The sequence below is a fragment of the Schistocerca piceifrons genome, chromosome 1 (assembly GCF_021461385.2).
Source record: "Schistocerca piceifrons isolate TAMUIC-IGC-003096 chromosome 1, iqSchPice1.1, whole genome shotgun sequence".
NCBI classification, from domain to species: domain Eukaryota; kingdom Metazoa; phylum Arthropoda; class Insecta; order Orthoptera; family Acrididae; genus Schistocerca; species Schistocerca piceifrons.
The window spans coordinates 188497945-188570033 of NC_060138.1; the positions used below are offsets into that span (position 1 = coordinate 188497945).

At 39.7% G+C, this 72089-nt stretch overlaps 1 protein-coding gene across 11 annotated transcripts; it reads left to right on the forward strand.

Annotated features, from left to right (window-relative positions):
* Window positions 1-5993: 5993 nt before the first annotated feature.
* Window positions 5994-49830, forward strand: LOC124803764 (peptidyl-prolyl cis-trans isomerase FKBP65-like). 11 transcript variants are annotated; one of them, XM_047264699.1, is made up of 6 exons: window positions 5994-6270; window positions 7287-7510; window positions 7617-7629; window positions 44446-44609; window positions 47309-47411; window positions 47518-49830. In XM_047264699.1, the coding sequence occupies exon 6, from the start codon at window positions 47640-47642 to the stop codon at window positions 48681-48683; it is 1044 nt and encodes a 347-aa protein (XP_047120655.1). In that variant the 5' UTR covers window positions 5994-6270; window positions 7287-7510; window positions 7617-7629; window positions 44446-44609; window positions 47309-47411; window positions 47518-47639; the 3' UTR covers window positions 48684-49830. The 11 variants fall into 11 exon arrangements, with proteins under 11 accessions (XP_047120655.1, XP_047120654.1, XP_047120658.1 ...); XM_047264698.1 differs by lacking the exons at window positions 7287-7510; window positions 7617-7629 and adding an exon at window positions 39820-39951; XM_047264702.1 differs by lacking the exons at window positions 7287-7510; window positions 7617-7629; window positions 44446-44609 and adding an exon at window positions 39820-39951.
* The last annotated feature ends 22259 nt before the right edge of the window (window positions 49831-72089 follow it).

Sequence of the window (72089 nt, forward strand, 5' to 3'; positions counted from 1 at the left end):
GGCAACATGTCACAGAAATGAAAATGACAGGAATCTGGGCCACATGAAAGAAATCCAGCTCATGCTTTGTTGGCCATATCACCTTCAAGACAGAAACTACGTAATTTTTTTTGAATATCGAATACTGGAATCATTGAACATAAAAAGCTTACAACAGTTATAATCATAATTAAGGAAAAATTATGTGAGAAAACAATCTCTACTGGAGAAAAAGTACTATGATTTAAAACGTCAAGCTAAACTAGAAGAAAAATTATTGCAGTAAAAAACCTTACAGCAGAAAGTCATGTCACTATTGCCTATGCAAACCAAGATTACACTCGGGGTGGTAGCTGATGGAAGCGGCCATAAATTGAAAATGCATTTACTATTACTCCCATCAGCCACCAAACCTATTGTCAACTTAGTTTCCACTGATAGTAAATGTAATTATCGAGGTCACAAATTAATAGAATGCCATAATGTTGCTCCCACTACGTGAATACATGGTAAATATGTAGGCAGTAAAATTGCGTTAATGAAGCCCACTTTCATCAGTAACATAGGAGACTGTAAGTTTACAGAAAGTGATGTTAGTCAACTGACGTGACCAAAATTTCAGTGTTTCTACAAGTAGCTACGTTAATGTCACCTGAATTGCCTCAGTTTCACTCTTCAACGCAGGGCTGAGCGAAATATCGTTGTATTGACGACAATAACCAACTTTGTAATTCGAATAGGAGATGCATTAGATAAACGAAAAAATCTGTAGATTATTCCTTGGATTTTCTAGGACATTAGACTTTTGACCCAATAGAAATCGTAATAGATTTGGTACAGCTGAGTGACTCTGTATTAAAACTGTTGGCTTTCACATCCAAAGGTCTGGCGATAGATCTCCTATGAACTCCAGGATTTTTTCTGTCGCTTGTCAATTCTTTCTTCTCTACCAGTTTTCGTCAGTATGAAAAATGCTGAACTGTGTTGTGGCTCAGAGTTACCTAAAACTGTTGGTGCACAAATCAGTTCAAAGGTCACATTAAGAGAACAACACATTACTTCCAATAGAACCGTACCTAGAAAAGCATGGTGTTTAACCAACTTTTGGGTTACTGACAGCATACTGCTTTAATGGGATAAAGCTGCTTATTGTATCGTACTTTTGATATACCTACAGATGGAGACTTTACTTGTCACCACCCTCAACTATTTATGGTGCGCTCAGGGAAACACTATGACAGGAGATCAAGGAGAACACCGAAACCACAGATAAAGATTATTGACAAGAATGTTCATATTTATTCACGAATACTCAACTATGTACAAATCGATTCAGGCAGCTGATCCTGAAGGCCAATTACTATCCCAGAAGCTATGACTGGATAGCAATCTTCACTGAAGATGGGCTGGTATGGACTGGTTAGAAGCAGACGATGGCATGCGAAGTACACAAATAGGAGGTAGTCTTCTTAACAGTCAAGCTTACTTGGAACTACTGTAACACGGGCGCACATCACTTCTCGGGGAGCGCCACCATTGCGACTTCTTGGTGCTGAAATCGCTGGCGTATACCCGGTCTCTGGAGTGGGTTGTCGACCTATCGGCGTCTGTGGTGATGTCTGGTGATACGTGCAGTGCTTACAACACAACAATGCTGATGTTATGAGATAGTGCTTGAAAACCGCACTACAATGTGTGAAAATAATATTAACAGTATATCCTGTTTATAAAAGTTGTTGTTGTTGTTGTGGTCTTCAGTCCTGAGACTGGTTTGAAGCAGCTCTCCATGCTACTCTATCCTGTGCAAGTTTCTTCATCTCCCAGTACCTACTGCAGCCTACATCCTTCTGAATCTGCTTAGTGTATTCATCTCTTGGTCTCCCTCTACGATTTTTAGCCTCCACGCTGCCCTCCAGTACCAAATTGGTGATCCCTTGATGCCTCAGAACATGTCCTACCAACCGATCCCTTCTTCTAGTCAAGTTGTGCCACAAACTCCTCTTCTCCCCAATTCTATTCAATACCTCCTCATTAGTTATGTGATCTACCCATCTAATCTTCAGCATTCTTTCGTAGCACCATATTTCGAAGGCTTCTCATTTTCTTCTTGTCTAAACTATTTACCATCCATGCTTCACTTCCATACATGGCTACACTCCATACAAATACTATCAGAAACGACTTCCTGACACTTAAATCTATACTCGATTATTACAAATTTCTCTTCCTGTGAAACGCTTTCCTTGCCATTACCAGTCTACATTTTATATCCTCTCTACTTCGACCATCATCAGTTATTTTGCTCCCCAAATAGCGAAACTCCTTTACTCTTCAAGTGTCTCATTTCCTAATCTAATTCCCTCAGCATCACCCGATTTAATTCGACAACATTCCATTATCCTCTTTTTGCTTTTGTTGATGTTCATCTTATACCCTCCTTTCAAGATACTGTCCATTCCGTTCAACTGCTCTTCCAAGTCCTTTGTTGTCTCTGACAGAATTACAATGTCATCGGCGAACCTCAAAGTTTTTATTTCTTCTCCATGGATTTTAATACCCACTCCGAACTTTTCTTTTGTTTCCTCTACTGCTTCCTCAATATACAGATTGAATAGCATCGGGGAGAAGCTACAAACCTGTCTCACTCCCTTCCCAACCACTGCTTCCCTTTCATACCCCTTGACTCTTATAACTGCCATCTGGTTTCTGTACAAATTGTAAATAGCCTTTCGCTTCCTGTATTTTACCCCTGCCACCTTAAGAATTTGAAAGAGAGTATTCCAGTCAACATTGTCAAAAGCTTTCTCTAAGTCTACAAATGCTAGAAACGTAGGTTTGCCTTTCCTTAATCTTTCTTCTAAGATAAGTCATAGGGTCAGTATTGTCTCATGTGTTCCAACATTTCTACAGAATCCAAACTGATCTTCCCCGAGGCCAGCTTCTACCAGTTTTTCCATTCGTCTGTAAAGAATTCGTGTTAGTATTTTGCACCTGTGACTCATTAAACTGATAGTTCGGTAATATTCACATCTGTCAACACCTGCTTTCTTTGGGATTGGAATTACTACATTCTTCTTGAAGTCTGAGGGAATTTCGCCTGTCTCATACATCTTACTCACCAAATGATAGAGTTTTGTCAGGACTGGCTCTCCCAAGGCCGTCAGTAGTTCTAATGGAATGTTGTCTACTCCCAGGGCCTTGTTTCGACTTAGGTCTTTCAGTGCTCTATCAAACTCTTCATGCAGTATCGTATCTCCCATTTCATCTTTATCTACATTCTCTTCCATTTCCATAATATTGTCCTCAAGTACATAGCCCTTGTATAGATCCTCTATATACTCCTTCCACCTTTCTGCTTTCCCTTCTTTGGTTAGAACTGGGTTTCCATCTGAGCTCTTGATATTCATACAAGTGGTTCTCTTTTCTCCAAAGGTCTCTTTAATTTTCCTGTAGGCAGTATCTATCTTACCCCTAGTGAGATAAGCCTCTACATCCTTACATTTGTCCTCTAGCCATCCCTGCTTAGCCATTTTGCACTTCCTGTCGATCTCATTTTTGAGATGTTTGTATTCCTTTTTGCCTGCTTCACTTACTGCATTTTTGTATTTCCTCCTTTCATCAAGTAAATTCAGTATCTCTTCTGTTACCCAAAGATTTCTACTAGCCCTCGTCTTTTTACCTACTTGATCCTCTGCTGCCTTCACTATTTCATTCCTCATAAAAGCATGTAATCCTATTTCAGACTTGTGAAATACCGTTGACCACAGAGCTCAATTCTGGGGCCTACCCTATTCATACTACACGTATATTGTATGCCCTCATGTAGGCAGATGATACATTTCTTGTGGTAAGTATCGATTCAAGATGTAAGCTGGAAGAGAATATTTCTCAAAACATAACCACAGTCTAACATAACAGTCGCGACACTTACTGCTGTAAAAGTTGTTGCCGTTTGACAGATGGAGCGACACTAGCGCTCCAAGCGGCAGGTAAGGTGAACGTCAGACGCGTCGTAAGCATAATGTTTGTTTGCATCCATTTCCTACGTAATTTCCGAATTATTCGAGTTATTTTCTTGCCTCCAAGAGTTTGTTTAGCATCAGAAGGCATATATGTTTCTATTAATGATTCTAAAATAAGCGCAAGTATGGACAAAAACCATGAATAGAGTGGCAAGCTACAACACATTCGTGAAGAAACACTTGTGACACTGGACAGAATTGCAGCTTATCATGTTGATGTCAAAGGAATATAAATACACAGATTCACATGTAAGAAGCACAGACATGTACATCTACATGCAAAAGCGATCGACAGCTCGTTTATCGTTCTGTAGGCCTACTGTGTGTGTCATTGTCGCCTGTTGCCACAAGTACGACCTTAATCTTTATATTATTCTAAGTGGGTCAAGCAACTGCCAAATAGTGGCAGAAATATGCTGAAAACATTATAATGTGCTGATTACATTACATTTCACGAAAAACCAAATATTTGAATAATTTTCAAACAATGTGTCTGTAGGCACTTTCCTTGTCCCGTAATAGTTTCGCTCGATCTGCACAATCTGACACTTCACACGCTTTTGTAAGACACGAACAGCTGCACTTAATCTAACCACTTTATCGTCAAAGCACGTCTGTGGTAACGATTCGCACGAATCTTGCACTGATACATGGAGAGCTGAACTGGCTACTTCTGTGTCATACGATTGTTCTACAGCTTTAGATTGACTGTCGAATTCTTGTGGCAGTTTCCTCTTCATCGTCAGTAGAAGTGGCTTATTTGGGATGTCAAACAGTGTGGGTACTGCATTCCACACGAGTTTGTTATTGTCTGCGTTCACGAACTGGTTTTCTTCGAAATGTAGCGGACAAAACCTAATATTATTATACAGGTAAACTGGGTCTTTCTTCATAAGGTCTTCTCGTCTGCTATTAACTAGCCATTTTCTGCTCCTAAAACGAAACATTTATCATTTATACACATATAGTTTGCAAGTGAATCCTGACGATACAATTTAGTAACATGATGGTATATACCTCTCAGGATCCTTAGGAAACCTAAAAAGACACAGCTGTGGTGTCTTTTTCCTGTTGTTGCTGCAATTTATTGCGCTACAAACGCTCTCGATGGTAAAAATCATTGTATAAATCAAAATAAACAATCACTATTTGCTTTCACGATCGCGCCGAACTCACAGTTCAACCTACCAGCCGCTTGGGGCGCTGCTGGCGCTGTAGGCAACAAAATCGAGGCGAAGTGTCGCGACTGTTATGTTAGACTGTGACATAACTATTTCAAATATGTAATTAAGCGGAAATAACTGATTTCTAAATGCTAAAAAACAAATGATGTCTAGCACCCTTGTAAAACGGTACCCATGGACAAATAAACTAGTACTACTACTATTATCCTCTGCTCGAATCAGGAAGAAATAAAAGTATTGTACTAACTTATGCACTTATTTGCGTGAAGAAATGTCTACATGCATATTGAAAAAACGGCAGATATCTCTTTTTCTTTATCCTTTGCACCTTTCTTTCTTTCTTATGACCAAATTATGACAAAAACTTCTATTTCTTGCAAATGAATAGTTACTGTAAAACTTAATAATGTTTCACTTTCAGATATTGGATCTCTCTTGTGGGAGAATATTCAACAGAAAAAATTAATTCCGGTTGCAACCTTCGTATAATTTAAGGAAAACTACGCAAGCGATGACATAAAGATTAAGATGAAAGATGATCACCAAATCTTGTTTGTAACCCTAGTGATTGCGGCGAGGATTCGACCTCCGATACTAGCAGAAGGCGCCAACTTCAAAAACATGGGTTTTTATGTACTTTTGTTAAAAAGACAGTTAGCAGCAGAGTACGCAGCAGCTCTGTTCCAATCTTCTTCTTAGGAAAAACACGGCGACAACATCTTTCGCATTCCACTACCTTTAGCATGGACGTATAATAATATATCAATGTTATTCTGAAACCAAAGATATTCATATAAACATTCTTGGAGATGACAAATTGGCAACTGAGAAACAATTTATGTTTACATTTGGTTAGGTATTGCTGCTGTCGGTTATTTTAGGTTGACACAAATGTCTCTTGACTAATTACTTGTTACAATCTTAGGAAGCTCTGTCTGAGCAGCAGTGCATGTCAAATGTTTGAAATGCAGATTGAATTAATGAGCCGCTGTATAAAATAGAGGATTTCCATTAAGTGTTTACAACACTCCTTGATTGTCGACATTAGGACACAACTCCACAAAGCGGAAAATTGGTTTCTTTGGGTATGTACCGTCAGTATGTTCTAACTTGAGATGGTTGCCGTTCAGTTTTAATTCTGATCACCATCGTGCAGTGCTGAAGGCACATTCAGCAGGACCGGAGTTCTGTTTGCCGGCCATCAGTCGAGGATTAGGTTTTCTGTGATTGTCGAAATCATTCCCATACGCCAAACGTATGGAAGGTTCTCCTAGAGGGTAATGTCTTGACTTCCTTCCCAAGTCTGCCTTGTGCTCTGTCACTTAATGGCATCGTCGTCGACGAGGAACTTAACCCTCTGCTAAGAAAACTGTTGATCTACTAAGAACAAATTCTGCAGATAGTGTATAATGCCCACAAATTATATACTTGACACCTTGGCTAGTTATGTCTTGCTCTGCCATCATTATAGAAATACATATCAAGACATTATTAATCACATGCTTGAAATGTATATTTATCAGATTTATTGACGTTTCCCTAGTATCCTTGCGTTATTTTGCCTTTAATATGGTAGCATGCAACACATTTGGTTGACATGAATCAGGAGATTTTCTCCTGTCAGAAGCTATGAAGGATTATTTAATTATTATAGCTAGCTGTCATGTCACGAAAGCATGGAACTTCGCTAAGTGGTAATAAACATCTTACCCATATTATGTCATTGATTACTTGTCACCTTGTAATTACTGGTTTTGTGTGTACCATTTTATGTGAGACTGCCAAGGTGTTTGGAAAAATGAGTTTGTTTATTTATTTTTCATTAACCACATCTTCTTCACAGACAATATTTGTAACTGATTGTGTGTATAGAACCAAATTATAAAACTTCAGGATACCAACAGAAGCTGTATGACTTGCAAAACATGGCAACAATTCAGTTGCAGAAAGGACTTTTTTGGATTGAAATTGTCTTGCCATTTATACAAGAACCCTTCTTTCATTTCATGTCTTCTTATTGGTGGTCCCATTAGCTTTTTATTCTCTGAATGCAGAATTCAAGTTTTCTTTTGCTGGTAAAGTTTCATTGCTGTTTGCACAGGTTCTTTAGCTATTCAGCATCCTTGACTACAGGGTCATTCCATGCCAAACTGAGCCTGAGGCTTATTTTTTGAAAAAATGCCAAATTTAACAATGTTATAGTTTTTCGAATCTACAAAAGTTGAATTTTACTGTCCTGAAAAGATTATAAAAATTACATAATTAGCTGAGGAAATATAGTTAAACAAAGTTGGCGATTCTACAGATGAGGATGGAAAACAAAAGGTTTGCTTTTTGTGTTGGCTGCTGTTTAAATTTGGGTTGTAGCGATTGTTGATGTTTTAATTGTTAAATTTCAAGAGCAGAATCTTATCTTTCTGACAAACTTCAGTTTTTAAAGAAAGGTAAGTTATTAAGTATGCAGCTAGTGCACAAAAGTTACTATGTATTTAGTGTCCCACCCGTGACAAAAAACATGAAAAAGTTTACCTTCTAATTCAGTAATTATAGTAATTCTATATATTTTAGGTTAGAAGTAAGAAAAACAAATAAAAACATCCAATGAACCATAAGGCACCTTCTAAGTTGTAAATGATCATCTATAAATGTTAAAAGAAATTGTGTCCCACCCGTTACTCAAATCTAAACCATTTAACACTTCTTGTTATTGTTAAGTTAAATTGGTTGATATAACAAGTGCTTTGATGGTTTACACTAAATAAAAACTTACTGTTTATTCTGAAAATGGGGAAAACAACATCAGCAGAGTGTATGAGAAAACTTCGAGAAAAACTGAAGAAAGATACCAGCAAGTACAATGTCCATAAAGAAAAAGAAAGAGAGCGGGATAAAAGAAGGAGGGAAAATATGAAGATGAAGGTATCCTCCAGTGAAAAATCTTTATTGGAATATCAAAAGAAGGAAGCTGAAAGAAAAAGGAAGTACAGACTTAAACTAAAATCCGTTTTAATTGAAGATCAGTCTGAGACCTGTATTTCCCAGTTAGGATCATATAAATGTCCTCAGTCCATTGGCAAAGCCGTTTCTTGGGTAAAGAAGGTGCTTCCTTCAAGCCCCTCAAAAAAATCAGCAGTAATAAAAAAGCTTGTAAGTGAAAGCTTACCTAAAAAGGTAGTAAAGCAGATTTTCCCAGTAGTGAAGAAAACGTCTCATAAACTTACAGGTGATAATCTGCTCAAAATACAAAATTTTTTCACAAATGATGAAATCAGCAGGCAGACACCTGGTATAAAGGATGTAAAGTCTATTGTAGACCATGAAACTGGGAAAAGAGTTAGCTTGCAGAAACGTCACATGAGTATGACAGTTAAGGAAGTATTTTTTTCTTTTTAAGCAAGACAATCCAGATACTGATATCAAGATTTCAAAATTCTACGAGTTGCGGCCTAAAAATGTCGTTCTAACGCCTCAAATGCCTCACAATGTATGTGTGTGCAGATATCATGCTAACTTCAACTTCATCATTGAAGCCATTCACAAAGAAATAGCTAGTTTCCCTGCTACTCACACTCACCTTATGAATCTTGTTTGCTGTGATGTAGAAAGTGAAATATGCATGACAAGTCAATGAAAGAAATGCATCATGAATTTACACACATTAATAGGTGGAAAGTTTGATTTGTGTGACATAATATCTTGGAGAAAATGGACCGAACATGAGTGTCACCCTAAACAGACTACTACCAGTGGAACACTTTGTGAAGCTCTCTCTGAACTTTAGTCTCAACTAAAAACATTCAAGGAGCACTTCTTTGTCAAAAGGATGCAATCTGGAACTTTCAAGACTGTGAAAGCATCAGTTAGTGATGATGAAGTGATATTGCAAATAGATTTTGCAGAAAACTATGTAGCACTGGCACAAGATGACATACAAAGTGCCCACTGGAGTCATACACAGATTACAGTGGTCACTATTTGTGTTTGGATGAAAACAGGGCTACAGCCATTTGCAATTGTGAGCGATGAACTGTGCCATGACAAGTACTCAGTTTATACATGTTTGAAGAGTACAATAAGTAAGCTGAAACAAGAGCTCCCCAATTTGACCTCGATACGAATTTTTTCTGATGGTTGCACAGGTCAATTTAAGAACAAATTCACCATTTCTAACCCCTGCTACATGATACAAGACTTTGGAGTGTCTGGAGAATGGTTTTTCTTTGCAACATCACAGGGAAAGGTGCAGTGGATGGCATTGGAGCTGTAACAAAAAGGGTTGTTTGGAATAAAGTTAAGCAATGAAAAGTCATCATCAGCAATGCACAGGAATTTTTAGACTGTGCCAAATCATCTGTTTCTGGAATAAACTTTCTTCTTCTGACAAAAGATCATATTGATGAAAACAGAGACCTTCTGGATGGTCGCTGGAAAGCTGTTAAAAAAATAAAAGATATTCGCAGCAAGCATTACTTCAACGGTTACAATACCTGTAACCTAGTATGTGGTAGAACTTTCCTAAAATCAGATTTAGAGAAAGTGGAGGTTTTCCCACTTTCACCCAACATATATTCACTAATCTACACAAATTCTAAGATGAGTGACGAGGAATCATATCCTGATGTCCTGTTGACACCCAATTCCCAAGAAGTTACAGGTTCAGAACCAGCTGTGGAACAAATCATGCCAGGAACATTTATTTTAGTTGAGTTCCAAACTGCAAGAAAGAAATCCACTACATACAGATATGTTGCAATTGCACAGAGAACTGTAGAAGACAATGGGGAAATACAGATTATGTGTATGCGATCTGTTGGGGACTCAGCAAAGGTATTTAAAGCTGACAAGCAGGATGTATCCTACATAGAGTTTAAACAAGTTCTTGCTATTCTCCCGAATCCAGATGGCAAACATGTTAGGGACACCTAATATTATGAGTTTCCCGGCAATTTAGACATTTTCGAAAGTGGGTGATAGGTCAAGTGTATTTTTTCAAAGTGGTACATTCTTCAAGTGAAATAATAAAGTACTCAGAACTGTAGACTAATACTATACCAAAATTTATATTATTTATAAGCAACAAAAATGTTCTACAAAGTTATTAAAACCTAAAGTGCCCTCTAAGTATATGTTACCTACTGATTCATAGCTAACTGACATAATAAAATCAGTTTAAATAAAAAAAAAAAAAAAAAGATTGTACTTCACATGAGTCCCACCCGTGACAATTCCTTGTCCCACCCGTGACAGTCTTTGATTGCAATTATTGTAAGTAAGTATTACTAATATAATATTTATTGATATTATGTCATGTAGAGAATTGTTTTATTAATGTGAATTCAATATTTTCAAAAGAAAATAAGTGCATAAATCACAGAATTCTTCTAAAATGTTGGTGGTTACTCAATGCTACGTCTATTTGCTGTCCCACCCGTGACAAAGTTTTAAAGATGAATAACAGCTCAATTTGTAAACTTTTGACATTCAGATTTAAAGGGAAGGTAAAACAATTATTTGTAAGGCAACCAGTCAATTTTTACTTTATTTCTATTTATACTTTATGTTATACCAGCATGTGACTGTTGAAAAACGTAGTGCAACTGTCCCACCCGTGACAATGGAATCCCCCTACAGTTTTTTTCCCTGAATATACTTTTTTGTATTTCGTTGTATTCTTTGTGGTATGTAGTAATGTAAATTGGTATAATGATTTTTGGTATCATTCCAGTTATCGAAAAGATCATGTTGGTATCTTTCTGTTATATGTAGTTCATTATGTTCTTTGTTATCTTTATGTTAACAAATCAGACTTCCTTCACAATGCTGTTGTTAATATAGTCAGTGGACCCAGCTTCATATCTTTCCATTTGTCAACATCCATTCCAAGGGTAGATCTGTCTGATTTCATCATTTTAAAAATTTTGGGCATTACAGAAGCGTCCAGTTCCACCTTTCTGCTTTGACCGATGAAATCATCAATACGGCGGAAATGGCTACTTCCAGCATATACAGAATGACGACAATGACATCACTGCATACACGTGCTAACAAATGTGAACAAAAATAAAAATGAAACAAAACTAACAGGCGCACCATCCCAAAACAAATAATATTAAAAAAAAAAGAAATTGAATTACAGAATTCTGCCACATGAACAAACCACAGGAATCGGACATTTTCCTTGACCTGTATAGCTTAACCGCAGCTGTCAGTACCCACCCATCTCCAAACATAGTGATACACTTGTGAATTTCACTGTCATATCCATAGGTGACCAAAGAAATTAGACTTTTCTCCATACAGCAAACACCAAATTAATCGGACCTAACAAAAATGTCAGACACATAAAAAAAACTTAATAACTCGCTGAAAACACATCCGTAGCCCAAGTTATCCCACCAACTACCTTAACTCAAAACCATGTTAGCACTATGCCAGCGGATACTAAAATGAACCCAATGCCACACAATATACTCAGCACGTCCACATCCCTCACTAAAGAGCACCATCAAATGTAACAACAGGATGTCTACAAACACAATCAACTCAAAAATTCCGTGCTGTAGTGATGTCGCACGCCACAACACTATTACGTCACGTGTCAAAGCAGATGGATGGAATCAGATACTTCTGTTATACCAGTTCTGTATCTCACCATCAAAAGGCAGTTCGTCATTATATCATTATGAACTATCCCTGTAATCTACACTCCATTCCAGTTCAGTATATTTCAAAGTTCTTTTGTAAATCTTACTTGATATCAAACTGTTGTCATGTGACGACTTGTAATGAGGTTAATCTCTCAGCAGTGAAGAAATACAGATATTTTACTGTTGCAGCAGTTTTCTCTACGCATTCAATTGAATTCCTTTGTTTTTCCCATATAAGAAGACTAGGAAAAACATCACAGTAGTCTGAGTCTGTATCAGACATATGTTGGTGCTTCTAGGGTTGCCACTTTTTGATATAGGAATTGAGCGACATTTACCTGAAAATATGTGAGACTTTCCACAAAAATAGAGCATAGTTCATAAATACTTGGAAATCAAATGTTATTACCAATTTCAATTAAATTATAATTAGTTTGAGAATGAGACAATTGTAAAATTCTTTAAGGAAACTAAACTACACCCTCTTAGCAGTGCACATAGTACACTGTATTAGGTATGAAAAACTTGCAGAAAAAACATTAATAGAACTACCTTATTTTCTCCACCTGTATTTCACATTTGACCTGACTTTAAAATTGTGCTGTCTAACTTTTATCATGCGATGGGAGTCTCTAAAAGACATGCTTATGTCTGTAGTTTTTAGTAGCTCACATGGAATCAGATCTACTAAACAACTGTTTCTACTGTCTGACCACTTGTTAGACATTGAGGAGAAAATGCATCCAACAAATGTATTTGGCCCAGGAATGCTCATTACAAAAGGCAGAAGTTTTGTAATTATTAATTTCTGTTGTTATTTGCAACTGAAACACTGACAACTACTTGTTTGAGGCATTGTCTTTACTCTCCAAAATGCTGGTAGGACTGTACCCAGCAAGGCAAAATTTTCATATAGTTTCTCCATATCAATTATTTCAGTTAATTGGAGGGATTTCATGCCAGCTTCCAGGGAAGAAAAACCTATGTGTCTGTTTGAATAAAAAAATTGGAGCTTCACTACAACTTTCTCCTCTGAGGAACTGTACGATTTCTGAAGTTAGTGTAAGAGTTCGTGATAGAACTGCATAAAACTTCTCTCCAGTTTGGTTCTTTCTGAAGGCATTCTTAACTGCAATTCAGAACAAATTGATCTTTACTCTATTCTGGTTTCTCTTCAGTAAGCACATTTCATCATAAGCTTCAGTCATAGACTTAGTGTCTCTTTCTAAGAACATGGGGCACTGCACTAAAATTGTTACTACATTACTGAAAATAGTAAACGTTAACTTTTCTTTAGCGCTTGTCTCCTTTAAATGAGGATGAGGATAATTATTTGACTAAGAACATAAAGTACGCGTCGTCACTGTTTACTCATGTATTAAACCACATGTTCTATTTTATTCTACACAACACTCAGTCTACATAATGCAAAAAGCCATCACACTTTTGTTCTGCTTAATACCTCAACTTGGCGCGAACTCTCCTCCAAAGAGCACCCGTACAAGAAGACAAAACAGAAGGTACAGGCCCTCTGGAAATGGTGCTGTATTCAAACTGATGTCTCACTGAATTAGATCAACTGAATTAAAACACTTCCCCTCGGTGAGCATCAAAGAGCGCAGTTTAGTAAGTAGTCTCATCCTGTTACACTCCAGTATCAAAAATTCACCTTTCTGATATTGAACATAAGAATACAACTTCCAATATTGCACACAGGGACACAGATGAGACATTGAAATTAAGATCACAATTGAGACAATAAAACCATCACAAATCCCAGTACCAAACATAGGAACACAAATGAGACACTGAAATTAAGATCACAAATGCGACAATAAAACCATCACAAATTCTAGTACCAAACAATGGAACACAAATGAGACACTAATACACCACAAATTCCAATAGTAAACAATACTCATCTTAATTCTAACATGTCTCTGAATTTCTCAGTTTTAATGCTGCGTAGTCCTTAAGTTAAAATGTCAGCTGCATTGTCATTAGTTGACACATGCTTAAACTTAAGAAAACCATCCAAGACAGTGTGTCTCACTTTATGGTAGTGGACCCTGAAATGCTTGGTTCTTTCTGATACACCACTTCTTTCTGGTGATTTCAATTGCACCTGTGTTGTCTGCATTGACCTGCAGGGGCAATCTAACAAAGTCAGAACACTTAAGCTCCTTTAAAAAATCAATAAACCATTCCACCTCCTTACATGTCTGAAACATGGCAATATACTCAGCTTCAACTGTAGAAGTTGCCACAATTGATTGTTTTTTACTTTTCCAGCTGATTGCTGCTCCAGCTAACAAATCTGTGTAGCCTGACACAGATTTACTATCACCTGGGTCATTTGCCCAATCAGCATCACTGAATGCAATAGTTCACGGCAATCAGCATGGAAACACAAACTCAATTCTTTAGTTTGCGAAATACTCTTTTTGCCCTGGCCCAATGAGAAATACAAGGTTTAGAATTGAACTGACTCAATCTCCCTGCAATAAAAGCAATATCATGTCGAGTACACGTAGGTATGTACAGCAAGCAACCTACTGCCTTTTGGTACAATTTCTGGTCAATTGGACTGTCATTATCATCTTCACTAAAACGGTTGTCATTACATGGTGTAGATATGCCCTTGCAGTCATGCATTTTAAATTCTTTTAGCATCTGTTGAATGTAACCCATCTGATTTAATTTCACCTGCCCTTGAGACTGTTCTATTTCAAGACCCAAAATCAACAAGCTGTCACTCATTTCTTTAATGATAATATGAGATTTCAAACACTTAATGAATGTCATAATCATTTCTTCTTCACCAATTGCAACTACCATGTCAACATGAACTCCAATAATCAAATTTCTAGAGAAGAATACACAGGGATCCTTTTCACATTGTTCAAAACCTACTTTTTTCATCACAGAGCAGAAGAAATCATTCGAATCTTTACCTGCCTGGTGAAGCCCATACAAACTCTTATTTAATAAACACACTTTATTTCCCACACGAAACAATCTTGGTTGCTCCATGTAAACAGTGCCACTTATGGGGCTATTCAGAAAAGCAGTTTCCACATCAATATGTCTTATTTTCCATCCCCTTAATACTGCTATTGCTGACAGGATCCTCAGGCTACATCGTCTCATCACTGAGCTATAGCTGTCCCAATAATCAACTCCAAATATCTGACTATAACCCAGAGCTACTAACCTCGCTTTGAATTTGAATTTAATAATATCACCCTCTCTGTTTCTCTTCGTTGAGAATAACCACTTACTTCCTATAACATGGTCAGCTTTTGATTGGTCAACAAGTTGCCATGTGTTGTGAAGTTTTAGGCTACTCACCTCTGACTGCATGGCTTTATACCACTCATCCCTGTGAATTGAAGCTAAAGCTGCTTCTACTGATGTTGGATCAGATGGATTCACCTGACACAAAGCAGCAAAAAAACTTGCAGAGAGACACGAACCACACATTTTTGGTTTCACTAGGCGTGAAGACCTTCATAACCCTACTTCACTATGCGCACTTGAGATTCTACTTTGCAACACTGTATCACATTCATCACACACATCACTATCTTCACTGCCAGGAACTACATCATCTTCTGTGCCGTACCTCTCATCTTCTCTACCACTGGATTGGCCCCCATCTCCTCGAACAGCTATTGATTTGAATGGATCTCCTGTCACTGCACCTGTATTCCTCAGCAGTGTGTTGTCATCATCTGTTGATGGATCTGGGAAACCCAATCGCACAATACTGGTATCGTCTGCTGTCACTGCATTGCTTTGTGGCTCAGCTGTTGTCATCTGCCTCAGGTTTACTGCCCCTGAAAGAGACAGTTCTTTGTTTACTGTAGCCTTCAGTGGGAATATTCTTTTGTCAAAGGTGACATCTCTTCTCAAAAGTATTTTTCTCTGTCCAAGGCTCCACAGACGATATCCTTTAGATCCTGCCTCCACTCCAAGGTAAACTCATTCTTCTGCCCGTTCTCCGAGCTTGTCAGATGTCAATGTGCTTGTCCAAGCTCTGCAGCCAAACACTCTGAGTCTTTCCAAATCATCTTTAGTTAGTTTTTTCTTCTTCCATACTTAATACGGGATTTTTCCATGAAGGGATGTTGTTGGGCATCTATTTCGGATATAGCAGGACAACATTAGAGCTTCCCCCCAAAAGGTATTGGGCAAACCACTCTGAAATAGTAGACACCTCACAATGGATAAAAGTATTTGATTCAGGCGCTCTGCTTTTCCATTGGATGGAGGAGAGTAAACTGTGCTTTTCCGATGTAGTATGCCCTCTTCCTGGAACAACTCTTCAAATTTGCTGTTGATGTACTCAGTCCCATTGTCTGATTGGAAGCTTTGCAGTTTCCTCCCTGACTCGCATATGGCACGTCCCTTAAATTCCACAAAAGACTCAAACACATCACTTTTCTGCTTTAGCATTTTCAGTACCGAATACCTTGAGTGATCAATCAGGTAAGTAACATAATAATGTGCTACACCCAGGGAGGTCTGTCTAATATAACCTATGTCACTATGTACTACTTCTAGAATATTATCAGCAGTAGTTTGGCTCGGTTTGAAAGGCTGTCTTTTCATTTTTCCTTGCACACAAATTTCACATTTTTCCTTGTAGTTTGTGGCTCCACATACTTCGGGTAAGGCTTCTCTGTGTCCAAGTCTTTGGTGCCACAAAACTTCTGGCTGTTGCTTCATTTTCAATTTGTTGATGTGTTTTGTCACTGTGTGGCATCACTGTACTGTTGTTTACTTTGTAATATTCATATTGCACTAAATAGATGTTATTGTTTGATGATCTTCCTCTCAACACTTCCTTCTCATCAACAGACACACTAACATCACCATTTCTGAATGTGATTTTTGTCCATCTGTTTGACAGACAAGAAGTTCCCATCCAGTTCCTTCACCAAAAGCACTTCTGTTCCCTTACCAGTCACTTCAGTAACTTTCCCATCAGCCAGTTTCACTTCTCCAAAGATACCCATCTCTAAGTCCTGTAGTATCTCTTGGTGACTAGTCATATGATGTGATGCTCCTGAATCCAAAACCCACACCTTTTCATCAGCACCTTCTCCACATTTGGTCACTGTCATAGCCACTATCTCTTCATCTTCTTTTTCAGTTGCACTTGATGGACCTTCAATGTTTGGAACGGTTTTAAAACTGTTGAGCTTGCATCCATTTGCCTTGTATGCTGATTTCTTGGTGTAATTCTGTTTGCTTGGTGGAGCCCCCACTTGTTTTCCTTGGAAATGTAGACACTCCCTGGCGATGTGGTCAGCTTCACCACAGGACAAGCAGAGTCTGTTTCTGTTGGATGTCTTCTTCTCACCTCTTTGGTTTTGCTTGTATCTGTCCTGGCTTCGGAAAAACTTGTTTTTCTGACTGCTGTCTACTGCTGCATATGCTTTGGCTTCTTCTTGGCACTTAGTGGACTTGAAATCTGGTTCCAGACGCTTCTCTTCTAATTCTAATCTGTTGATGACAATTTCTGTAGTTAATCTGTCTTTGTCTCTTTCTAGACTTCTGATGAGGGATCTTCAAACTGCGAGGCACTTTGGCGAACTTCCTTATTATGGACTGCCCGTATAATCTCCAACTGTAGTAGCCTCATAAAGAGTACCGAGATTTAGCAGTAATGATATGACACTTGCGTCTTAACACCTGCAGTTCCACAGCCCTAGTGTGATAGGTTTGATGGGGTTGTTTTCTGCACTTGTAAAACTCTGGAAATTATATGAGTGCTTGCGGTAATAGGAATACAGCAAACGACATATTTTGTCAAGCAGCAGAGATGTAGGGGTCCTGAAGCGAGGCCAGCTTCCCTAACAAGTGATACATTTGCAAGGAGATCCCTGACTGGACAGGAGATTTAATGGAGTTGACGTCTGTTACCTTGAAGGCCACAAAGTGTACCTGGAGTCACTTTTCACATGATTCCCAGTCTTCAGCAGCTTAGTCATAGGTGAGGAATGGAGGTGGGTAGGCCAGCAATGTTTGAGGCCTCATTAACAGACTCATCGACACCCTGTTCAGCTGGGTGTGCTACATTTCTATGCACTGTTGGTTTTCCAATTGCAGCTGTAGTAAACTTTGCAGATCGATCTCCATGGATGTGCCTGTTGACATTACCACATTTTTCCATAAAACACATGAAGGAACAAACTTTCGTTGCCATTTGTGTAGTAACACGTACAGTTGAGAACGCCAATAAAAATACAATGACTTTAATCCTGAAACCATAAATGTCATAAATGTGTTATAGATCGTTCTTGTACATAGCTGGGTCGGTACCTGTTTGATGTACTAGGATCCGCAAGTGGAGTGAAGTTAACAAGAGCATAAACCGTTACAGAATGACACAGATGCCACTTTGGGCTAAATAGTATGACATGTGCCCCAGCACAGGCTCATTAAATAAGACAGGATGGGCTGGCACCTCAGACACCTCACATCCTGCCGAACTTTGACGGACGGTGAACTGTTGGTGCAATTGAGGTGATAACCGCAGTTACTACAGTCACTGCACTGAAGCTATGCCAGTGTCAAATATTTTGTAGCATTCATGCTAGGTTATTTAATTTATCAATTAGGCATGCTAAGACTCTTGTTAGTATAGTAGGAGTAATTTGGTCTCCTGTATTTGTTGCTGACAAACTATTGAATAGTGGTAAATGATGGGCTCCTTATTGGATCAAAGTGGGTGACTTTAATTCCTTATGAACATTGCTCTTATTCCTGGCATTGGTACTGCAGATGGAGGTGCTTGTTGGAAAGAGAGATATATTACTTGTGACAAATTTTATAAAGGAATGAATATATTAGAAACAGTAGTATGCCTGTTTCTTTGAACAGCCTTCTACAAGGCATTCTTGAATTTAAACCACAAATAACATATGTTACATGCTTTTAGATCTGGAAAACTTTAGCTTGGTTGGTGATACCATGGAACAAAAGTAAGCAATGTATGCCACTGGTTTTTATTTTTACCTCACCTATATATAACATCATTTGCATTGCCAACAAAGATTTGTTTAGGTATTTCAGAAGTTCTGTGGTATGCTTCTCCCAAATGAATTTGCTGTCAAGTTTCAATCGCAATAACTTAATGCTTTCAACTTTTTTATATCTTCATGTCATGTCACACAAAGAAGATGTGACTTACCAAATGAAAGCACTGGCAGGTTGATAGACACACAAACAAACACAAACATACACACAAAATTCAAGCTTTCGCAACCAACGGTTGCTTCATCAGGAAAGAGGGAAGGAGAGGGAAAGACGAAAGGATGTGGGTTTTAAGGGAGAGGGTAAGGAGTCATTCCAATCCCAGGAGCGGAAAGACTTGCCCAGGGGGAAAAAAGGACAGGTATACACTCGCATACACACCCATATCCATCCGCACACACACACACACACACAAGCAGACATTTGTAAAGGATAGCCTATTTGAAAAGAAGAGAAAGGTGAAAGGAACGTATTGAGGGCTATACATGGGAAATGGACTTGGAAGGTGACATTATAGAAAGAGGAGAAGAAGTAGATTAAGGTGAGATATGATATTGAAAGAAGAATTTGAAGAATGCTGAAGGACCTAAGAAAAAAAAAAGCCCCCCTAGAGTTCACACATTCCCTCAGAACTACTGGTATGTTTGGGAGAGTCAGCCATGACAAAACTATTCAGTCTAGTGTGCTAGATGTGTGACGTAGGGGAAATAACTTCAGATTTCAAAAAGAATGTAATAATTCAAAAGAAAGCAGGCACTGTTTGATGTGAATATTACTGAACTATGAATTCAGTATGCTAACTATTAAAATGAATTATTTACAGGAGAATAGAAAACTGGTGGAAGCTAATCTAGGGGAACATTAGTTTGAGTTATGGAGAAATGTAGGAACACACAGGGCAATTCTGACCCTATGACTTATCTTAGAAGATAGGGTAAAGAAAGACAAACCTACCTTTATAAAATTTGTAGATTTAAAGAAAGGTTCATGGACAAGAAATAAAAAAAGTGCCAGTTTGCTGATGAGTTTGTAATTCTGTCAGACAGCATAGGACTTCAAACAGAAGTTGAACAGAATGGACAGTAAAGGGGATATAGGATGAGAACCAACAAAATCAAAACAAGAAAAATGGAATGTAGTCGAATAAAATCAGGTGATACAGAGGGAATTACATTAGGAAATCAAACACTAAAAGCAGTAGGTGAGTGTTGCTATTTGGACAGTTAAATAATTGAATATGGCTGAAGTAGAGAGGATAAGAAATATAGATTGGCAGTAGCAACAAAGCGTTTGTGAATAAGAGAAATTTGTTAATATCAACCATAAGTTTTAAGTGTCAGGAAGTCTCTTCTGACAGTTTTTGTTTAAAGTATATGCTTGTCCAGAACTTAAACATGGATAACAAAGACTGCAGGTAAGAAGAGAATAGAAGCATGTGAAATGTGTGTTGCTACGAAAGAATAGTGATGATTAGACGGGTAGATCACAAAGCCAATGACGAAATACTGAATTGAATTGGGGAAAAAAGAAATTTGTGGCATAACTTGACTAAGAGAAGGGATTGACTGTTGGGCACTTTCTGTAACATCAAGGAATCATCAATTTAGCATTGGATGGAAGGTTTTGTGTGGGGGGAGGGTTTCTAAAAGCTGTAGAGGGAGACAAGAACCGAATACTGTTGGAAAGTTCATACGGCTGTAGTTTGCGGTTATTTGGAGAAGAACAGACTTTCACAGGATGGAGTATTGTGGAGAGCTACATCAAAACGGATTTGGACTGAGGATCACAACAACAGTGGAAAGAACCTTCAGCTATACACTTCACAGCTGTTTCCATAGTGTGGGTGTAAATGTAGATATTAATGTCCACAAAAGTTTCATTATCAAGTCTTTAAAAAAACCTACATTTGTTTTGCTATTTGTTGCACTGATTGTGTCATCTCCAAACAAAAACAGTCTCAACATATAGTAATGTTACTGTTTTTAAGGTGTAATTTTGTATACACAGGGGAAAGGAAGAACCTAAGATGGAATCCTATCTGTCTCTACATGTAATTAGTTCCTAATCAAAATTCAGCTAATATCTTAATGGAGGACTCTTTCATATTACCAGCTTTATTTCCTGGTAGATAGTTATAACTTCCTGACATCATACTATTCTAATTTACTTACAAGGCAAAAGGCATAGGCTTTTGACTGGTCACACAATAAACCAGTAGACTGTGATTTATCTCCTAAGGAGTTACGGTAAGTAAATTCTACAGCTACATACATACATACTTCGCAATCCACCATACGGTGCGTGGCAAAGGGTACCTCGTACCACAACTAGCATCTGCTCTCCCTGTTCCACTCCCAAACAGAACGAGGGAAAAATGACTGCGTATATGCCTCTGTACGAGCCCTAATCTCTCTTATCTTGTCTTTGTGGTCTTTCCGTGAAATGTAAGTTGGCGGCAGTAAAATTGTACTGCAGTCAGCTTCAAATGCTGGTTCTCTAAATTTCCTCAGTAGTGATTCATGAAAAGAACACCTCCTTTCCTCTAGAGACTCCCACCCGAGTTCCTGAAGCATTTCCGTAACACTCGCGTGATGATCAAACCTACCAGTAGCAAATCTAGCAGCCTGTCTCTGAATTGCTTCTATGTCCTCCCTCAATCCGACCTGATAGGGATCCCAAACGCTCGAGCAGTACTCAAGAATAGGTCGTATTAGTGTTTTATAAGCGGTGTCCTTTACAGATGAACCACATCTTCCCAAAATTTTACCAATGAACCGAAGACGACTATCCTCCTTCCCCACAACTGCCATTACATGCTTGTCCCACTTCATATTGCTCTGCAACGTTACACTCAAATATTTAATCGATGTGACTGTGTCAAGTGCTACACTACTAATGGAGTATTCAAACATTACAGGATTCTTTTTCCTATTCATCTGCATTAATTTACATTTATCTATATTTAGAGTTAGCTGCCATTCTTTACACCAATCACAAATCCTGTCCAAGTCTCTCTCTGTCTGTAGAGAGCCTTGTCAATATCAGTAGACTTTATAAATCCCACCTGTGGTTTGAATGTCATGTTATTTGTAGTCACATGGTTAAACAACAGTTATGTATTAACTTTCCTAAATGTTTCGTAGTGCTGGCAAAAGTGATATTGACCATAAGTTTGTTGGTATTTCATTATCCGCTTTCTTGTCTAGTGACTTGAGCATATTTCAGCCAATCAGGAAACATTGCACTGATAAATGATTGGCTACGAAAATAATGTGTTCTTGAACTTGGAAGAGCACTCTTGAACTTTGTAAATATTTTTTCACAATGAGGCACTATATATGACATAATAGAGATACCTCATTATCCACTGAAATCTAATACACCATGTTTATTTGTCATATCATTGATATTTTTGCTGGTTCTAAGCATTTTTACATGGTGATCAAAGCTACATTTAACATGGCTTTGAATATTAAAATATGTAAGAAATAAAGTGACCGAATGTAAAAAATGTGAGTTTGAAATATCTGCAGACAGTCATGATTTTGCTTGCATTATTGTGTTCAAGTCCCATCAAACTTGTCATCATATATTGAAAAAATATTTTTACAGTCAGTATTGTCACATGCTGTACGAGATGTATGTTTGTATGTATCAATATTACAAACCTTCAGATCTCTTCTGGCTGTTTTTGTGTTTTGTGTGTAGTATCTCATGTATACCACTTACAGTGTTCAGTCTATAGTTTCATATACTGCAGACCAGTATCATGATTTTCTTCCTTTCTCTCAGCATGATACGCATTTCATGGTGTGTAATTGTGAACTAGATCTAGAAGAGAACTAACTGTGGTAACAGTCTGTACAATTCAATCATCTTAGTATTTTCCAAATGATAGTGCGTCAATTATCACCTACACTCTTGGAAGAATAAACTTTGTTTTGTATTAGATATTAGAAAAATCCAAAGCTGTGGTCCACAGGGTATGCTAAAGTAAACATATGCCAAACGATAAAAAATATTGTATGAAAAATAGTCAATGATAATAATTAATTTGTTATTCATTTTTATATTTTGTAGTGTGAAAAACAAAATTATCAATAGGTGTCCTCTCTCTCTCTCTCTCTCTCTCTCTCTCTCTCTCTCTCTCTCTCTCTCTCTCTCCCCCTCCCCCTCCCCCTCCCCCTCCCCCTCCCCCCCCCCCTCTCTCTCTCTCTCTCACTCTCACTCTCACTCTCACTCTCACTCTCACACACACACACACACACACACACACACACACACAGTTTACTTTTAACTTGCTGTATCCCTATAATATGTTTTTTGTTGTAGGAGCTTTTTCAGCTTGACATTAAGCTGTCTCCAGGTAGATTGTGTTTTCTGTAGCTACTGACTGAAACAACAAGCATCCAGTTGTGTGCAGCTTAGCTGAGATCTATTCCTTGATAGTGGAATAATTGAACTTCTGTAACTTGAGCAAGGGTCCTTCAAGCTACTTGGACAACACTATACAGCAAGTATAAAAAAAACTGACAAAGAACATGTGATGGGAATATTGTTGCCTTTTTATAAAAAATCAATTCACAAGTAATCCCTGGGGAACTAGATTAATTTGTGCACAGTGATAAGGCAACATATTCCAAGCACATTATTTTTGCATATAATAATATTATGAAAAGGAAAGTTGCTGCTCACCATATAGTGGAGATGTTGAGTCACGGATAGGCACAACAAAAAGACTGCCACAAATATAGCTTTTGGCCAGTGAGGTCTTTGGCAAAATTAGACGATGAACACACACATACACTCTCACACAAACGCAATTCGCGCTCTCGCTCTCTCTCTCTCTCTCTCTCTCTCTCTCTCTCTCACACACACACACACACACACACACACACACACACACACACACACACACACACACACAACTGCAGTCTCTGGCACCTGAGACCACACTGAGTGTGGCCTCATGTGCCAGAGACTGCAGTCGTGTGTATTGAGTTGCATTTGTGTGAGTGTGTGTATGCGTGTTTGATGTCTAACTTTGACGAAGGCCTTACTGGCCAAAAGCTATATTTATGGCAGCCTTTTTGTTGTGCCTATCTGCTATGCTGAGTAGCAACTTTCCTTTTCACACTATTGTTACATTCCATCCTGGATTTTCCATTGTTTGACTTTTGCATATATAAAGATTTAATTACATCAAAATTATGCAAGTAGTGAAGAAAATAAGTTCATTGTCTGTAACAAACAGTAAAAATTCAACAAAAAATAAATTTATAGCAGTATCTTAAAAACCCTGAGCAGGCAGGCCCGCGCGCGCGTGTGCTCTCTCTCTCTCTCTCTCTCACACACACACACACACACACACACACACACACACACACACACTGGTGTTGAAAATCTGGATCCTGTGTGGCAGTGGCAGTAACTTTGCTGATATGTTCTATCACTGTGTCGACTATGTCTTGTAGGCTTCCTCACTACTTGAAAGACTGCTAAGTTCTCTGCAGTTGGCTTGCTTTTGGACTCTCGTAGAGCAACCCACTTGTGTCAGAATACAGAGTGGCATTCACCACTATATCACAGGGTAGGCGGCATTTGTAGTTGACTAGCAGACTGTGATTTGGATTCTTCAGCTGTATGTTGCATCCTATTGGTAAAATGATCCACCGGTTTCTGGATGCTGTCACTGTGTTCAAGCTGGCATTGCTGTGTCGAGTCTACCTTTCTGAGCACCCATAATGGCAGTCACCTTTTCAGGCACTGCTGTGTCTGGCAGTTGAAACCAGTTTAGTAACTGATCAGTAATGTACAAGTCGTCAACTACTTCCCATTGAGCTGCTTGTGTATGGGCTGCAGAACGTACCGAGAGATGAACAGCCATGAACAATCCCATTGCAGGGCCACCCTGGTGGGACCACAACTCTTTTTGGGAAAATGTGCATGGCAAGCATGAGCCACAAGCTGTTGCAGTACTTTTTCCTTTTGTGTGCTGCAGTTTTGCTGTTTGACTATATATTTTTCTCTGACTTACTCTCTAGGACAGATTCCCTGTTGGCAACCCAGCTCACTTGTAGGATACTGATTATGGTTTTCCCCACTTTGATCACTTTATTTTATACCATATATTTTGGTTAACTTATGGTCAATCCCCACATTTGAGTTTTATCTTCTTAAACTCCTTTTACAGTGTGTTACCAGTGCATTTGGAATTCTTCAGGAACCTACATGGCAGTAGCCCCTTGACCATGCAGGTATTGCACTAGTGATCCCTGATGCCAAGGAGAAAGTGTCTTTCCAGTTGGGTACCCTCGGACTCAAAGCACTGGCCATCACGCAAAGTGGGCTTTGCTCTGGCTGAGTGACACCAATTGGCAAACCCCTCATTTGAAGTAGGCAGCATCGGGGTGAATATTTGACAGCAAGAAATGAGCACAGTTATCAGCTGGTGGCCTCAAGTCTCTGACAGTCTCTTCCAGCAAACCTCAATTCACTTTAGATCATTATGCCCCTAGGAACTTTCCCTCCTTGGCCATACCATGGGAGGAAAACAGAGCCAAGTGAGTTGCAGACACTACCATTAGTTGTTGGTTTGTACCCAAACAGATTGAGTGCACTTCCTCTCTACTAAGCCAATGTTCTTAGTGGAGTTTGGTGAACTTTCTTCCCTTTGTAAATTCTGAAGCAGTTCCATCTTAAGACAGCATATCCTCCCCTGTTTCAGGCGTTACTCTTTTGTAAACAACTTGGTGACATACTGCAACACCTCTTAAGAACCCAAGCATGGTACAAGGATCAATTTTTCCCTTGGACATAATGTTGTATATAGTTGAACATTTGGAAAGGCAAGGGATTTGCTTTATGTGTTGTGTACATTGAGACCAGACAACAAGGTTGACACCAGAGCATTCGTTCTCACTTTTGAGGGGGATTTGCTTTCAGTGGAGGTCAAAATCATGTTTTACCACTGCAGTATCAAGCCATATTTTCCACCCCTGATGTAGTACTTAGATTCCAGCACTTTAAGCATATGTCTTCCCAGTGCACAAATTTGAAATTTCACCATATGTGCTACCAGCTGTCTGTATCAATTGCTGGAATGACTCTCCCCAATTCCTGAAGTATGCAAAGGAACACAAAATCCAGGAACTGGCGGTTACAGATTGTCTCTCATATTTTGAAGCTCGGAAAAAATATGATTGTTTCTATCCATTCTCGTTGATATCAACTTTTGCCACAACTGGGGCCAGGTCATTTGCAGTACGTGTTGTATTTACTCCCTCATTGTTGACCTCTAGTAGTGGAGCTGCAAGCAACTAGTGACACGTTAGATGGATACGCTGTATTCGGCGAATATTTACTATTTGCACAATATACGAGAGAGAATTGTCAAAGGATGTGCTTCGATAAGTGCCGAAGTGATAAAGAATACCACTCAATCCATGATAAGAAGATTGCAGCATTGCATTGATACCAATGGTCATCACTTTGAACACCTTCTGTAAATGGACGTTCATGTCACCTTTCTGACATTTGTTGACCTTCAAAGACCTTGCTGGTACACATTATTCTATTCGTCTCGATAGCCGCTATCAGAAAATAAGTACCAAACTATAGCACCCCATTTAAGAAAACAAAGTTGATTTTCATATCTCTGAAGTGACCTCACATAGCAACAAAAAACCAACGTCATATTATGGCCCTCGTTGTCCTGTGCAACGTTTGTCCCACAAACTTTTCAGCTACTGTCATACATTTGGAGTTATTCTGGGTGGCAATAGTTAGTAACTCACCCTGTATGATGTGCTTTGTCCTATAAATTACTGATGATAAAAAGTAAACATATAGCAACAAATGCTAAATATCTCAAGAAAATGTATTCTAAAAGCTGTAAACAGTACCTGCAGTTGTCCAGAAATAGTTTAGTAACTCACTTCAAAATAGATAAATGAATTAATTGACAGTACGGCACAGCAGTAATTACATAAGGGCTATATAGTGCTGTACACAGTATTAATATTATTGTTTCTTTCCTTTCTCAGACATTATGTCTGGTTAAAAATGGAAAGTGACACGGACCTTGATCAAGCGTGACTTCTTTTTAACTGTACGGTATATGTTACATTACATTTAGGAATTTTCGAGTAATTGAACATTTATCAATAATTACAGATTTCTTAGTTGTATATATACGTTTGGGTGTAGCTGTATTGTGTTGATGTACTGGTGGATATTGTGTGTTATGACTCCTGTAGTTGATAGTATAATTGGTATAATGTCAACTTTATCCTGATGCCACATGTCCTTGACTTCCTCGGCCAGTTGGATGTATTTTTCAATTTTTTTCTCCTGTTTTCTTCTGTATATTTGTTGTATTGGGTATGGATATTTCGATTAGATGTGTTGATTTCTTCTTTTTATTGGTGAGTATGATGTCAAGTTTGTTATGTGGTGTTGTTTTATCTGTTATAATGGTTCTGTTCCAGTATAATTTGTATTCATCATTCTCCAGTACATTTTGTGGCGCATACTTGTATGTGGGAATGTGTTGTTTTATTAGTTTATGTTGTATGGCAAGTTGTTGATGTATTATTTTTACTACATCGTCATGTCTTCTGGTGTATTCTGTATTTGCTAGTGTTGTACATCCGCTTATGATGTGGTCTACTGTTTCTATTTGTTGTTTGCAAAGTCTGCATTTATCTGTTGTGGTATTGGGATCTTTAATAATATGCTTGCTGTAATATCTGGTGTTTATTGTTTGATCCTGTATTGCAATCATGAATCCTTCCGTCTCACTGTATACATTGCCTTTTCTTAGCCATGTGTTGGATGCATCTTGATCGATGTGTGGCTGTGTTAGATGATACGGTTGCTTGCCATGTAGTGTTTTCTTTTTCCAATTTACTTTCTTTGTATCTGTTGATGTTATGTGATCTAAAGGGTTGTAGAAGTGATTATGATATTGCAATAGTGTAGCCAATGTATTTATATGAGTGATTGATTTGTATATTTTGCTAGTTTCTGCTCGTTCTAGAAAGAATTTTCTTAAATTGTCTACCTGTCCATAATGTAGGTTTTTTATGTCAATAAATCCCCTTCCTCCTTCCTTTCTGCTTAATGTGAATCTTCCTGTTGCTGAATGTATGTAGTGTATTCTATATTTGTGGCATTGTGATAGTGTAAGTGTATTGAGTGCTTCTAGTTCTGTGTTACTCTATTTCACTACTCCAAATGAATAGGTCAATATTGGTTTAGCATAGGTATTTATAGCTTTTGTCTTGTTTCTTGCTGTCAATTATGTTTTCAGTATTTTTGTTAGTCTTTGTCTATATTTTTCTTTTAGTTCTTCTTTAATATTTGTATTATCTATCCCTATTTACTGTTTGTAAATCAATTGATTGCTGCATTCCTTACTCCTGAACTGGCAGAAACTGGAAAGACTTCAGGCTTTTAATGCTTTATGTCTGACCACAGTAACTAACAATAATAGTAGCAGTAATAATAATAATAATAATGTCTGAGAAAAGAAAGAATAATAATAATAATAACAACAACAACAACAACAAATAGAAACAGTAGACCACATCACAAGCGGATGTACAGTACTAGCAAATACAGAATACCCCAGAAGACATGACAATGTAGCAAAAATAATACATCAACAACTTGCCATACAACATAAACTAATAAAACAATACATTCCCACATACAAGTATGCACCACAAAATGTACTGGAGTATGATGAACACAAATTATACTGGAACAGAACCAGTATAACAGATAAAACACCACCACATAACAAACCTGAAATCATACTCACCAATAAAAAGAAGAAATTAACACAACTAATCGAAATATCCATACCCAATACAACAAATATACAGAAGAAAACAGGAGAAAAAAATTGAAAAATACATCCAACTGGCTGAGGAAGTCAAAGACATGTGGCATCAGGATAAAGTTGACATCATACCAATTATACTATCAACTACAGGAGTCATACCATGCAATATCCACAGTAGATCAACGCAATACAGCTACATCCAAACATATATATACAACTACAGAAATCTGTAATTATTGATACATTTCAATTACCCGAAAGTTCCTAAATGTAATGTAACATATACCGTACAGTTAAAAGGAAGTCACGCTTGATCAAGGTCCGCGTCACTTTCCATTTTTAACCAGACATAACATCTGAGAAAGGAAAGAAATAATAATAATAATAATAATAATAATAATAATAATTACACTCAGGGGTAATGGTCTAAGAAAGGTTGGGAACCACTGGTCCAAGAGAACAGTGTCCCGCAGAGCTTTCTGCTGAGTTTTACCCCGTCTCATCGTCATCAGTGAGCTAGGATCTCCGTTGGAACCACACCTCCACAATGTATGTTGACAACTTTTGCATTTGGCATAGCTCCCAGTCTGTAGCCTTGGTTGAACACCAGCTCAAAGGCACTATCCAAAGTGTGTCTGTTTGAACCCTTTTTCATAGCTTCCAGTTCTCTCCCATAAAACCTCCTGCGGGTCCAGGGTAAGAATAGGCCCGAGGCCTGTCGTAAGAGGCGACTAAAAGGAGTTTCAACCGTTTCGGCCTTCCATGTGATGGTCCCCCTTGGAGTTTGACCTCCATTTTTCAAAATTCTACAGAAGTACGAGGCTTTTGGGGAAGGACGCCTTACGTGGTGTACCACTGGTCCTCAGTGCACTAAGACCTTGGCACTCAGCATTGTACCGGCGTTGTAACCATACCCACTATTCCTCAAATTGGGCCTAAACGCCTGATGGGTTGTACAAGTTATGCCCATAGTGCGTCCCCATCTGCACCTATGATCATGATGGACTTTCCATGGCACCAGAAATCCAGCACGGTAGCCAGCCCGTTGTGGTGGGGTCGTCATGTACCCTCTAGGTTGTAGCCCCCTGACAACACAGGGATCGTACTGCCGATACCTGAGCTGCACCCTCCCCACGTCGGCCAAGGAGTAGATGCCCGTCTCCTTGGGGCATCAGGACTCCCGGCAACGGTCATCCTGCCAGGTGGCCCTTGCTGAGGCTGGGTGGCGCCGTGGGGAGAGCCCCTGGTCGGAGTGGGTGGTATCGGGGCGGACGTTTCGCAGATGAAACGTTAACACGTATCAGTTCGCTCTGCGGCCGAGTCTTTCAAAAGGAAAGGTACTGTCTCTAGTTCTGGTTCTCCTGCCCTTTCCCCCTTGGCCACTCCCTGGGAGGAGGGACAGGCCCGCCGGCTTGGGGCGAAGTACTTCCCCCGCTATTTGGTCTGTTCTCGAACCGATGGGGGGACGTTCGCCACCTCCAAGCCCATGTTCTTTGTTCAGCACATTGAGGACATCTTCGGGGAGATCGAGGCTCTCAGTAAGATGCGTTTGGGGTCCGTTCTTATAAAGACCACCTCTGCCATACAGTCGGCGGCGCTCCAGGCGTGCGACCGCCTAGGGGACATCCCAGTGTCCATTGTCCCGCATCTGGCAGTAAATAGGACGCAGGGGGTTATTTTTCATCGGGACCTCCTGCTGCAATCTGATGAGGAGCTCAGGGCCAACCTGGAGCGCCGAGGCGTGCATTTCGTCCGGCGAGTCCAGCGCGGCCCCAAAGACCATCGCATCGACACTGGGGCCTTTATCCTCGCCTTCAAGGGGGACGTTCTCCCGGAGAAGGTAAAGGTGATGTGCTACCGGTGCAACGTGCGACCTTACATCCCGCCTCCTATGCGCTGTTTTCGGTGTTTGCGCTTTGGGCACATGTCGTCACGGTGTGAGGCTGAGCCCCTTTGTGGTGATTGTGGATGTCCTCTTCGTGAGGAACATACATGCACCCCACCACCTCGGTGCGTTAATTGTCCTGGCATCCACTCGCCTAGATCATCAGACTGCCCCGCATATCAGAAGGAGAAGAAGATACAAGAACTCAAAACTTTGGATCGTCTCTCTTATTCTGAGGCCAGGAAGAAGTATGACCGCCTCCATCCCATGCCGTTGACCACTTCGTTTGCCTCAGTTGTGTCCACTCCTTCCGCGGTATCCTCACCCCTATCCTGTCCCCCCTCGGCCTCCTCCCCCCATCCGGGATCTCTGCCTCCGCCTCCCAAATCCCTCCCTTCCAAATCCTCCTCCCCCGTGACCCCCGCCCCCTCTGCCCCAGGGGCCACCCTTCCCCCCCCCCGCCTGATGAGAAGCGATCCTCTTCTCAGGCGTCCATCGGGGAAACGTTCGAGACCCCAGCTTCCGAGGTCCAGCGTTCCAAAACAGACCCCGCGTGTGAGGACCTTCTTCGGGTCCAGCCCACCATCCCTGTGCCTCCTCGGACTTCCAAGAAGGCCTCCAAGAAGAAGTCTCTATCCCCCTCTCCACCCCGGCACGTTTTGTCTGACGCTCCATCCGTGAATCGCTGCTCCCAGCTGTCCTCAGTTTCGCCGGGACGCTCTGCTGCCAGGCGCTCAGCTGGCCTCTCGTCAGCAAATGATGCTGCCCCTCCTACACCACCAGGGACAGCGGCCGCAGCTGGCGACGACTCGATGGAACAGGATCCGCCTCCCGCCGGTTGTAGCGTTGTTCCCTCGAAACCTGGCCCTTCGCGGCCGTTGAGGTGGCCAGCTCTTCCCCCGTCTCGTTCCCCCTCTTTTTTGACTAGCGATGGCCTTGTTACATTGGAACATAAGAGGTATTCGATCTAATCGGGAGGAATTACAAGTGCTCCTCCGCCTGCACTGTCCGCTCGTCCTTGGTCTCCAGGAAACCAAGTTGCACCCGACTGACCGTATTGCCTTTACCCACTATACCTCGGAGCGGTATGACCTCACCCCTGTGGACGGTATCCCAGCTTATGGTGGGGTCATGTTGCTCGTTCGGGACGATGTCTATTACCATCCCATCACATTGACCACCCCACTCCAAGCAATAGCTGTCCATATTACTCTTTCTGCTTTTACTTTTTCAGTTTGTACCATCTACACTCCATCGTCATCCGCTGTTAGTCGGGCTGACGTGATGCACCTGATTGTTCAGCTTCCCCCGCCGTTTTTATTGTTTGGGGACTTCAATGCCCATCATCCCCTTTGGGGCTCTCCTGCATCCTGTCAAAGAGGCTCACTCTTGGCGGATGTCTTCAACCATCTCAATCTCGTGTGCCTCAATACTGGCGCCCCGACTTTCCTCTCGGACTCTACTCATACCTACTCCCACTTGGACCTCTCGATCTGTTCTACCACTCTTGCCCGTCGGTTCGAGTGGTATGTCCTTTCTGACAACTATTCGAGCGACCACTTCCCCTGTGTCATTCGTCTCCTGCACCACACCCCATCCCCACGTCCTTCGAGCTGGAACATACCGAAAGCTGACTGGGGACTTTACTCCTCCCTGGCAACCTTTCCGGACCACGATTTTCTCGGTTGTGACAGTCAGGTCGAATACCTCACAGCTGTTATCATCAATGCTGCTGAAAGTTCCATTCCTCGTACTACCTCTTCTTCACATCGCGTTTCCGTCCCCTGGTGGAACGAGGCTTGTAGAGATGCTATCCGTGCTCGACGACATGCTTTACGCACCTTTCGCCACCATCCTACGTTGGCGAATTGTATTGGATACTAACGACTCCGAGCGCAATGCCGTGGAGTCATCAAAGACAGCAAAAAAGCTTGTTGGGCCTCTTTCACCAGCTCCTTTAACAGTTTTACTCCCTCTTCTGTCGTATGGGGTGGCCTGCATCGGCTGTCGGGCATTAAGGCCCACTCCTCGGTACCTGACCTGACCTCAGGTAATGAGGTCCTCGTTGATCCTGTGGCTGTCTCCAACGCCTTCGGCCGGTTTTTTGCGGAGGTTTCAAGCTCCGCCCATTACCACCCTGCCTTCCTTCCATAGGAAAGAGGCAGAAGAGGCTCGGCGACCTTCCTTCCACTCGCTGAATCTGGAAACTTATAATGCCCCCTTTACTATGCGGGAACTTGAACGTGCGCTTGCACTGTCCCGGTCCTCTGCTCCGGGGCCAGATGCCATTCACGTTCAGATGCTGGCACACCTTTTTCCGGCGGGCAAAAGCTTCCTTGTTCGTACCTACAATCGCGTCTGGACCGAAGGTCAGGTCCCCATGTGTTGGCGTGACGCCGTCGTCGTTCCTATACCCAAACCCGGGAAGGATAGACACCTTCCCTCTAGTTACCGCCCCATTTCTCTTACAAGCTGTGTTTGTAAGGTGATGGAGCGCATGGTTCATGCTCGGTTAGTTTGGATTCTTGAATCTCGACGGCTACTTACCAATGTCCAATGCGGCTTTCGTCGCCACCGCTCTGCTGTCGACCACCTTGTGACCTTGTCGACGTTCATCATGAACAACTTTTTGCGAAGGCGCCAAACGGTAGCCGTGTTCTTCGATTTGGAGAAGGCTTATGATACCTGTTGGAGAGGAGGTATCCTCCACACTATGCACAGGTGGGGCCTACGCGGTCGCCTGCCCCTTTTTATTGATTCCTTTAAAACGGATCGAAAGTTTAGGGTACGTGTGGGTTCCGTATTGTCTGACGTCTTCCTCCAGGAGAACGGAGTGCCTCAGGGCTCCGCCTTGAGTGTAGCCCTTTTTGCCATCGCGATCAATCCAATTATGGATTGCATTCCACCTAATGTCTCAGGCTCTCTCTTTGTCGATGACTTCGCGATCTACTGCAGTGCCCAGAGAACATGCCTCCTGGAGCGCTGCCTTCAGCGTTGTCTAGACAGCCTATACTCATGGAGCGTGGCAAATGGCTTCCGGTTCTCTGAAGAGAAGACGGTTTGTATCAACTTTTGGCGATATAAAGCGTTCCTTCCGCCATCCTTACATCTCGGTCCCGTTGTTCTCCCATTCGTGGAAACAACTAAGTTTCTAGGGCTCACGTTGGACAGGAAACTGTGTTGGTCTCCGCATGTCTCTTATTTGGCGGCCCGTTGTACACGTTCCCTTAATGTCCTCAGAGTTCTTAGTGCTTCATCTTGGGGAGCGGATCGCACTGTCCTGCTTCACTTGTATCGGTCCATAGTCCGATCGAAGCTGGATTATGGGAGCTTCGTCTACTCATCTGCTTGGCCATCCCTCTTACGCCGTCTCAACTCCATCCACCATCGGGGGTTACGTCTTGCGACCGGGGCCTTCTACACTAGTCCTGTCGAGAGTCTTTATGCTGAAGCTGCCGAATTACCATTGACCTACTGGCGCGACATACTGCTGTGTCAGTATGCCTGCCTGCTGTTGTCTATGCCCGACCACCCCTCTTACCAGTCCTTCTTCGCTGATTCTCTCGACCGTCAGTACGGGTTGTATGTGTCTGCCCTGCTGGCCCCCGGAGTCCGCTTCCGTCGCCTTCTTCGACAATTGGATTTTGCCCTCCCTACCACCTTCAGAGAGGGTGAGAGCCCGACACCACCTTGGCTCCAGGCTTCGGTTCATATTTATCTCGACCTCAGCTCACTCCCGAAGGAGGGTACTCCGGCTGCAGTGTATTGCTCACAGTTTGTCGAACTTCGTGCTCGACTTGCCGGTCACACCTTTATTTACACCGATGGCTCCAAAACTGACGATGGTGTCGGCTGTGCCTTTGTCGTCGGGGCCGCCACCTTTATATACCGGCTCCTCGACCAATGTTCCAGCTTTACGGCCGAGCTTTTTGCTCTCCATCAGGCCATTCAGTATGCCCGCCGCCACCGCCATTCATCGTATGTACTCTGCTCTGACTCACTCAGTGCTCTTCAGAGCCTTGGAGCTCCCTATCTGGTCCATCCCTTGGTTCAACGGATACAGCAGTCCCTCCATTCTTTCGCTGATAGTGGTTCTCCTGTCAGCTTTCATGGGGTTCCCGGACTTGAAGGAGTGCCTGGGAATGAGGCTGCGGATGCTGCAGCCAAGGCTGCAGTCCTCCTGCCTCGGCCAGCCTCCCATTGTGTCCCGTCATCTGACGTTCGTGGGGATGTTTGTAAGAGGCTTGTGTCGTTGTGGTGGGATGCTTGGTCATCCCTCCAAGGAAACAAGCTCCGGGCAGTAAAACCGCTCCCAACTGCTTGGACAACCTCCTCCCGACCATCTCGGCGAGAGGAGGTCCTTCTGACCAGGTTGCGGATTGGGCATTGCCGGTTTAGCCACCGGTACCTGCTCTCCAGTGACCCAGCCCCGCAGTGCCCTTGTGGTCAGGCATTAACAGTGCGCCATGTTTTATTGTCGTGTCCCCGCTTTAGTCAATCTCGTGTTGCCCTGTCCCTGCCATCTACTTTACCGGATATTTTAGCTGATGATGCTCGAGCAGCTGCTCATGTTCTGCGTTTTATAACTTTGACTGGCTTTTCCAAAGACATCTAACCTTTTTACTTATTTTATTTGCATCTTTGTCAGGTCTTTCTGGTGTCCCCCCCTCCCCTTGAGTTTTACTAGATTCCATGTGCTCTAACAACAGTGACTGGGCGCTAATGACCTCAGTAGTTGAGTGCCCTTAAACCCCCCCAAAAAAAAAAAAAAAAAAAAAAAAAAAAAAAAAAAAAAAAAAAAAAAAAAAAAATCTCTCCCATAAAGATGCTAGTTCATTTGTCGAGTACCCTTGTCCATGCTGACTGTGACACTTCTTGGGTACCCACAGCTTGGACATTGCTGCATAGTCTAGATTTTTGGGACTCCTCTTCAATAAGAAGCTGATATGGCTGCCCCATATTTGTCAACTAAAGTTGAAGGATTAACACTCTCTGCTTCCTTGCCTCTTTGAGTGCATATTTTCTTCTTTCCTCAGTATTTTCGAGGCTCTGGTCTTGGTTCAATTGAACTATGGTTGCCAGTGGCATCTTCAGCTTTCAAATTGTTGGACTCAGACCATCATAATGTAGTAAAACTGGCTACTGGCACCTTCCAGACTAATCCCATAGGCAGTCTCCTAGCTCCACCCTCCAGTTCCAACAGTACCAACTCATTCTCATTTATGCAATCACCGTCCAACAATTTCCTAATCATCCAACTTATAAAATTCTTTTTGCATACAAGGGGCATTGACTCCTTGAGACCGCCATTGAGTGGGCTCACCAGTTGGAATGCGCCTCACAGGCCATTAGTACCAATCTGTTTGATCTATTTCAAGGACCTAAAGTTTCATTCACTCTCATGACCTTTATGTGTCATTTACAATGATGGCTCAAAAATTATTAATAGGATGGGATATGGTTTTACATCTTCTGCTGGTTAACAACATTTGCTGCCAGGAACATGTAGTATTTTTATGGCAGACCTGATAGCCATTAACAGAGCCCTAAACGTTATTAAACGGACCTTTCTCAACTGCAATTTAATTTGCAGTGACTCAATGAGTAATCTCCAAGCTATTGTTCAATATTACTTACATCATCCTTAGATAAGTGCTATTCATGACCTTCTCTCTGACCTTAGTCATACTTCTTCTGGATTCCAAGGCATGGGGGTATCCCACGGAACGAAATGGCCAACCATTTGGCTAGAGAAGCAATTACTCACCCAAGATTTCCATTGATGATCACAGGTGTGCATTTGTGGGTGAAGGCAAGGCATTTCCTCTCTTGGAGACGAAACAAAATCTGGTGAGCCACCGCCCCCTCCTGTAAACTACTAAGGTAGACTACTGCTGCTTGCTCCTCCTCCTCCTCCTGTTTCTCCCTGAAGGAATCCACTGTCCTGTGTCATATTCACATCCAGTTTCATTTTGTGCATCATCTTCAGTGTTTCAGGAAAGCCTGCAGCTGTGTCATTCATGATTTAGATAATGTCACAGACTGTACCTCACATCCTTGGGGACTGCCACCTCCTCCTGGCTCTGCATGTGAAACATGGTCTTTTGGATTCTTTACTTCTAATATTGGTAGACAGCCTGTGGGCAATTGAACTGGTTCCCTGTTTTCTCTTTGAATATGGTTTTTATTCTCAGATATAAAGTTTTAAAATACTTTTGGGTTGGGGTGGAGCAGGGTGGTTGGGTTTGGGCACCTCCTCTCTCATGCTGCATATGGAGGGGGGGGGGACTGTCAACCCTATCCCCTTTGCCAACTGCCTTGGTCATCTATCAGTTTAATGTGTTTTAATTGCTTGTAAATGGGGGAGGTTCTTTTTCTGTTGCACACTCCAGTGAATAGTGGGGGCTGTTCCCCTGTTTAATACTTTGACGATAATGGATTGGGGGCAGGACAGCTATAGGAAGCATGACTTCTGTCACATGCAGACCAGCTCTTGACTTGATTATTTCTCTCACCTAACTTTAATGTCAATCCAACTGATATCCATTATGTTTTCATCCTTCTCATGTTTAATGTTGCAGAACTCCCAGTTAGAAGGTCTTTACTCTGCATCTGTCATCTTCCCTATTGGGTTGACTGGTAGTCAGATGCGTATGGAGTTTCTGTCACCACAGATGAATCCTGGGATACCCCTCTATTGCTCTGACCTATGAACCAGCCATACCCATGTACTTTTATGTATTTTTAAGTCATTTAGCAGCTCTGGCATCAGTATTACTTCAGAGGCCTCAGTTTTACCGCTCCTACATACATTAATAGTTAGATCAAATTTATGGCTGACACTAACTCTTGATTAACATTCTGACAACTTTGCTGTTTAATTCCTTAGATTACAGTCAGCAAACTACCCTTTACAGGGCTGAAGTGCATACTCTGCCAATCCTGTCCAGTAGACATATATAGTGACATAAGAGGTTCTCAAACAGCTATACACCTGTATACCCCTGAGGCATGTAGTTGCTGAACTCCAAACCACATCATGTGTGTTAAAATCCCCACGTAGGAGGTATCATTGAAGTAATTTAATAATGTGTGCTGTGAAAGCTTCTTGGTATGGAACTTCATGCGGGGCATGTAAAGTGAACTTAGTGGTCTATGATATCTGTCCACTGATACAGTGATTGCTTGTAAACTGGCTGTGAGTGGAGAGGCAAGGAGAGGTATACATTGTTTACTAACATAGCCAATCCTCCTTTGTAATTTCCCCATTTCTGTGGAGTTTGTAACCATGTAATGTGAGGGGTGGGGAGGGGGGGAGGGGGGGGGGGGGGAGTTTAAATTGAGTGTCTTGGAGACGTATGCACATTGGTTTTCCCTGGACTCGAAGTCATAACAAGTCAACTTGTGACCTCAACCCAGTACTATGGTAGCTAATGTAGTGGTGTGGTTTCTCTCTCTTTTTTCCCCTTCCATTCTTACAAAGTGGAGAGTTTGCTGCAGAGGATGGGAGGGTTATTTGAACATTAATGTTCATACTGTACCATACCATCTTTCTACATTATCCTTCAGACGTGTCAGACAGGAGCAAGGTTGCATGATGTAATGGTTTTGTACTGTATGTTTCTGCACAGTTGTTCATAGCCCTTTTCTTGGATTTTGCAGATGGTGACAAAACTATTATACCAAAACAACACATTTTGCTTCTCCTTTTGTGTCTGAATTGAAGATAAATGTTCTCTCAACTGTATGCTCCACCACCAATGCTGTTTCTGTTAATCAGTGGCATATAAGTGCAGTTAGTTCACACACAAGTGGAGTGTTTCCTTGGTGTATAACCAAACTGAATCTATAACGTGTCACCAGCACTTTGCATCCCACAGTGATGTTCATTAAATATCAACTTAAGTACAGTTTGTTCCCTAACTCATTGCGTGCCCTTTTTTTATAATTTTTCTGACTTCATTCTCACCTTCATTTTCCCACTGCTGTTGTGAGGCACTGGTGTCCAGTTACAGTATGTCCCTGCAGCTAACAACACTTTTACTATAAATCAGGCCTGTATGTAACTGTAGTTACAGCATAGTGTCCTAGAGATTTAGCATTTAATAGCTTACTTATTGGGGCAGCTGTTGCTGTCCTGGCTAGAAGTGTGCTGGCTTGTGGCCTTTTAACAGATTTTAGTGACTAAGTCCCTTTATTGCATAATTGATTTAAAAAGGTGACAGTTTCTCAAAACTTACTTCCTCTGTTTTAGTAACAATAAATACATCTGTTCTGTTACTAATGTTTTTTAGTATAGTCTTTGTAGACCTCTCTAGTGGATTAGCCACATGAGGTGTCTTGTTTGTCTAGGTGTGATTACTGCCCAGTAACCCACCTGAACTGCTAGGAATGTTTCTAAATCGTATAGGATCCATTAATGTCCCAGGGGGTGGCCATTAATGAGTAAATCGCCACAAAAGCCATCTGCACACTTTGAGACTGACTTGCCTTTAAAGAGGTTTCTACCATCCCCATGATTTGTGCGACTAAGCAAAGATCCTCACTCCTTGTGGCAATATTCCAACTGCATCACACAGTGACTACTGAAGTGTGCACAGTCTACAGTTACAGAAGACTGACAGTACCCCCCCTCCCCCCTCCTGTTTGGGTACCATGGATTTGCCACATCTGTATCCAGCCAAAAGCTGAGTTCTCTTAGGTGCTCACCATTTGGCACAATGCAGGAGACACCTGTGGCTCATTAAATGCCACGAACATCGTGAGCATTTCTTCACATGAGACCTGTCCTACTTGCTGTAGTGCACCTATTTCAGTGGTTAGTGTACTTATGCAGCTGTGCACTGATATTCTCCACAAAAGTCTGGTTTTGTAGTTAACATATATTTTTTTATTTTGTTATGAGCCTTTGCGTCTGTTGTTTGCAATACATGCAAGACATAATAAACTTATAGACTCTACCTGTTTTAAACCATAAGGCTCAACTTGGGCATTATCACGTAATTTTTAAAGCATCAGTTATTCACATTTTCTCATTTGTGATTTCTTTTCTCCACTACTTCCCACAACAAAACATCCAGAAACTAGAACAAGCCAGCTGGTGACAATAATCACTATTTATAAAAGTTTTATATTTACATGTATCTTCCTTTGTTTCCAAGACACATCCTTTTCAGTACAAAGTAGTATAGACCAACTGTTATTACAGAAATGGCCCTCAGTCACAGCCTGCAAGATGGTGTCTCACAGCCAGTCTGGACCTATTGAACTCATCTAAAGCCATGGCCACTGCACCTGGAAACTGACGGAAAGTCAAAAGCTGCAGGAGAGTCTGCAATAGGTGGGTCCTGTTGAAGACATGGTCCAAGAACTGCAACAAATTTGCAACTAACAGTTATCCGTAAATATAAGCAGTCCCCAAACTCTGATCTGTGACTTAGATGGGCTTGAGAGATGGTTAGCATCAAGTGCTGTCAGGTGCAGCTGCTGACCAACAAGCTCCTGCAATCTGGCAACAGACTGCACCACTAAGTGCCCTTTATTTCCAAGGAAACCACCGGTACAAAGTGCTGTTAGTCTTCCCCGGAGTCACTTTGTGGCCAAGTGTACCACTTAGAAAACTCAAAATGACAGCAGAACGTTTAGACGGGGCAGCTCGTGGAGCTCCCCTGCTGTACGTTTGATGATATTGGAATGTCACAATCATTTTTACACCCTGACACAGCATTGGGTATACTGTCTCTGCAACAATTGGGCCTGAGATGGCACACATGTGATGTAATTTTGCAGCCTCCGTAGCCATACAGTTAGCATCATTGCCTTCACTGTGGAATCATACACTTTTGATTCCTGGTATGTCCTCAAATTAAGATCTAGAAAGAGGTCAACTCAGCCTCGCGAGGCAAAATGAAGAGCTGCTTGAATAAAGATGCAACAGTACCATCATAATTCATATGCTTGCAATAAAGGCTAGAGGGACTGGCAACACGCTGATAATATATCCCACAGTCCTAGATCATTTCTCATATTGAACATGTAGGCAGCATTCAGCCAGTCAAAATGGCCCTGAGGCCTAATCTGTGGGTGGTGTTTATTTCAGTTTAGTTCACTCAATCTAGTACTGTTATCACCAAGAAGCTGAAGGAAAATTAATTTTGTTTCCAGACATTGAGAATGTGAAAATGGTGTTAGCGAAGGTACTGTTGAACTCATGCGGACATTCTACCTCAAAATTATAAATGTCTGTTGTACGTAAATTACAGTTATAACAGGTACCTCGTAAGGTCATAAATCTGAAATTTGGTAAGTAAATTGGAAGCAGTTCAAGAATATTCACTGAAATTGAAATTTAACTTGGTTCATGTCCACCATGCCCAATAAAAGCTGTCAATTCAAGCTATTGAATTAGTTTGAATAAATTTTACGTATTATATTTGGTAGACTCTCAATCCTTACGATACTTATCAGATCACAGCAACTAAATGTTCTCTTGTCGAAGAGAAATTCAGTCCAGAAAACTAATAAGTTATGAGACAGAATTGCTGGCCAGCACCTGCTTTTAGTACCACCAATAAACACATATATATCAAAGTAAAAGGGATACATTACCAAGCCTTTGGAGTCAATATATCCTTCTTCATGGAGGAAAGGGGCGGGTTACTCAGACTTGACTCCTTCCTGATTGAGGAACTATTAGTTCTGATAGTTCCCTTTTACTTTAATATTTGTCTATTGATGGTACTATAAATCCTGCCAGCAACTCTGTCTCATGATTTATTAAATTTTGTTATAAATAAAACGAATGCTTCATAACTTAGTCTTGGTCTGATATACAATAATGTAGAAAATGTTAAACCATTTTCTTTCCATTTTCCTGATAATGAAAATTCAGAGGTGATTTGTTAGTGCTATTGCCTACAGCTGTTCCTTTAACCTCAGTGCTGGTCAGGAGATATAGACACATGTACTGAACACTCCTCCTCCTCCTCCTCCTCCTCCTCCTCCTACGTCCCCTCACCCCACCCTCCCCCTCTCTGTGTCCATCTCTTTCTCCCTCAGTCAATCAGCCTCATCCTCCCACCACTACTTATCTATCTCCATTTCCACATTCTCTTTCTCTCTTCATCCCCTCCTCCACCTCTCTTTGTCCATTTTCTCTGCCCCCTCTCTCTGATCATATCCTCCTCACCTCTCTTTTCATCTCTGCCTCGCTCCTTCCTTTCCCACTTGCCCATCACCTCTCTAAACCTTCTGCCTGCCTCATGCATCTCCTCCTCCTCCACTCTCTCTGTCTATTTCCTTCTTCTCGTCGCTCTGACCATCCCCTCTACTACCCATCTCAACCTGTCCCCAGCCATGTTCATTGCCATGTTTAAGCCCTGCAATACAGTTCAATAAAGCAGGCCAATACTACTTGCACAATATACTTGCCATACAGGCCAGGCTACACATTAAGGGCTTGAAAAATCATTAATTTCTTCCTGACGTGCAGGCCGCCATGCAAAGGAGGTTGATAAAGCAGACTGATACTACTCCAACATAACACGCCTATCAAGCAGGGTGACCTACACGTTGGGGCCCAGAAAACCGTCTCTTGCCCCTAACATGTAGGCTGCACTGCAAAGCAGCTTGATTTGACTGGCCGGTACTGTTCCCACACAACATGCCTGTCATGCAAGGCAGCCTATAAGCCTGTATCTCCACTCCTATTGGAACTAGGAGATTATAAACCACACAGTGATGGATAGTCTTGAGGTATGCTGTTTCTGTGTCACATTTGGTTGGAATCGATCTAGTGGTTATATATGAGGGCTGTTCTAAAAGTTAGGTGACTTTTCAAATTGCGCGGGCAACATACATTCAATTATCAATCCTTTTTTTGTTGATACACTTGTCACAAACATATGTTCCCAGTTCTAAGTGTACAGCCTACTTAATTTGTTTTTGACAGATAGAAAGGTTAGGCGTGTTTTTGTACTCAGCTATTTTCAATTATAAAAAATGGAGCAACGAATTTGCATCAAATTTTGTGTGAAAAATGGAATAAAGTGCTCTAAAACACTTGAATGTTGACTGTGGCATATGCTGCATCTGCTCTAAGTTTAAAAAAAAAATTACAAGTAGTACAAGTTCTTCCAAGATGGCCGAGAAGATGGCAATGACAAACCTTGCTCTGGACGCCCCAGCACAACAGCAGAAGATACGATTGAAGCTGTGAAGAAAATTGTTTTGGAAAACCATCAAATTACCATAAGAGAAGTTGCTGACGATGTTGGCATATTGGTCGGCTCAGGTCATGCAATTTTTTCAGATGTTTTGGGCATGAGATACGTGCCAGCGAAGTTTGTTATCTCTATTTTGATCAGAAGAGCCTTCACATGAGCTTCGCTCAGGAGCTCTTGAATGTCAGTGATGATCCTGATCTGATTTTCTCAAAAGGATCATAACTGGTGACAAAACATGGGTTTATGGTTATGACATCAAAACCAAATCCCAATCGTCCCAATGGAAACATCCCAGAGAGCCAAGACCGAAAAAAGCTCAGCAAGTTTAACCAAATGTCAAAGTTTTGCTCACTTTTTTTTTTTTTTTTTTTTTTTTTCCCAATTACCATGGTGTAGGGCAACATGAATTTTTGCCTCGAGATCTTATGGCCAATAAGGAGTATTACCTTGATGTATGCGCTGTTTGCAAGAAGCAATACACAAAAAACGTCTGAAATTGTGGAAAAACAGTTCGTGGCTTTTGCATTGCGACAATGCAACTGCTCATTCATCGTTGCTTGTGAGAGATTTTTTGGCTGAAAACTTGACAATCATGCCTCAGCCACCAATTCACCAGATTTGGCCCCTGCGACTTTTTCCTGTTGCCAAAACTGAAGAGACCTATGAAAGGATGAAGATTTTCAACAATTGAGGAAATAAAAACTGCATTGCTGGAAATACTCAAGGCTGTACCAAAAAGTGCTTATGAGAAATTCTTCGAGGATTGGAAGAAGTGTTGTATTGTATCTTAGGGGGGGATTACTTTGAAGGGGACAACATGAATATTGATGAATAAATAAATATTTTGTTCATAAAAATATAATGTCACCTTCCTTTTTGAGCACACCTCATGTGTAATATAAAACATAGTTATTTGGTACAAGAGAGGGAAGCTAGATTTTTTAAAATTCAATAAATATCACAGTAAATCTTTGTTTGGTTATGCAACAAGCTATAACAATGAACTGAAGTATTTTCTTCAGTACTTGTAATTCTGCTTTTGTAATGGCTTCAATGCTGATGGTTAGTTAGTGATGCTTTCTCAACTGCTTAGAGCGTTTCTGAGTGAATAAAGGACTAAAGTGGCATATTTACTCAGATTAAGAATATTGCCTTAGGTCAACACAGCGACCACATTGTAAACAACATTATTTTATTTTATTTTATCTGTCAACCTTGGGTCTCATGAATTGTATTACAACTGGCTTACTTCTTAGCAAGTCATCATTAAGTGGTGTATTTAAAATAAAGAAAAAGGGGAGAGGGTAGCAAAATAGTAGGAAACTGAATTATAAAATCAGATTAACTTGTACACACAACTTCACTCATCTGAATGTGTTGCACAATAACTCATCAACCTACTGTTGGCTTTGGTGGAAAGGAATTAAGTTGGCTGTTTTATTACTCACAACATCTTAAATTTAAGTATGCTAATAGTACTGTAGCTGGAAAAACACTAATGAAACTGGTTTGTAGCAGCAACAGTCAGCACCTGTGGAACATATTTAGTTGTCTCATCAACTGAAAATTTCTCAGCTATGCTCTGATTAAAATTACTTTGTGATTGACAGATTGGATACACGAGAGGACAGTGTTGCAGCCAGCTGCACACCACAAGACACTGCATATACCTACAAAACAGGCAACACAGGGAGCATGTGGCAATTGAAAAAGAACTACAGTTGGATGGTGCCAGGCTCTCATCTCTTCGACTCACTGAAACATCAAGTGCAAAGTAATTTTTACTTGAGTATAGGGAGATTGTAAGGCCAGAGACCATATATGTGGCTAGTGATAAAAAGGAAGTGGCATGATGGTCATTAACAGTTATGCAACTTCTGTGCTGACATGAAGGTTATGCAGAAATAATGTCTTAGCATTTAACAACCTATTGAAAGATGATATACATGCAATACTATTATCAGTAGTGCAAACAATGGTAGGTTATGTAAGTAAATAGCCTTTTTCAATAGTTATGTTCATATGTGGTGTGGGTGACTTGCTGGAAGGGTTCCAAACCTACTGTAACAGCTATGTAATATATGGGTAGCTCGATAAGAAATTTTCAAATTTCTTGCTTTGTAGGGAGGGAGGTTTAATTTTAGCATTCTAGTGATGTCAAGGTGTAGCTTGTGGCTTAACGGGTAGGTATTATATCAGACTCCAAACTGAAGGAAGGACTGGAACAGCTCAGTCTGTTTATCCTTAAAATTTATCTCCCGTTAACAGTTAGGTTCTTGGTGATCACATATTCAAACACAATCATTTCTGGAGTCACCAGTCTCCATCGTTGGCCTGCTTGTGAGATGCCTTGAAATCAAGGCTGTCGCAAGTACTTGCTTAGAAGAAAGATTACATACTATTCAGTGTATTAAATACTGATAGCCACTAGGTTGATGTCACAGAACAAGTGGAGTGTGAACAAATTCAAAGATCTGGAGCTCAATCCACAGCTAGTCCTAAGATTTTTTTATTATTGCTTCTTTTTCCTCTGACAATGATGCGTATATTTGAAAAATGTGAAATTAAACAGTGTTCATATCAGTCTTAGGGTTCATGACAGCTTTGCCATTCTCATTATCAAAATTGGTAGAGCTGGTTTCACCATGTCTGATATTTAAATCATATCCATTCCCCCTCATGAGAACCAGTTTAGAATTTCATATCAGTTGACACCACCAGACTATACATAGTAATAAAATGAGTTCTTAGGTGGACTTGGGATTTTTGTTTGTTTGAAAGAGTAACTTAAGTAACAGAGTGAATGCAAGCAATCAGAGTGAAAAAGCCACTTGAGATGTCACAAGAAGGTCATATCACTTTAAAGCTTTTTACATGATATTTGTACTGAGGCTGGTATCATTCAAGCATTTTAATAGTAAATTTTTATATTATCATTTAAGAACCTACTGAAGGATGATATACATGCAATACGATTATCAGTAGTGTGAACAAAAAGGTAGGTCATTTATGTAAATAGCCTTTTCGATAGTTGTGGTTTTGTGTGGCATGGGGAACTTGCTAAATGTTACTTAATAGTCTGGAGAATAAAAGTCAACTCTGCCTCTAGAAATAAATTTTACTGTGTTATGCTATAAAGTTTCACTGTGTTGTGATACAAAAGTATTATTATTCACTAAAGTGTCAGAGTTCAACTGTAAGACCTCTTTAGGATCTCTTTTAATAAATATAAATGGGTGGAGGAAGGGTATATTTTGTAGCATTTAGTTTACTCATGCTGATACCCTTACAGCCAAAATTTCCATGTTCAGGTGGGAAGAACAGTGACTGAAGTGACAGTAACTATGTCTGACAATCAGAAATTCAGCCTTGGCATACCTCCTTCTAGCCATGCAGATCGTATGAGGTCCTTCTCACTTGTCGTCACATCATACATAGCCCTATGATGGATGGCGTCTTGCTACGGAGAGACTACCCTTCAGTGTGTGATGCTTTTGATGTGGATCACAGTGGTCACATTTTGGTAGACTGTGTTTTATATTCAGAAAGAGGGCATCATCTGATTACCAGCTGTCTATTTTAACTGGCAATCAAACAGATGTGGTATGCCTGTTAAGGTTCTGTGACATGTGGCTTGTTCCCTAAAATTTATGGAGAATTTTGTAATGTGTTATCAGGAAGGCTGGCTCAACCATGTTTTTTTGTTATTGATCAACCAGTCACGTTTCCCTTTTTCATTATTTTAGTATTCTTCTTATATTTATGAACATCTGTCCAATCTCATGGTTCTTAAAATATATTGATAGTGTGATGGTGTGGGTAACCATGAGCGAGCCTGGGAGTGAGTGATTGTAATTATACGACATTTGTTTCCATTAAATTTTGTACAGGCAAACACCCCCCTCCACCACACATGCACACAAACACACACACAGTTTCCATAAGAGGTGTGTCCATGACATGATTTTGAGTATATTTCCAAGTTCTAACTGTGCATTAGTTCAGCTTTCCATCACAGTTTTTTAGTGACTGCCGTAGTCATATTAGTCTAAAAGTGACAACATCAGAGTTGTTCGCTGTAAATGGTTAGCTATGAGTCATTATGTGTAATAGTATTTAATTCATGAAACTAGTCATGCCCCTTTTATCATACAGGAGGTACATTTTGGAGCTGGCACTGCGTCTTATATTACATCTGCTCCCTTAGAGCTTTTTGACTGATTACTGAAACAGTTGTAAATGTCTTAAAAATTGGGTGTCAGAATAAAAGCATTGTTCAAATTGAAGACTCTATCCTTATTTATTAAAAGCTGAATCAAAAGATCAATTCATAAATCAGCCATAGAAAGCTATCCCATTGTTTGTCCCATATTTGTTTAAACATTAGAGCTTTTTATTCATTTATTTTGCATTTGGCTTCTATTACAGTACCTGTTCATTATCTTGATCAGAAAATGTTATTCTTTGTTGCAGCATAAGAAGAGAATTGGCGAAATAGCATGCGGAAAAATGGAACTAATAACCTAGTTTAAAGCCTGGAAACTTCTTTTTTCAATCGTGCTGGGAAACCTTATATGTTAGTTTTATTTGTTATTACTAAAAAATCCTCATGTTAGCATATTACAAAAATTGATGAGTATTTTAATCATATAACTGTTGCAGTTTTTGGTTTCTTGTTTCAGGAAGATTGAGGAAACAAGTTACCCTTTTAAAAAGTCAATGTTTGTAACGCTGCCAGCAGAATATTTTCAGAGATATATTTGTCTGTTTGAAGAGCTCCAAAATTTCAGTCCCACTTATAAAGATGAATAGAAAAGGTGATATTACATTGAATGAAGAGACAGATAAGAATACTGATGTTCAAGAACAGGTAGAAGAAGAGAAGAAAACTTCCGAAGGACAGAATGTCGGAGAAGATGGCATGGAGTGTCAAGATGAAGAAGGAGCACACAAAAAGAGATCTCAAAGACAAGAAGAGGACAAATTACTAAACCATTTACGGCATATTTCCAAAACTATTGTTAAGCCCGGGGAGTGGGGAACTAAACCTCAAGATTTTGCAGAGTGTAAAGTGAAAATAACAGATGTTTCATTTGAAGGAGTAGATGTAGATCCAACTAGTTGCTACTTCAGTAATTCCTTTAATGGAATAATAAAAATCGGAGACGCAGATAACGACCTGGATCGATTGCTAGAATTGTGTGTTCAGTGTATGTTCTTGAGAGAAACCAGTCATTTTGTGATAGAAGTACCAACAAAACCTCTTTGCCAGTCAAAATATGAAACTAGACCTAGCATTAAGGGTAACATAAAATGTATTCTAGAACTTGAGGAGTTACATAATGATGAATTGTTGTTTGATTGGAGCAAAGAGAAGAAATTTTCTATAGCAACACTATATAAGGAGCAAGGTGTGAAACTTTTTCGTGCTGGTCGTATTATAGACTCCTTCATAAAATTTAGTAAAGCTTTCAAAATTATTGTTACTACAGGTTCTCTAGAATCTTTATCCAGAAAGTCGCCTCTAGACAAAGACATTCTATCACTGCGAGTTAACTTGTTAAATAATATGGCATCATGTCAGCTTCATCAGAAGAATTTTCATTATGTTATTGTACTATGTCAGAAAGTGTTAAAAATTGATGAGAATAATGTGAAAGCCCTATATAGGAATGCTGTAGCGTGTAAAGAGCTCCATAATTATGAAACAGCTGAAGACAATTTGAAAGCAGTTTTGAAAATTGAGCCTAATAACACTGCAGCAAAAGGAAGGTTGCAAGAAGTGAGAGAAGTTACAAAAGAAATGAATGACCGATATGCAGCAGTTGTGAAAAAGATGTTTAAGTAGAACGTATCAGATTTTGTCACATTGGCCATAATATTCCTATCTGTTTCATGTTTCTCACAGGCATAAGTGTTGCCTTTGAACTGTTGCATTTCAACAAATGATAGGGATATTTGTAACTAGTATCCAGACAATAAAATGTTTTTCATTTAATTCTCTCCATTTCCCAGAGAAGAAAATGCCAGAAAACTAAATACCAGCAGCTACATTACCACAAGTCCACAACAATGAGTGTTAATGTATTTTCAGTACATGAACATGGTAGTGTGAAACTAGTTACTATTACTTTCATGTGTTTTGTTGAAATTATTCTGATATAATATGATCAGTCTTTTCATGGAAGGTGTGGAGCCTCCACAAAAGTTCAGTGAACCACAGTGTGTGAACAGCTGTTATCTGTTTACAGAGCAGATCAGTCTTTTTATCAAATTGCATGAATTTTGTAATCATAAGAAGACAATAAGATGAACCATGTTTTTAAAACTTTGTGTAATGTGGTTATTTTTTAAGCTCTTGTAAATCACTGGTGAGAACTTTGTTTGTTAAATCTAAAGCTTTCTAATGCAGAAACAATAATTTTTGAAGAAATTAAAATCTTAGTGATATAGAGAGTATTTTAGGAAATGCATACAGAAAGTGACAGTTTCTTTAGAACACAAAAAAAGATGATTTGAGGAGCCATATATACAGCCAAGCAAAAATGTGGAAGCAATGAAATGCATGTGTGGAATATAAGTAAAATAGTTGTCCTATTGATGAGAAGGATCAGCCATTTACTGAAAGGGCCATCACCTCTTTGCTAATAGTCATCATTTGTTTCCATTATAAATCAAACTATTGCAATCGGTTTATTGTATTTATCAGATCTCCGAACATACTTTTTGGCATCTCCTAGTATACTTTTTAACATCTGCTTTTGAATTTCACACTGTCCTTCATTATTTTCTCTGTTTCAATTTTAAAAGCAGCAGATCCTCACTCATCTGTAGGACTATTTTCAACATAACTGCAATACTTAATTCTGGAACAAGCTTTTATAACTATACTTGCCCTAGCATATATTTTTTTTGTTTTTCACCTCTTCACTTACAGTTAGATGTGTAAAAGTTTTAATTGTAAAAATTGTATTTATGGAAGTGAATAGTCATTTCTGTGTTTTTATAAACATGTCACATGTCAAATAAAACGTTTTTTTTTGAGCGAGGAAGTTGCTCTCTTCACCTTTTTTTGCTTTCCTCATTAGAGTTATTTCTTATCTTTTAAAATGAATATTTCCTCAAGAATCAGTCTGAAGTGAGTGTACCAATAATGAGCTGATTAACAATTCCTAATCTTCCTTCTTTCATGTAGTGATAAGGGGGTCTCCAAGATGATGTTCTAACTTCACAGTAATTAAGGAAGAACTAGTTTTCTTAGGACAACATTAATATCCTATTAAACCAAATTTCCAAAATTAGCTTTTATGCAAAAGCCATATCTATGACAGCATTCAAATGGAAATCAAAGACCTGCCACAACTTTTGGACCATGGAATGGTTCCATTCAAAAGTAATCACCACATGTGTTAACACATATATCCCACTGGGAGACAAGATGATAAAGTCCTGTTTCATACACACATCAAAAAAAGTTTTGCATCACCTCGGTTCTCAGAGTTCCAGAACCTGTATAGAAAATTGGAATAGAGATAAACATATACATCATTTCTGCCCTTTTTATTGCGCATGAAAACCACACATTGCATGTTGTACCACCATACAGCAAGACCTTCACAGGTGGTGCAGACTGCTGTACACACACCAGTACCTCTAATACCCAGTAGCACGTCCTCTTGCATCGATGCATGCCTATATTCGTCGTGGCATACTGTCCACAAGTTCAACAAGGCACTGTTGGTCCAGATTTTCCCACTCCTCAATGGCTGGTGTAGATCCCTTAGAATGGCTGGTGGATCACGTCCTCCATAAACTGCCCTTTTCAATCCATCCCAGGCATGTGCGAAAGGGCTCATGTCTTGAGAACATGCTGGCCACTCTAGTAAAGTGATGTCATTATCCAGAAGAAAGTCATTCACAAGATGTACACGACAGGGGCTCGAATTGTTGTCCATGAAGACGAATGCCTCACCAATATACTGCGGATATGGTTGCACTATCGGTCCGAGAGTGGCATTCACGTATCGTACAGCCGTTACGGTGCTTTCCATGGCAACCAGCAGCGTACGTTGGCCCCACATAATACCATTACAAAACAGCATGGAACCTCTACCTTGCTGCACTCTCTGGACAGTGTGTCTAAGGCGTTGCCTCCAAACATGTCCCCGACGATTGTCTGGTTGAAGGCATATGCGACACTCATCGGTGAAGAGAATGTGATGCCAATCCTGGGCTGTCCATTTGGCATGTTGTTAGGCCCATCTGTACCACACTGCATGGTGTCGTGGGTGCAAAGGTAGCCTCACCATGGACGTTGAGAGTGAAGTTGCGCATCATGCAGCCTATTGCACACAGTTTGAATCATAACATGACTTCCTGTGGCTGCACGAAAAGCACTATTCAACATGGTGGCATTGCTGTCAGGGTTCCTCTGAGCCATAATCCGTTGGTAGCGGTCATCCACTGCAGTTGTAGTCTGAGTGAGGCATGTCTTCGACAGTTCCTGTCTCTCTGTATCTCATCCATGTCCGAACACCATTGCTTTGGTTCACTCTGAGATGCCTGGACACTTCCCTCGTTGAGAGCCCTTCCTGGCCCAAAGTAACAACTGAACCACGGTATTGACCATCTAGGTGTGATTGAACTATAGACAACATGAGCCATGTACTTCCTTCCTGTTGGAATGACTAGAACTGTTCAGCTGTTGCCCCCCCCCCCCCCCCCCCCCGCCACCGTTTAATGGTTGTTTATGTCTTTAGGTGGGTTTAATGACATCACTGAACAGTCAAAGACTGATACAATATCGCGCTGCTGCTACGGTTGCAGGTTCGAATCCTGCCTCGGGCATGGATGTTTGTCATGTCCTTAGGTTAGGTGGGTTTAAGTAGTTCTAATTCTAGGGACTGATGACCTCAGATGTTAAGTCCCATAGTGCTTAGAGCCTTATTTATATATGTATATATCCACAGTCAACATCTATCTTCAGGAGTTCTGGGAACTGTTCACCGCTGGCGGATCCACAACTACACTCATTCTTGCACTTCCTCATCTGATGGAAAACAAGGACCATGCATGTTTCTCTTCAGGCCACTATAGATGTGAAAATCACGTGATGGAAGATCTAGAGGACATTGCAGTGTTTCCCAACCAATTGCTGGAGTGTAACTTTCATCCAATTAGCACTGTGGAGGTGGGTATTATTGTGCAACAGTATGGTTCGGTCCAACAGCATTCCCAGAGCCCAAGTACAAATGACAAAGCTGACAGTAAAAACATCCAACATCTTGCCTGCCAAAGGAATCCAAAGCTGTTCACATAAGTTCTGGTAAGTTCTCCTTCGACTGCAGGGGCCTTCTGCTCATCAAGTTCCTTGGTTGTAGAACTACAATAAGTGTATGGTGCTAAGAAGACACTTTACAGAAAATGCAACATGGCATAAAGTTAAGAAGCTCAGGAGTGCTGTTGGATGGAATCATCCTGCTGCATTGTAATGCCTGCCCCCACACTGCCCATCAGCTGAAGGCTAAGCTTCAGTGATTTTGTTGGGAAACACTGCAGCATCCTCCACATACCTTGGATCTTTCACATATGCATGTGATTTTCACAGCTTTGGTAACCTGAAGAAAGACTTGTGGATATCAGTTTGTCAGACAAGGAAGTGCAAAAGCAGGTGGAGTTGTGGTCCATTAGCAGCTGAGAGAGTTCCATAAAATGAGAATAGATTGTCTTGCCTTCCAGTAGGATAAATGTCTTGCGTGTGGTGATTATTTTTGAATAGATTCATTTCATGGTGCTTTTGTGGCAGGTGTTTCATTTGGATTTGACTGGCTCTTATATTAACAAGAACTGTATAGATACCTCTTAATTACAAGCGGCAGTCAAATGAAAATGAGACAAATGGGGGAAAAGTAAGTAAACTATGTGTTGTTTCAAAAGTGTACCATAATTGTTAATACATTTATCCCATTGTAATACAAGCTGGTCATTTCCTTCATGGGACAATGTTTTTGGTTGCCTACAGAACCATAGTTGTATCCAGGTGTGCACCCTTTGTCCAAAGCAAATTTATGGCCATTAATTTCTTTCTTCAGGGCTCCAAAAGTATGGAAATCACATGGGGAGGGATCGGAACTGTATGGAGGACATGTGAGGGCTTCCTAGCGAAAGTCAGCACAATTTTTTTAAAAAAAATTTGGGAACATGTGGGCAGGCATTATCCTGTAACAAAATGAGCCCTAAATCAACATTACTAGGCATTTAGACTTGACTTGCACATCAGTTTTTGCAAAGCGTCCATGTACTGCTGTGTGCTAATTGTGATGCTAAATTCCAGGAATTAAATAACCAGTGGGTTAACGGATGGCATCATTTTGTTGCATTATAATGCCCACCTACGTGTTTCCGAAGTTTTTTTGACTACGCTGCAGACATGTCATTGGGAAGCCCTTGCACATCCTCCATACAGTCTCAATCACTGCTGATGTGATTTCCATATTCTTGGAGCCCTGAAGAAAGACATTTTTGGCTGTTGGTTTGCTCTAATGAAGAGGCTCTTGCGTGGGTTCAATCATGGTTTCATAGGCAGCTGCAAACATTTGTCCATGGGGGCACTGACCATCTTGTCTCATAATGGGATAAATGTATTGACAGGTATGGCAATTACTTTAAATAGTATACTTACTTTTTCCCATCTGTCTAGTTTTTGTTTTACTACATTTTACATATTTTGTTTACGATATTAGTGAAATTGAAATAGAAGTTAAATGATGTCAAATGATATTGCATTCAGGCCCAAGCTGCCCTAGTTGGGAGTTGTGCGTGTGAGGTTTGTTTGCTTGTGTGAATGAATGTTGTGTGTTTCTCTTCTTCCGACAAAGGCTGTGGCCGAAAGCTTATGTGTAAGTATATTTTAATTGTGCCTGTCTGCCACTTAAATGTTTTATCTTTATGGTAAGTCGAATCTACCTTTTCCCACTTTGTTGATATTCCTACATGGAGTTTCCATTCTTTGTTGATATGAAATGAGATATCACAGGCTGGCAAAAAGTGAAGACCAAACAGAATTAAAACCAGGAACAGAGCTGGGTGGAAATGCAGATTTAGGCATTAGTATAAACAAGAAAATTAAATACAGTAGTGCAGATAGTGAAGGATTTTCAGACGGCAGAAGCAGCAGAACTTGGTTTAAAGAACAACAAAATGAAATTCTGCAGATGTCATTTATGCATATGAGCCAGTGTGCTCACATTCTGATAAGGAGGTAGAATTCCATTATAAAGAGATCTAGAAACTGATAAATTCCACTATAAAATTGTTGAAATGTGATTTTTATACAAAAACAGGATAATTAAAGAATGACTCCCCAGTGGGAAGCTGTGTGTTTGATACCAGGAATGAATGATGTCATATAGTAATACATTAATAGAGTCTGCTGAGCAGAAAAACATCTTTTTCCACAGCGCGTTCTTCCAGAAGAATGCAGTTAGAAAGTGGATTTGGCAAAGACCAGATGGAATAAAAATGAATCTGACTGTATTTTATCAAACAATAAATCATAATGTGGAACACGCAGAACTCTAAAAAACAAACTATCAAGTAGGGACTCAGATATGTAGATTATAAAAATTTAATTGAAAACAGGGAGACATGCCAGATTAAGTTAACCAATATCTGAGTCTTAGATAATGAAGATTATACAGATTCACACGAAAGCAGCAATTATTTATCATAGATTTTAAGATTATGTGAGAAGATGCCATAAAAAATTGTAAGTTATAAGTGAAAAAGATGAGGAAATAAAATGGATACGTAGACACCACATTTTATCAACTAAGCTGGCAGTGTAATACCAGAGAGAAAATTTATAAACATTCCAAGACTTATGTAGATGTTTATATAATTCAAATGTTGAATCACAAAGAAAGATACACTGAAGAGCCAAAGAAACTAGTACACCTGCCTGACATCATGTAGGGCAGAAGTGCCACAACATGATGTGGCATGGGCCTTACTAATGTCTGAAGTAGTGCTGGAGAGAATTGACAGGATGAATCCAGCAGAGCTGTCCGTAAATCCATAACAGTACGGGAGGGTAGACATCTCTTCTGAACGGCACGTTGCAAGGCATCCCAGATATACTCAATAATGTTCATGTCTGGGTAGCTTTTCGGCCAGCGGAAGTGTTTAAACTCAGAAGAGTGTTTCTGGAGTCACTTTGTAGCAATTCTGAATGTGTGGGGTGTCACATTGTCCTGCTGGAATTTCCCAAGTCTGTTGGACTGCACAGTGGACATTATAGGATGCAGATGATCAGACAGGACGCTTATATATATGTCACCTGTCAGAGTCGTATGTAGATGTATAAGGGGTCCCATATCACTCCTACTGCACACACCACACCATTACAGAGCCTCCACCAGCTTGAACACTCCCCTGCTGACATGCAGGGTCAATGGATTCATGAGGCTGTCTCCATACCTGTACACATCCATCCGCTCAATACAATTTGAAACAAGACTCGCCCAATCAGGCAACATGTTTCCAGTCATCAACAGTCCAATGTCAGTGTTGACAGGCCCAGTGAGGTGTAAAGTTTTGTGCCATGCAGTCATCAAGGATACATGTGTGGGCCTTTGGCTCCAAAAGCCCATATTGATGATGTTTTATTGAATGGTTTGCATGCTGACACTTGTTGATGGCCCAGCATTGAAATCTGCAGCAATTTGTGGAAGGATTGCCCTTCTGTCACGCTGAACGATCCCCTTCAGTTGTCATTGGTCCCGCTCTTGCAGGATCTATTTCTAGCCACAACTATGTTAGAGATTTGATTTGATATTCACAGTACACTTGTGAAGTGGTCGTACGGGAAAATCCCCACTTCATCGATACCTCGGAGGTGCTGTGTCTCATTGCCCATCTGCTATTTACAACACTACGACCAAACTCACTTAAATCTTGATACCCTGCCATTGTAGCAGCAGTAACCCATCTACCAACTGCACCAGACACTTGCTGTCTTTTATAGGGATCGCCAACCGCAGCACCGTATTCTGTCCGTTTACATAACAAGTCAAGCTGAAACTGTGAGACCCGTTCTTGTTGATGTGAGAACTATCAGCACATCTTACTTACATACTTGGAGCTACAGAGAACAATCTGGTGCAGAACCTGGGAAGAATTGCTGCGGCTGACACATGGATGAATTTCTGTGAGTAATACTTTCACTGTCGCTAAAAAGCTGGAGCAGCATCACAATAAGATGATCAGCACTACACTGTAGGACTTATGCTCACAGAAAGGGGCTCTTTCATGCTTGTGTGCATTGCCTTGATCTGTTTTACGAGTAACATTACAAGCCCTTCTATTTCTGCAGTTAATACTTTTATGGGATATTCATGGCAGAACTTGGTGTATTGAAGATCAGCATAGCTCATGTTCATGTCTGATGGATTTGTGCACCTTTTTTCTCATCAGCATCTTTCACCTTCTTTTTACTTGCTGCTAGCATAATTTTTTATGGGAGAAGATTATCTGGTTCTGACAGTACTCTAGACATTTTAGAAGGAAAACTACATATTCTAAGAAGAAAGTGACGTAATCAGAGATCAAACATTACTTGATTCAGTGCTGCAATCAGGGAATTTCCAGCTGAGACAGTGATCTCCAAATTTATACACTACAGGGCTCATTTGAGGGACACATTGTCAATTGTTGTACTGCTGGATGACCAACTACACACCCTTTTGTCAGAAAAGGATTAAAATACTGATGTAACAGTTTGTGAGAATTGATAAAGTGAAGTGTACCCTTTCCATTGCTTCCAACAGCACTGAAAGGAAATTCTCTCAATCCTTATGAACTTTACGCATGAAGGATGTGGTCCCTCTCGCCAGTGCAGTTACTAAAACTGTCAAATTACCGTGCATTAACTTGAAGATTGCTCCTCAGGAGATGTGGAGACCTGGTCCAGATTTTTGGAACAACCTGAAAGCTCTGTGTCGATTGTTAATAAGTGTATCTTTCTTTCAGGCTTGTCTTCAATGGTGAGTGTTTGTCAGAGACAAGGATGTCATCAGGAGTGCCCCAGGGAACCTATATAAATAACCTGACAGATTGGGTGAGTGGAAATCTGAAGCTGTTTGCCATACACTGTGGTGTATGGTAAGGTGTCATTGTTGAACTTCTATATGAGGATACAAGGTAACTTAGACAGAACTTATAGTTGATGTGATGAATGACAGCTTGCTCTAAAAGAAAAATACATAGTGTATCAAAAAGAATCACCTGTTTGGCATGTTTATATTTCTGAAACTAATAAACATTTACAATGAATTTTGTTTTCTGATGAATGGGAAACTCAGAAAGGTTTTTTTCATACCTTTTCATAGAAGTTCAATATGCATATGTTAATGTGGTATTTAAATTGTTCTCACACTGCAGTGAGGATGTCTTGAGTTACAGCTTCCACAGCTGCATAGATGTATCAGTTCATTCATTATTGCTGGTCATGGAGGCACATACACAGAGTCTTTTACAAACCCCCACAAAAAATAATCTCATACAGTAACCTCAGAGAACAGTAATGTATGGCTGAATCATTTGGTCCATTACAACCAATCTATCCATCACTAATCCTTTGATTTAAAATTTCCTGCACTTCCAGATCCCAGCATGGCGGTGCTCCATGCTGTTGGTAAATGAATTCATTCAGATCAGTCTCCAACTGTGGGAAAAGAAAGTTCTCAAGCATATCGAGATATGTGCTTCCTGTAACAGTGTTCTTGGGAAAGAAAAATGGACCATACTCCTTTTCCTGTGAAAGTGCACAAAACACATTAAATTTTGGAGAGTCCATCTCATGTAGTACAACTTCATGTGGTTCTTCTGTACCCCATATTCTCACATTATGATGGTTCACCTTTCCATTTAAATGGAATGGTGCCTCATCACTAAACACTAAGCATGGAAGGAAACTGCCAGCCTCCATCTTGCCAAGAACGAAATTACAGAACTCCACATATTGTTGTTTGTCACCTTCAAGAAGAGCTTGCAGTATCTGAATTTTGTATGGTTTAATGTGTAAATGTCAACGCAACACATGCCAGGTGGACATCGGGGGAATGTTGAGCTGCCGAGCTGCGTGGAAAACGGATGTGTGCGGACTGCTTGTGAAACTGTGGCAGATGCATTTGATGTCTGTGTCAGACACTTGGAGATGGCCCAGTGATTTGCCTTTAGACAAACAACCTATTTCTCAGAATTGTTCATGCCATCATCCAATACTCTGTGCTGTATGAGGATGCACACCATACCTAGTACTAAAGTCATGCTGAACAGTTATTGCTGACCTGCACTGCGCAAAATGTAGAACACAGAATCCTTTCTGTCGTCCTGACACCATTTTTACTAGAACTGAAGTGAGCGCACACTGTTACTACCTAGCGGAACAATGTAAAACTCAAGAGTTTGCTCTTTCCAACAGCACATAGTTCACACACAGATCTCAGATAACATAATAGTTATGATTTTTGAAAATAGGATACACCCTGTATAAGAAAATACAAGGGATTAGAAAAACAATCCTGTAACATTCGAGCACAACATTAGTATGCTGGTTGACACAGTTTTGCTGATTAAATATCTTGGCATAATGTTACAAAGTGATATAAAATAGAATGGGCATCTAAGGACAGTACTAGGGGAGCTGAATGGTCAGCTTTGATTTACCAGGAGAATTGTAGGAAAGTGTGGTTCATCTGTAAAGGAGACCATATGATTAGAGAACCCTAGTGTGACTCATTCTTGAGTACTGCTTGAGTGTTTGGGATCCCCACCAAGTCAGATTAAAGGAAGACATTGAAGCAATTCAGAGACTGAATGCTAGATTTGTTACTGGTAGATTTTATCAACACACAAAAATTACAGAGATGCTTCGGGAATTCAGATGGAAACTGCTGAAGGGAAGACTATGTTGTTTTCGAGAAACATTACCAAGAGACATTTAGAGAACCAGCGTTTGAAGCCTCTGCCACCAAAGCACATTTTGTGTAAGGATCATAAAGAGAAGATAAGTGAAACTGGAAAGGAAATGACTAGTATTAGTACAAGGTATCCTCCACCATGCACCATATGGTGGCTTGTAGAATATCTCTGTGGATATAGAAAGGTCAGATGCTCATTGATGATATTGCTGTATCCACATCCACTTACAAGAATAAAAAGAACATTCTTTGGGAAAAGTATGGAAAAATGAAATGCTCGTATGGCATTATTGGTCAGGAGACCCCATTTGGGGCTATTTGGCTGCCTAGTGCAAGTTTTTTTTATGCCAATTTGGCGACTTGTGCATCAGTGATGATGAAATGATGATGGAGAAACATAACATTTGTTCCTTGAGCAGATAAAATCTCCAACCCAGTAGAGAATCAAACCAAGGTCCCCCAAATGGCAGTTAGCCACGCTATCCACTCAGCCACAGTAGAGAAATAGTAAAAGAATCATTCAGGCACACTTAGATTATTTGGAAATGATTGTGGCTATTTAGTTCCTATCTCTGGAAACCTCACGTTAACACTGATAGAATGTAATCAAGGAATGCAAGCATTAAAATCACTGGGGGAAGACAATAGTACCTATAAAAGAGTCTTAGCTCTGAAGACATTGTACGGCTTCACAGAATAAATCTGTCATTGCTGGATGGTCATTGTAAAAAGACATAGCTTCTCCAAAGCAGACATTTTAAATTTAATTGAGCTTTTAGCGGAAGAAGTAAATGGAGCGCTCATTGCCCAGAAGATCTGCTGCCTTTGGCGTCAGCTCTCAATGTACAGTCTATACAAAACTCTCTATAAACACAATAATAAGCAGATGCCAGAACCATATTGCATTTTCTGTACACAATACAGCCATTGGGCTCTGGATTGTCAAATCTTACTAGAGGTATAGGTGTGTCTCAAGACACTGAAGTTATGTAACCACTTTTTCCTTCAACTCTAGAAAGGCCATATTTCTGAAACTTGCTTTAGGAAACGCAGACTTTCTGCTCATTCTGTAAAGGTGTCCATCGCAAATCAATTTGTGACTGCAAAACATCTACACCTTCTAGAGCACAAATGAGTTCTAGTTCAGTGGATAACATAAACTCAAATTGCCCGAGCTTCACACACCTGCAGACAGCATGTATTTGTATTACAGGATGCAAAGGTGAGGCTAAATGTACAAGTCGCATTCTGGACACTGACAGCCCATTAACTTTTAACAGATCTTTGATTTCCATTCTCGATGTACAAATAATTGACATTCAGTTCGTGATGGTTGATGTATTTAAATCCAAAGTTACCACATCCGAATTGCAGACTTGTCCATATGAGAAGTATATAGAATAATGAGCACATTAGTATCAATGCTTTTGAGAATTCACATTCCTTCATCAGTATCACAAGATGTCATAATAATGCAACAGAAGTGTAACCTATCATGGGCCAATTCTACTGACAAACATATGGACCTTCCCTCTTATTTACTTATAGGAGACAATCATTACTGGCAAATTGTTCATGACACCTTGCCCACATGAGTATCTCCTTCTCTAGCCTTAATGTCGTTAAAGTTCAGCTAGATACTTAGCAGAAATTGACCATGAGTTTCAGCAGTCCACACTGCTGTTAATCTTATTAACTTTATTCTACAAGATCCAACAGATGACATTAGGTGTTTTTGATATTTGAAACTGATAGATATTAAATATGAACAGGAACCTTCAATGAGCCCGACACACTCCACAATTTTGGAAGAGTCTGTGACTCTTACCTTATCAAAGGTGGGTGACGGGTAGTTTGTCAGATGGTAGAGTTTCGTCAGGACTGGCTCTCCCAAGGCCGTCAGTAGTTCTAATGGAATGTTGTCTACTCCTGGGGCCTTGTTTCGACAATATGCTGTAGGAAATGTGTGATTGAAAGAGGCCAAAATATACCACCTTTAGATACTCATCAATGACTACATCTGTCAGTCTCCAGATGAGATAACACACTCTTGCTATTCTCTTGCAGATATGGCTAATGTGTTCCTCCCAGTTTAATTTTGAATCAATGTGGAATCCTAACAGTTTTACTGATTTGCTTTCAACAGCTGTAATTAAACCCAGAATTAGTTCTTGTGTTTTATCAGGATTACATAGGAGTTCATTAGAAGAAAACCAATTCATTACTAGTTCTAGTTTTTCCTGTGTTGCCCGATGCAGTTCTGTAGTGTCGTGGTGTGTATTGAGCAGTGTTGTGTCATCTGCATAACACACAATTGAATTTGCTCCTACATGGTAAGGTAAGTCATTAACTGCAATGATGTACAGAACCTAGGACCAAGCCCTGATGCACTCCAGTCCAAACTTCCTTCAGCGAGGAGCATCTATTTTTAATTGATACAAACTGTCTCCTGGTACTTAAATATGATTCGATTACATCTAAAGATGGTTTGTGTATGCCATAAAATTCCAGTTTTGCAAGTAGGGTGTTAGATGGTATGCAGTCAAAGGCTTTGCTAAAATCACAAAGTACAGCTGATACTAGATCCTTATTTTCTAATGCAGTCAACACCTGGTTAACAACTACAGTGACAGCAGTAGTGGTACTTTTACCATGTTGATATGCAAACTGTCTGTTGGAGAGGAGATTATGCTTTTCAAAATAGTTATTTAGTTGACTGTACATTAGATATTCAAAAACTTTAGAGAAAGTTGGGACAATAGAAACTGGTCGATAGTTTTGGGGCAGATGCTTATCTCCGTTTTTAAAGACTGGTATCACTTTGGCAGTTTTGAGTGCATCTGGGAAAACTCCAGATTCTAAACACATATTAAAAATGAAAGAAAGAGGTTGACAGATAAGGTGTATTATTTTTTTCATTACATAGTTAGAAAACTAGTAACAGTCCATACTTTTGGAGTTGGTGAACCTTGCCACAGCTTTTACATTATCCTCTGGGGTGACAACATTCCAGTGGAAAGTATACCTCCTATGGGGCACAGCACCAAGATGATCTATTGCACAAGTGCCATTTTGCTTGATTTTGTTTTTTAGCTCACTCACTGAGGTTAGGAAGTAATTATTTACTTCTTCTGGGACCAGCATTGCATCTTGTGTATCGGTTTGTGAATTATATTGCTTGATGATAAATATGCCATGAATAAAGGAGTATAGTGTTGTAACTTGCTATAAAAAGATGACACCTGAGAATAAACTTTGGAAACTGATTGACATATTAAATGCATAACTGAACATAGATAAAAAAATGGGGGATTATTGAACACTAAACAGAGTAGGTGATGGCCACTGTCAGAAAAATATTAAGAATATTTCATGCTTCAATGTAACTGAAATAAACAGAGTGATCCTGACTGTTATATTTCGCACTTCTGGTAATACATAAACTTTATGAAATACAAAAGTAAAATTGATAGGGAAATTTGAAGACAAGCTGATAATCTGCACCAATTCACTTCATTCTGCAATACTATCCATAATATTCCAAAATTTTTCTTGCTGTCTTATAAATTCAGTAAATGCATACATACCAAAAAGTGACTATTTAATTGATGCAGAAGCTTTTCTTTTTCAATCACAGAATAAAACAGATAAAAGATTTAACTGAAGTAGAATAACTGCTACAGATAACTATAGACCCATATCAGTTGTTCCAATATTGGCCAAAATCATAGAGAGATGTTCACACGCATATTTACATGTATTATGAGAGCAATAAATTACTTAATGACAGCCAGTTTGGATTTAGAACTAATCACTCAACCATAAACAGTATTGCAAGCCTGATAACAGAAATCCACAGTGCTTTTAAAAGGAAACTGACCACTTGTGCCACACTCTTAGACTTAAGCAAAGCATTTTGTTCGGTATCACATGAGATAATTGTTAAAAAATTAGAATATTATGATACTGATGACAGACCACTTAATTTGATTGAATCATACCTAAATAATGGGCTACAGTCAATTTATGTGGACAATGAAAGGTCAGAACTAATGAAAATTAAGAGAGGAATTCCACAGGGCTCCATTCTTGGACCCTTCCTCTTTACTGTCAAACTGTATAACCTGCAAAGACATCCTATATACTGATGATGTGACCATGATCTACAAGGGTGAGAGTATGCAAGAGATGGTAAACAAAAATAATGAACTTTTTGAAAAATGTATAGTATGAAGTATTGCTAACCAATTATGCATAAACAACACAAAAACAGAGGAAATGTATTTTAATCTGAAGGTAGAGAAAGAAGAGAATCACAGTGCCAAACTATTGGGTCTAAAAATAGACAAAAGGCTCTCATGTTGTTGTTGTTGTGGTCTTCAGTCCTGAGACTGGTTTGATGCAGCTCTCCATGCTACTCTATCCTGTGCAAGCTTTTTCATCTCCCAGTACCTACTGCAACCTACATCCTTCTGAATCTGCTTAGTGTATTCATCTCTTGGTCTCCCTCTACGATTTTTACCCTGCACGCTGCCCTCCAATACTAAATTGGTGATCCCTTGATGCCTCAGAACATGTCCTACCAACCGATCCCTTCTTCTGGTCAAGTTGTGCCACAAACTTCTCTTCTCCCCAATCCTATTCAATACTTCCTCATTAGTTATGTGATCTACCCATCTAATCTTCAGCATTCTTCTATAGCACCACATTTCGAAAGCTTCTATTCTCTTCTTGTCCAAACTATTTATCGTCCATGTTTCACTTCCATACATGGCTACACTCCATACGAATACTTTCAGAAATGACTTCCTGACCCTTAAATCAATACTGGATGTTAACAAATTTCTCTTCTTCAGGAACGCTTTCCTTGCCATTGCCAGCCTACATTTTATATCCTCTCTACTTCGACCATCATCAGTTATTTTGCTCCCCAAATAGCAAAACTCCTTAACTACTTCAAGTGCCTCATTTCCTAATCTAATTCCCTCAGCATCACCCGACTTAATTAGACTACATTCCATTATCCTTGTTTTGCTTTTGTTGATGTTCATCTTATATCCTCCTTTCAAGACACTGTCCATTCCATTCAACTGCTCTTCCAAGTCCTTTGCTGTCTCTGACAGAATTACAATGTCATCGGCGAACCTCAAAGTTTTTATTTCTTCTCCATGAATATTAATACCTACTCCGAATTTTTCTTTTGTTTCCTTTACTGCTTGCTCAATATACAGATTGAACAACATCGGGGAGAGGCTACAACCCTGTCTTACTCCCTTCCCAACCACTGCTTCCCTTTCATGTCCCTCGACTCTTATAACTGCCATCTGGTTTCTGTACAAATTGTAAATAGCCTTTCGCTCCCTGTATTTTACCCCTGCCACCTTTAGAATTTGAAAGAGAGTATTCCAGTCAACATTGTCAAAAGCTTTCTCTAAGTCTACAAATGCTAGAAACGTAGGTTTGCCTTTCCTTAATCTTTCTTCTAAGATAAGTCATAAGGTCAGTATTGCCTCACGTGTTCCAGTGTTTCTACGGAATCCAAACTGATCTTCCCCGAGGTTGGCTTCTACTAGTTTTTCCATTCGTCTGTAAAGAATTCGTGTTAGTATTTTGCAGCTGTGACTTATTAAACTGATAGTTCGGTAATTTTCACATCTGTCAACACCTGCTTTCTTTGGGATTGGAATTATTATATTCTTCTTGAAGTCTGAGGGTATTTCGCCTGTTTCATACATCTTGCTCACCAGCTGGTAGAGTTTTGTCAGGACTGCCTCTCCCACGGCCGTCAGTAGTTCCAATGGAATATTGTCTACTCCGGGGGCCTTGTTTCGACTCAGGTCTTTCAGTGCTCTGTCAAACTCTTCACGCAGTATCGTATCTCCCATTTCATCTTCATCTACATCCTCTTCCATTTCCATAATATTGTCCTCAAGTACATCGCCCTTGTATAAACCCTCTATATACTCCTTCCACCTTTCTGCTTTCCCTTCTTTGCTTAGAACTGGGTTTCCATCCGAGCTCTTGATATTCATACAAGTCGTTCTCTTATCTCCAAAGGTCTCTTTAATTTTCCTGTAGGCAGTATCTATCTTACCCCTAGTGAGATACGCCTCTGCATCCTTACATTTGTCCTCTAGCCATCCCTGCTTAGCCATTTTGCACTTCCTGTCGATCTCATTTTTGAGACGTTTGTATTCCTTTTTGCCTGTTTCACTTACTGCATTTTTATATTTTCTCCTTTCATCAATTAAATTCAATATTTCTTCTGTTACCCAAGGATTTCTACTAGCCCTCGTCTTTTTACCTACTTGATCCTCTGCTGCCTTCACTACTTCATCCCTCAAAGCTACCCATTCTTCTTCTACTGTATTTATTTCCCCCGTTCCTGTCAATTGCTCCCTTAGGCTCTCATGGGATGACTATATAAGCTATCTGACAGGCAAACTTGCATGCATGTTGTTCCTGCTGCATAAACTGAGATATTTTGTCAGTAAAAGTTTATTGATGCTTTGCTACTATGCATTCTTTCAGTCACAGCTACAATATGGGAGTCTTTATACACTGGGGTAATTCAAAAGGCACAAACTGTGTATTCAAATGGCAAAAGGAAAAGGATATATACAAGGATTGGTTCCAAAAGAAACCTGCAAGGAGCACTTCAGCCTATTAAACATAATGATCCTCCCATGTCTCTGTATGTATAGCTGCTTGATATACATAAAATAAAATATACAACAATTTACACAGAGAATGAATTTACTTTTGCACAGCACTAGAAACAATTACATGCTTGATGTACCATATTCTAGGCTGTTCAAATGGCTCTGAGCACTATGCAACTTAATTTCTGAGGTCATCAGTCACCTAGAACTTAGAACTAATTAAACCTAACTAACCTAAGGATAACACACACATCCATGCCCGAGGCAGGATTCGAACCTGCGACCGTAGTGGTCGCTCGGTTCCAGACTACAGCACCTATTCTAGGCTGTCACTGACACACAACAGTCACAAACACCTAAGTCTAAACTGGCGCAATCAGTCACACCCTCACCCTCTTTCAATATAAGGAGGTATTAGACACATGGTTTAAAAATAAAGCATACTACTCGATTGAAGAAAATCTTGGAAGTAATTTGGAAGGAATGTATGAACAATGAAGTAATGTAACTATCATTAACTAAATGCGTAAAACTGTGTAATTAATTCTTGAATGAAATAAACAAAGAAACAGTGTAACTATCATTAACTAAAAAACTATATAATTAATTCTTGAATACAAACTATATAATCATTGTCACTGAAATCTCCTGATTAGTAAGAAGTTTATGTATTTATGTGTATGTGTAAAATGACGATGTATATAAAATGTACAAATTACTAACTACTAAAAAGATATATATGTATAATGTAATGTATAATGTAAAAATTAGTAACAACTTTACTTTTATTGATATGTAAAATGCATTTTGACGAACCCAATTGCATGGTAAACATGTCGAACACCTAATAAATAAACATATAAAACATTCAGACCTCATTTGTCAAGATTTTGGGAAGGTAAGAAATAAAATGAATATTTAGGCATGTCTTGAGAGGAGGAGAAGGAGAGGGTTAACCTCATGTCAAAAACTTTTATTGTTTTTTTGTAAGAACTTCCTGGTTCACTTGTCAGTAATCAGGAAGTTAAAGAACGGTGAAAGTGTTCATATATCTCTCGTTAAGGGATGAAAAGGAAAGGATGTGTTCATGGTATTATTCTTTATGTCCCTTATAAATACTCTTTGAGTCATTTGCCAGTTCTCAAAAGTTATGGCCGTGTGGGGTAGCCACGTGGTCAGAGGCACCTTGCCTCAGTTCGTGTGGCTCCCCCTGTTGGAGGTTCATGTCCTCCCTCAGACATTGGTGTGGGTGTTGTCCTTAGCGTAAGTTAGTTTAAGTTAGATTTAGTATTGTGTAAGCCTAGGGACTGATGACCTTAGCAGTTTCGTCCCATACGAACTTACCACAAGTTTCCAATTTCAAAAGTTATGAAAATACTTGTTTTGCAACAAAAATGTATTTGAGCACACCGTTATAGTAATCAGTTTTCTTTTAGCACCTCTTTTAAGTATTAATTAATTATCTTGTAAAATGAATATTTTGAAATGCAAGTAAATGTGGGTTTTGTGAAACTACATACTAAATTGCATTGGTGTTGCGTGATGATAATTCATTTGTGAGAAGTATATGCTGCTTCGATGGTTTTGTTCAGAAGGGACAAAATAATTTTATCAATCAAGTAATTTGTCTTACAATTAGTCAAATATTTATCATTTGAAAATATTATGTTTCTGTTCTATGTGTAAAAATTATGTTTGTACTACACAGTGATAAAGCAAATGAATTAACTGTTGGTAGGCTTGCCTTAAATCTTTTTAAACAGGAGATCCATGCATTGATTCCTGTTGGTAGCAAAATTATCAGTCACATTATCTTTAAATTTCTGGTCACTTGTAAGTTATTTAACCATCTGTGCAGAGAGAACTTAACGTATCATTTGTCACTGAATTGCAGGGGCATTTTTTTATTCTTTTGAAGGTGCTCATACTTCTTTCAGAAGATGCTGCAGTGACTGGGAATGTAAGAATCAGTTTGGTAAGCTCTGTTGCTACATTATAAATATTTTGAAGCTGACTGTCCTTTGTGAACTGAAGAACGTTTGCAGGTGATAAATATTTATGTTTGTCAATATAAATGTTTCGAAACTCATTTTCCAGTTGTTCTTTGTTGAGGAATGGGTAAGTTGTGAGATAGCCATTCGATTTCATTGTTGATAAATAATTTCCAAACTGATTCTTATCTAGCAACTTTATAAACTGAATTATCTGAAGACTTCCAACCCACATTTCCATCTGCACTATCATGTTATCTAAAATCTCATAAGATAACATTCTAATGGACTACCTAGAAGTCACACTTATTTCATTGTGAAGTTTCTTGTTACAGCTTTCAATACTTGAGGTCACAGTTTTTTTCTGATTTCATGTCCTTTAAAAAACTGATGGCCTTTCTTGATTTCAGCAGTAAACATATTAATATTGCATGCAGTGTTGTGTAGAATAAGTGCATAGAGGTGCTCAACATATAGAAATATTGCTTTGTACAGACAAAGCAGGGAAAGGATGTTGAGAACGTTAAGCAAGGCAAAAGTGTTGCTGACTGATGCTACATCCCAATCTTCATTATCTGTGTAATATTTTTGAAAATGTCTTTCAACTCATGGTGGTTGTTGTTGTTGTGGTCTTCAGTCCTGAGACTGGTTTGATGCAGCTCTCCATGCTACTCTATCCTGTGCAAGCTTCTTCATCTCCCAGTACCTACTGCAACCTACATCCTTCTGAATCTGCTTGGTGTATTCATCTCTTGGTCTCCCTCTACGATTTTTACCCTCTACGCTGCCCTCCAATACTAAATTGGTGATCCCTTGATGCCTTAGAACATGTCCTACCAACTGATCCCTTCTTCTGGTCAAGTTGTGCTACAAACTCCTCTTCTCCCCAGTTCTATTCAATACCTCCTCATTAGTTATATGATCTACCCATCTAATTTATTTATTTATTATTTGTCCCGTAGATCAAATCAGTACAATGGCTTGTACAACTGATATGGGATAAGTGAATACAAATATACAGTTTACAGGAGTCTAAAATAGTAAACAAGAACACAGAAGAAAGATTATTTTACATTACCTACAAAATTATGTTACTTAAAGTTACAGCTTTACAGAGAATTGTTACATGATGTGACAAAATTGACTTAACAACATTCAGCTATGATGCATTATCATGCACTAAGACAATTTTGATTCCAAATATTCCTGGATGGTATGAAACCAGTCTTTTATTAAAAGAGATTTCACTGTCCGTTTGAATTTATTTATTTCTTGGATTTCTTGTATAAAAGTTGGAAGATGATTAAATAATTTTATTCCCACCATCACTGTACAGTTTTGTTGAGTGGGGAAGTGTTCTTAGAGAGGTTTTTGATCTTGTGTTATAATCGGGGTAATCCATATTTTTGCAAATTTTGTTGATACTTTTTTTGGTAAAGAATAATAATTCTAGTATGTATTGGCATGGGAGGGGCAAAATATTTAGTTTCTTAAATAATGGTTTACTAGTGTCTCTTTGTTTTTTGAACATAATTGTTCTGACTATCTTCTTTTGCAGTTCGAATATCTTAATTGATTCAGAATTTTGGCCCCAGAAGATGATTCCGTAGTTAAGTACAGAGTGAAAGAGTGCATGGTACATTGTGGTTAGGTTACTTGTGTTAGTGATGTTCCTTATTGATCTAATCATGAAGCATACTTTACTAAGTTTTGTGCTGGTAACATCAATGTGCCTTTTCCATGTGAGCGTATCAGTAATAGTGACCCCCAAAAATTTTATTTCATTTTCAAGTTTAACATTATTTTTTTCCAGTGATATAGTTGGTAGTAATGGATTTCTGTTTTGGGCAGTGTGAAAGGTTATTCCAATTGTCCTTTTTGCATTAAGCAGCAGCCTGTTACTCTGAAGCCATTGACTTATTTGATCTGTGGTCCTATCTATATTAGATTGGAGAATTTTTTCGGGCGCAGATATGAGTATAGAGGTGTCGTCAGCAAATAAAAGGGTTTTTGTATTTGGTAGGCTGTGAGGAAGGTCATTTATGTAAAGTAACAACAGCAAGGGGCTCAGGACGGAGCCTTGGGGAACGCCTTGCTTTATGGTATGTATGGAGGAATGTACAGTGCTAGCTGAACCTGAGAGCTTAGTTTCATTTAATTCGACATACTGCTGTCGATCTTCCAGATATCTTTTAAACCAGTCATATGCATTTCCTCTTATTCCATAGGAATGCCTCTTTCGCAGAAGTATACTATGATTAACCATGTTGAATGCCTTTGTGAGATCTAGGAAGATACCTATGGCTGGGAGTTTTTTGTCCACAAGCTTCAGTGCATGATCTAGAAATTCTTGTATTGCACCAGTTGTAGCTTTCTTACTTTGGAAGCCGAACTGAGCAGGGGACAGGATATTTTCTTTGTCTAGAAAGGACATGATTCTGGTGGCCATTATATATTCAAATACTTTACTAAAAGTTGAAAGCAGTGCAATGGGTCGATAATTACTGGGATCCTCTTTGCTCCCTTTTTTGTGGACAGGTATAATTTTTGCAATTTTGAGCATACCAGGAAATGTACCATTCAGGAATGAGAAGTTTATTATGTGGGCTAGGGGTTTACTGATAAAGTTACTGCAATTATGAAGGAGGAAGCATGGGATTTGATCTTGTCCAAATCTTCTGTAGCACCATGGTACTTAAGATATATTGTGTGAACAGCTCATATAATTGAAATTCCAGCGTGTAGTACATGTTTGATGCAATCTGAATCCTTTATTTTCTAAGAGTAGTGTTCTCTTTGAGGGCTTGCTGAAAGATATATGGAACACTACAAGATTGCAAATGCAAAGCCTAACTTCTTTGATATTTTTGGAGCAAGGTAACAGCACTAGATTAAGTTTATGAACATAAGAGTGCAAAAATATAGCTCGCAGAAATATTTGTTTAACAAAATTTTGGGCACCTCCACGTTTACCTGCCATTACTGAGGCTCTATCAAATATTTGATTCACTGTTTTGTCAGTAACTCTTCACACCTCAAGTGGACGGACAACTTCTGACAAACACTGAGTTGTTTTGTCACTAAAAACACAATGAAAACCAATAAATATTTCTCTGTTATTCTCTTGTGTACAAAACATGAGAATGATACTCATTTGTGATTTACAGGAAACATCCAAGATTTCATCTGCTTGCACTCTAACAGACTCACATGACTGTAACTCTTCTCCAACATGATCATTAATGATTTCAGTAACTGATTCAATTAATTCCTTCTGAACAGTGGTTGATGTTCCTTTGAATCTAAAAGTGCTCTGCAAGTGATCACAAATAAACTGTTTTGGTGTAGACAAAAGTTCTAGTAACGCAAGGTAATTCCCTTTGTTGTCGGAGCTTTCATCTTCAAAGTGTCCTCTGAATGCAAGCCCTTGTTTGCCCAAGAAACAAAAAACATCAAAAGTCTCTTGGTTATGAATGTGTTTTGTTTCACAATCACATTATGTTGTATGGCTAACAGTTCAGCTCGCTCAGAAACTGAATGTTCAGTTTGTCCATGATTCAACAACTAAAAACTTTACTGATTCTGAAGGTACCTGCTTGAATTCTAGTGTTTCTTGGCTTTTCTGTCGAAATTTTTTGTCATGCATGCTCCAAAAGAAGCTGCTGTCCACCCTTTTTCAATCCCAGACTCACCAAACATGATATATTTGTAACAATACAATTATTTTTTACAGAGCAACCTGTAAGCCTCAGACACTTTTTATGCCAAGAAAATAAAAATTTTCTGTTTTATTTCCCATCAACTGTTTTAATGTCTAAGTGTGGAGTGAACTACTTATCTTTATAAGCACACTTTTATCGTGTAAGCCCAGCTTGAAAATGGGTTATCATCTAATTCAAGGAATGAAGACTCAAGTACTGCCTTTGCACAAACCATAATATAATCAGTTCATCACATGCAATGCGAATTATACTGATAAAAAAAGTTTTGTTAAACCAAGACTGGACAGCACATAAAATAATACATAATGTCACAGTTGAGGGAAGCTTCAATACCATACTCCTGTGACACACCACTGCTTGCCATCGTGCCAGCTGCTGCATGGAAACAAGAGGCTGTTTTCTAAGCCTCCAGTGAACTGGTGAAGTGGATAGCATGCGTAAGGCAGTGAGCTCTCAACTCATGGATGGATAGAATAAAACTGAAGTAACATACCAAACGAACTTACACTGTTTGCAACACATTGTTATATTCTAACACCAAATGTAAGTTTTCTTCTAATTTTTGGGTAGGGTAACCCTCGAAAGCCTCAGAAGAGCTTCACCAATGGTACTATGTAATTTTTTTTTAATTTTTGCCATTTTCTTACATGTAGATGTAAGGCTCTCTGAAATCCACACTCTTTTACGCAAATGAACTTTTTTTCCAAAAGCATGCCAGTCTTCCAAACTAATGCAGTTTCAGAATTTGTTCTTGAGATTACCAGAAAAAGACGCTAATGGGAAAGGAACTCATGAAGACAATTTGTACTGGTTTTTTTCTTTGTAATACATCATACATTTGTATTTTCAAGCATAAATGTATATGTGTACATATCACATGGAAATTGACATAAAAACAA

Coding starts and splice junctions, on each gene's coding strand:
- LOC124803764 (XM_047264699.1), top strand. CDS start 47,640: ATGAATAGAAAAGGTGATATTACATTGAATGAAGAGACAGATAAGAAT.